The 66916-nt window shown below is 37.4% G+C and overlaps 9 long non-coding RNA genes across 16 annotated transcripts; 5 read left to right on the forward strand and 4 right to left on the reverse strand.

Annotated features, from left to right (window-relative positions):
* Positions 1-6937: 6937 nt before the first annotated feature.
* On the reverse strand, positions 6938-9550 carry LOC135735410 (uncharacterized). 3 transcript variants are annotated; one of them, XR_010527566.2, is made up of 5 exons: positions 9466-9550; positions 8104-8407; positions 7785-7923; positions 7422-7484; positions 6938-7094 (listed from the first exon to the last, which is right to left on the reverse strand). It is a non-coding gene; the product is annotated as an uncharacterized lncRNA (long non-coding RNA). The 3 variants fall into 3 exon arrangements; XR_012337010.1 differs by having other exon boundaries at positions 6942-7094; positions 7340-7484; XR_012337011.1 differs by having other exon boundaries at positions 6942-7094; positions 7340-7484; positions 7785-7955.
* On the forward strand, positions 7799-14440 carry LOC135735411 (uncharacterized). 3 transcript variants are annotated; one of them, XR_012337013.1, is made up of 9 exons: positions 7799-7936; positions 8047-8182; positions 10102-10200; positions 10301-10492; positions 11258-11312; positions 11542-11610; positions 13540-13769; positions 13920-13973; positions 14301-14440. It is a non-coding gene; the product is annotated as an uncharacterized lncRNA (long non-coding RNA). The 3 variants fall into 3 exon arrangements; XR_010527568.2 differs by lacking the exon at positions 7799-7936 and having other exon boundaries at positions 7962-8182; XR_012337012.1 differs by lacking the exon at positions 7799-7936 and having other exon boundaries at positions 7962-8182; positions 10367-10492.
* LOC135735409 (uncharacterized) lies at positions 10345-15764 on the reverse strand. Of its 4 annotated transcripts, XR_010527564.2 has the most exons (10): positions 15580-15764; positions 15025-15100; positions 14354-14465; positions 14068-14092; positions 13862-13982; positions 13522-13778; positions 11525-11598; positions 11222-11321; positions 10599-10661; positions 10345-10479 (listed from the first exon to the last, which is right to left on the reverse strand). It is a non-coding gene; the product is annotated as an uncharacterized lncRNA (long non-coding RNA). The 4 variants fall into 4 exon arrangements; XR_010527562.2 differs by having other exon boundaries at positions 14354-15100; XR_012337009.1 differs by lacking the exon at positions 15580-15764 and having other exon boundaries at positions 15025-15112.
* Positions 15765-19073: 3309 nt separating this feature from the next.
* LOC135735419 (uncharacterized) lies at positions 19074-19991 on the forward strand. Its single transcript, XR_010527581.2, has 4 exons — positions 19074-19279; positions 19552-19580; positions 19700-19721; positions 19919-19991. It is a non-coding gene; the product is annotated as an uncharacterized lncRNA (long non-coding RNA).
* A 2319-nt stretch (positions 19992-22310) lies between these two features.
* LOC135735400 (uncharacterized) lies at positions 22311-23320 on the forward strand. Its single transcript, XR_010527553.2, has 3 exons — positions 22311-22450; positions 22735-22789; positions 22897-23320. It is a non-coding gene; the product is annotated as an uncharacterized lncRNA (long non-coding RNA).
* Positions 23321-27268: 3948 nt separating this feature from the next.
* LOC135735408 (uncharacterized) lies at positions 27269-29930 on the reverse strand. The gene is made up of 3 exons (XR_010527561.2): positions 29793-29930; positions 27628-27688; positions 27269-27502 (listed from the first exon to the last, which is right to left on the reverse strand). It is a non-coding gene; the product is annotated as an uncharacterized lncRNA (long non-coding RNA).
* On the forward strand, positions 27947-31590 carry LOC135735407 (uncharacterized). The gene is made up of 4 exons (XR_010527560.2): positions 27947-28300; positions 29304-29404; positions 30723-30808; positions 31389-31590. It is a non-coding gene; the product is annotated as an uncharacterized lncRNA (long non-coding RNA).
* Positions 31591-37033: 5443 nt separating this feature from the next.
* LOC141282429 (uncharacterized) lies at positions 37034-37671 on the reverse strand. The gene is made up of 3 exons (XR_012337086.1): positions 37618-37671; positions 37250-37517; positions 37034-37168 (listed from the first exon to the last, which is right to left on the reverse strand). It is a non-coding gene; the product is annotated as an uncharacterized lncRNA (long non-coding RNA).
* A 9405-nt stretch (positions 37672-47076) lies between these two features.
* On the forward strand, positions 47077-47521 carry LOC135735404 (uncharacterized). The gene is made up of 3 exons (XR_010527558.1): positions 47077-47154; positions 47323-47386; positions 47453-47521. It is a non-coding gene; the product is annotated as an uncharacterized lncRNA (long non-coding RNA).
* The last annotated feature ends 19395 nt before the right edge of the window (positions 47522-66916 follow it).

Here is a 66916-nt window from a genome sequence, read left to right on the forward strand (position 1 = left end):
AATATTGAAAATGAGTAGACTATTCCTTTAATAATGGCATTGTCTGGGCATCAATGTTTTGAAGTTCCAAAAGTGCATCCATCCATCATTAAAGTGATCCATATATAACGCAGTGGGTCTTCTGATGCAAAATGATAGGCTTGTGAGAAAAACTTTATATTTTAAGCTTTAAGCGAGTTACGATGTATATGTAATGTAAACAGACTACAACAACTCCATCGCATTGTTTCTCATGTGTCTCTACTGTGTTTCATCACAATTCATTTTACGACTAGTCATGAGCTGCATAACATCCAATGCGATAACACGTGCCGCCATATTTAAATTGTCTTTTTAACTTTGTAAATGTCTTGTCTCTATCATAAAAAGCTATAAATATGAATAGATTTTCTCACAAACATATTGTTTCGCCTCGGAAGACATTTATTAATCCACTGGGTTACATATGGATTACTTTAATGATGGATGGATATACTTTTGAGCTTTGAAAAACATTGATCCCAGTCAATGACATTATAAAGCAAAAATATAAATACAATATATAAATGTAAAGAACCAGGAAATGATTTAATATAACTCTGATTGTGTTCTGTTAAAAAAGTTATAATCAGTCAATTTTCATTTTGGTGGGAGGAGTAATCCTTTAACTCTTCGAGTCATCAGACAGCCATCTTGTTGCTTTGACTGAATTCAGTTACAGATCAAAATCCCTGGTGGTAAATCAACACTGCTCAGTCTTATCTATTTAGGTACACTGATGATCCTGAAGGTGTGTTAACATTAATAAAATAATAAAGTAATGCATAAAGTGATAATTGAACATTACTGATGATGTGTGCTGTTAACAAGCAGAAGGGTAAAGATAAACTAAAACAAAGACGTCAAAGCAACAAGATGACTTGGTTCAGACAACTCAACCCTTTTAAAATGTCTTTTATTTAACAGTGCATTTTATCCTTTATCTTAGACAAAGCAGACCATGTTATTTTCATTTAATACATTCTGGAACAAATCTGGGTCCACTTATCATTTCTACTTACAAATTAACATTTCTGTTCTGCTCCGTTTACAGGGTTTGGGTGAGATCTAGACCGAGGACTAAGGCGTATACTAGGACAGAACTAAGTGTTGTGGCCCACAGGTGAGACAAACTTTGCTACTTGGTATCTGTTAGACACGATACATTGAAGAAGGGCCCATTCATATTATACTTAAACTTGGTCCAGGACCCTTTGATTTTTGGTTCATTCACACTGCCAATGATTTTCTGGAATCTGTGTTTATGCCGTAAAGACACATGATGTGTTTAAAGTCCTGCACTTGATAGGTTTTATCCACAGTGTCTGAAGGTTTGTTATTATTGGTTATTTCTCTCTGCAGAAGACTGCATTTTTGTTTATGATAAGACTATAATGGAGTGCGTGATGCGCTGTTCTAGTATGCACATGAATTAACCCAATTTCAAAGTGGATTTTTGAAACTCCCTGAACTCTGTTCTAGTCCAGTTTGCAGACATTTCTCATTGTGAATGTAAATGTTCATTTAAACCCCTGTTTTAAAGAGCTGAATGGTATATCTTGTTGCTATGACGCACATGTATTTTGTTTAATATAAGCTCATGTGAGCACCTGATGCGCTAGAACTGTTATGCTGCTAAATGATCTCTGCTTCAGCGTGGATAGTGACAAGCTCCCTGATCTCTGCTTCAGTCCAGTTTGCCGACCTTTGTAAAACCATTGTTTTAAAGAGCTGAACCATAACTTCAAAACTACGCCATTGTTTTTGCGTCTCATTCACAAAGAGGGCTTTCCAGGTATCTTACGGTAATGTTACTAGGTCCTCTTTCCTGGAACAATCCCAGAACATCTTTGCGTTCACACAAATGCCTGTCTGCCAATTTTACGGATATTTTCTGGGACCAAAGTGCTGTGTGAATAAGGTTATACTTTACTCGATTACATGAACACTGATGCAAGCACTTGTTCAACACAGTTTGGTGGTAAGCAAGTGGGTGACTGTTATCTTTAGATATCTCTAACAATAAAATGTATAATTTTCAAGACATTTGCATTAATTCCTCCTATAGCACTCATTTTAAGTATAGCTGAGGATGCAAAGAAGAATTAACACTGTTAATAATGCACAGCCAGACACTCAGGAATGCAACAACACAGTAGACCAGATGTTTTATATGCTTACATAAAGTACTGTATGCTTTGTGGGTCCACTTTTTGATTATCTATCCAATATACATGGGTTTCAGCTGGCGTCACTCTCTTGTCTTCCGCCATTTTGAGGACCTGAAGTGGTCGCAAAAGAACTAGAAGCTATGCCTTCAATACGTTGTGAGCATCAAAATCGCTATTTTTACAACACTAAGAAGGCTCGACAAAACATGATATTTTGCTCGAAGTATCGCCTGTGTCTCTACACGTGAACTCGAGCATTGAGAACATTGTTTGTGAACAAAGAGTTTACTAAAAAGAAGGTTTTAAACAACTGACTTTGGTTGATTTGGCTTCCGCTCGCCGCCATCCTCCCAGTCTAGATGTATCGATCTGCGAATGGAACGTAAGGAGGGAGGAGAGTAAAGATGGATAGCTCCTAAAGCATAGTTCCATATAAATGCACAGATAATTCGTTGTTTTGTCGCAAGTGAAAAACAATATTGACCTTCTAGTTGAAAAAGGAGCCTCATATGAGATTCATTCATTCGCATTCAGAAATCGATTATTTCCGTCTGGCAGGGATGATGAGCAGACACCATAACAGGCAAAATCAGTTGTACAAAACTTTCTTTTTATTAAACTCTGTGTACACAAACAATGTTCTCAATGTTCGCGTTCATGAGTAGAGATCCAGGTGATACTTCGAGCAAAGTTTCATGTTGTGACGCGCCGCCTTAGTGTTGTAAAATAGTTGTAGTTCGGTAGCAGCGAACAGCAGCTGGAAGAACGTATCGGGGATTGAGTAGGCATCACACCCAAACCAAGGTATATTTTTTTAAAGTCGCGTTTCTTTTCATGACAGTCGAGGTGCGACATGTTGTCTTTCGTAGCCATTTCCCGTATCCATAAGAATCATAGACAGTAAAAGATAAGAAATCCGTAAATCGTAGCAAGCCAGCCAATGCTTGTCAGTAGCCTACTGGTACTCGGTAGGTCCTCAAGATGGCGGCATAACGTAAAAAGTCACATGACTGAAACCCATGTATACACGATTGTTCATGTTTGCCATAGGCACCTAAATTTAAATATAAAAATGTGATCGTATGATTAATAATTTTTTGTTGGATGTTTCCATTTAGGTGATCCTAAAGCAACAAAGAGGAACCATGGAGAGGAAGAAGTGGTATCCAGATGTTTAAAAGGCGGTGTTCGGGACAGGAAACAAAGGCAACAAAGAGGAACCTCTAAGGTTTAAAGGCACTGCTTGCAGAGACGAGTGCAGAAAACAAGACAGAAGACCTGTCGAGAATGTTTTATGATTAAATGTTTTTGTTATGTACATGCACATTATTATTTACAATATATTTCTAAGATACATAAATATGTGACCTTGTATATGAAATCCAGGCTACTGTCTTAAAATCTAATGACATCTAAAGTTTGAATTTACTGATTTAACATTGAGTTCAGTCTTTGGCATGACCTTACTCAGTCAGTATTGAATATGTCAAGATTATATTTTCAGAGAATGTTTTCTGAATTGTGTAGGATGATTTTATGTAGAAAACAGTAAGTCACAAAGAAATACTTTGCTGGGTTTTCACAGGCCGTGTCCCATTTGTACAACATATGTAAATTATCTTGAGACTAAAACTTCTGAAATCCAAACTGTTATATTTTAGCATTTCAAATGCAGCCACCCTTTGCCTAGAATTTGAAATATATACCCTTGGGTTTTTTCAGTAATTTTTTGACATCTCACCCTGAGATATTTTTAAAGAAATTTCTATGTATTATGGGCTTGAATTACTTGTTTATTTTATCATTTTGTCCAAGTAATTTGAAAAAAGTTTTAAATTAAATTTTAGTTCTCAATTGAAATAAATGTATATGTTGAGACTATATTTTGTCCACAAACGTAATTGAATCATATACTTTAAGAGTATATTATTTTGAAGGGTATAAGAAATATTTTAGTTAAGTGTAAGTAAAACGTTTACACAGTAGTATAGCAGTGTATAATAGTTACAGAATATGTAATTTATGTGTGACACATGTAAATATTCTGTTACTGATTTATCCAAGTTGTTTATGTGTTATATTTGTCAAATGAATAAATTTGCAACGGTTATTGACAGTGGTGTACTTGTTTTAAGTTATTATTGCAAAGAAGCACATTATTCTGCATAAGTGTGAATGAATAAAGGTTTAATTCAATAAATAAATGCACGGTAAAGCCCGTGCAGAGCGGCTGTAATTGCATCGTTTAAACATCGGCCCGAGGGCATTTGCGACGAGATGCCGACATCTAGACGACATCTTCCCAATGAGCAAACGCTCCCTGAGCGACATCTTGCCGATGGAACTTTGAAAGTCGGCACAACGTCGGCCAGATGTATGTGTGCTGTCTGGGATAAATAATTTATATCCATATATTCCAATAAAAACCACCCCTTTCCACAAAAAAAGTCAATGTCAGTGAAGTTTTCATGTCACATTTTCATCTTTATATTTTCAAATTGTGGCTTGTTCAGGTGCTATTTCTACTGTATTATTACCTTCTTTAATGTGCATGGAAGCCAGTGTTAAAACAGTAAAAAAAAAAAAAAAACTGCATGTCAGGTAAACAGGGAAGTCAAGAACAATGAATGTATACATATAATCTCACCCAGATAGCACACGTACGTCGCGGAGACGTCTGCTAAATATCGCTTCATCTTCTGTAGATCGGCTGCGAACATTGAAAAGTAAGACGTCTGCAATATCTCTGCAAGACGTCTTGGCGATGTCTTGAAACATTCGAAATTTTTACGAGCTGCATGCATCTTCTGGAGATCTTGAATCCGAGCAAACGCAGACGAATCAGCTGACCTCAATGCTCATTTCATTGTTTACACTTATTTCTTGTTTAATTGTATTAAACACAAACAAAAGATAAAAAAAACCCAGCTGCATATAATTTGCCAGTTTTTTAAGAGTTTGGATTTATGTAGCATTCATAAAATATTATTTTTATATACCCTACCTCGTATCACGTGTAATATAGAAACATGAAATCATACCCGTATGTATACTGTATGCGTTTAGTCCAGTTTCACTTGCATATTTGGCAGTAAGGACGAGGGGACTCCTGCATTTAAATTGCGTTTATGCTTTAAGTGCAGAATAAAACACTTAAAGGTTCTCAAAGAAAGTACCTTGTACACGGAAATAATCTTACTGGCAACATTTTAACAAATATACTGTAACCAATAATGGACAGCAGTCTCTGCACCGTTCTCTAACAGATGTCTGTATAGATGAAGAAACCTTATACAATGTCGAAACACATTATACATGTATTAATTTGACCAGGTATTATCCAGCATCACAGCATGAATTGTTCTGACAAGTTTGTTTACCAAATTTAATTTATGAAACATATGTTCTGAATGTTCATTACATCCAGAGCCTACCAATATACTGCAAAGCTATGACATTTACTACCTGCTCTTTTAATCACTGCACAAGACCCAGAGCGGATCATGACACTTTACATTTTAGACTTTGCATGTTCTACATAAAGAAAGAATTCTTTAAAAATGAATGAATTTATAATAAACCTAAAAATTAAAGCATTAAAAACACTGTGATGTAGTAAGTGCTGAAAGTATCATGTGAAACTGTGAATATAATCACAATTTAAATAATGGAGACTGTTACACAAGACTTAGGTGCGACTTTAATTACAATACATTCAGTACACCAGGGGATTTTAAACTGTGGGTCAGGAGGACCCACTTGTCGGTCACACAGTAGGTTAAGGTGTGTTGCACACCTTAATGATGCAACAACAGTTTGGCCAAATTAATAATTAACAATGACAATGGTTTTGAAAGAATATACCATAAAATATTTGGTATTGCAAATAAACTTGTATTTACTTTACATCAGTGGTTCTTAATGTTATTCCTCGAGGCCCACTGCCCTGCACATTTTGTATGTCTCCCTTATTTAACACACCTGATTCAAATCATCAGCTCATTAGAAGAGATCTCAATGAACTGAACTGAGTCTGTCAGATAAAAGAGACATACAAAATGTGCAGAGCAGTGGGCCTCGAGGAATAACGTTAAGAACCACTGCTTTACATTATGAAATATTATGAAAATAAAATGACTCCTCTGAAAGATAACAAATGTGTTTTACCCCATTAAAAAAATGTATATGTAAAAATATTCAGCCCAGTCTCACGAAATTTCGTTATATAGTCACGTATTTTTTTGATTCTTTTATCGTGCTATTATCATGAAATTTCGTGTTTTTTCGTGATCGTATAACGAATTCCTGTTTTCGTGTGATTATCACGTATTGGTTACTCAACTGTTTTGTCCTATTTTCTTACCATTGTCGCTTCGGTTTAGGGTTAGATTTACATAAAATGACATCCCTAACCAAACCCAACTCTAACCCCAACGCCAGGCGACATATAAAAAAATAAATCAGAAAAAATAGTATAAACCAATATATAAAGTGACTTTCTAATGCAAGCACCAAATCTAACCCTAAACCGAAGCGACAATGGTTTAAAAAACACGAAATTTCGTGATAATAGCACGAAAAAAGAATCAAAAAAATACGTGACTATATCACGAAACTTTGTGAGACTGGGTAGAAATATTTTAGTGGGTCTAGAATAGATTACACTTGTCTAATAGGTTTTGAAATGAAAAGTTTGGAAACCCCAGCTTTACACAATACTAGTCTCAATTAAAGTTAACATTAAGTGTAATATAACTGAAATAAATAGCATTTGCAATTGACAGACATTAAATTAAACTGATGGCAGATGAGGTGTGGGGATGATGCTGGGCCAGAGTTGAATCTGTGCATCTTAGTAGATCAGGGTGGTTCATCCTTAAGTGCTGCATTAAAAAGAGAAAGGATCTAAAAAGAAAAAATTTTTTTTCTCAAATCAACATTGGACTATCAACCCCAAATTAATAATACTGCAATTACATGCAAACAAACCTGTCAACCTTCAATATGTAAGGAATAATTGACGACGGGCCATTGAATTATAAGAAAATAATGCACACCCAAGGTGCAATGCAGCGCAAATATTATGTGCTGTAAAAATAGTTTAAAGTTTGTTTGCGGTTCATGTAAGGCTGTGAAAGGCTAGCCACCACCTTGTCTGCAATGTCAAATGATGCATCTCGTTGAGGTTGGTGCTGATCGATCAGTCACAAGTTGAGAGGTCGGATACTTTACTTTGTTTGCTGTTCCAGTTGTCTCGAACACAGCATTAGTTCACAGACTCCAGTTCAGTTCTATCTGTAACAACAGAACACAATGAGAACATCATCACATCAGACACAGCATAAACACACAGGAGACAGTAAGTGACTGAAGTACGATTGTTTCAAATAACTGTAAACATCGGTCCCTACAACGGAAGGCCCGCCTCTCCCCATATTCAATTGGACAATGGAAAGACACAAATGACGTTGGGTGCTTTTCCGCTCTTAGCGCTCCTTCAAAAATGCATGTTGCAGTAGAGGGCAAAAATGCAAGGCGTTCAGTGCGCATAAACAGCGCACATAACGCTCAATGCTGCAGTTAAAAAAGATTTACCTCATAGTTAAGACAACTGGATCTGAAGCGTAATGATGGTCTTCAGAAGGCCTCTCATGGTGGCCTTGATTCAGAGGTTTGAGAAGACTACCAAGCACCAGAGCCAGCTAACAGGTGGACCAAACATCAAGCCAGAATTCTGCATGAGTCAGGTAAGCAGAATAAAAGACACTATAAATAAACAATAATAAAAGATGGTCATTAATGACTTAATGCTTTCATATTCATGTTAATGCTTTGAAAATTATCTTATTTCTTTCAGAATCTTTTGATAATATTGCCCAATGCAACAAATGGAAAAAGCATGCTTTATGACAACCTCAGCAGCAGAACCCATGACTTTCTCCTGGGTAGACGAGACAAAAAAGTTTGGTATCAACACCCATCTAACAATTAAGGTAAAAGATAAAGTTTTATGATCCCTGCATTCAGGTTAGAGTATGGGGTAAGTTGACCGTTCTATGGGTGTTCCTCAAATGCAAGGTTGCATGTGGAGGCTGCGTCCATCTTAGTCCTGGCCTTCTGAGATTTCGATGTTAGAAAAAAGCCAGAATGAGATGGTTTAGTTTGATGTCCAAGGCAACGTCATAATGGTTTCCGCCCCAGTGATCATGGCATGAAAACTTTAAAGAGAGAAGTTGAAAATTAGCAATGCATCACCAAAAAAATCCAATAATGTAGTACAGTGAATAAAAGTCATGTATCAACTGTCTTTACAACATGGACAGTTAAACATTTTGTAATTAAATTAAAACAACAAAATAGAAAACAAGCAGATTGAGATGTCCTTCGACGATGCTTGATGACGTGGCAGCCGAGACATGCAGCCTTCTAGGACGGAGCCTTATTTAAAAAAATAAAAAATAAGGACGGAGCCTTATTTATTTTTATTTTATATATGTATAATGTACCCCCTTGTATTTCTTATTATTTAAAAAAAATATTAAAAATAATTTTAAAAGGACGCAGCTGTGCGTTTGAGAAACGACCGGAAACGACTTATATGTCGCGAGGCCATCACGTGACCACAATATTTACCAGAAGACCGTTATTTGCTCGAGTACCCTAAACTTTTTTGTCGCAAATAACATTATTAATAACCTGTAAATAATAAATTTTGTACACATTACGTTCCTCTTCACTTTGTAATAGTATGTTTTTTGGTTTAATAACGTTAGTCGGCTTTAAGTTAGTTTTTCTGTCAGTTTGATCGTCAAAATCTTGGTAAGTATAGCTTGTCATTCCTGGGTTTTAATTGTTAGAAATACGAATTAAAGAACAAATATAACTAATATAACTGAAACAATTAATAAATACAATTATCAAACCACTCCAATAGAACAACGTTAACGGTTTTGAGTGGTTTCTAGGAAAAGGTCTGAATGACAGTAACGTTATCCGTATAAGGGCCATTTTAACGTAACGTTAAAGGGCGGGAAAGGTTTGAGACATTTAATAACTCTATTAAAATGGCTGGTTTATCCCCACCAGTGCGTAACATGTGAAGTTAACGTTACAACGTGGCTTCAGGACTTTGCAGCGGCCTGAATAGCAGTGCATTGATAAACGTTAATAAGCTTTTAATCGCGTATAGAACATTAATATACGACGATCATTCTGTAGATCGACTAACTTACATGCCTGCATAACAACATATATTCTGTTAAAATGGTTAACTTACATTGACACTGAAACTCTGCCGTCAGCACTGTTGCTTCACCCGCTGGAACATCCTACTAGTCTAGGGAGTTAAAAATCGAGTTGGAAAAGAACAACAAATCGTTCTGCGATCGTTCGACACGACACCCAGAAGCTGCAAAAACCGATTGAGGTTAGACTCTACTGAATTATCGCAACGTTGAGTGCAGGCAGCCCACACATCTTTCAGATGTGTTCTACTTCATGCTGATCTACACGCAAACCGATCGTGACATCAAGTACCGCGAGATCAAACCTTTTCCGGGGCTTTCCCAAACTCTCGCGGTACTTTGATGTCATACCACGTGCTGTCTGCGCATCTCGGTGTTAAGTCGAACACACCTGAATGTATTTGTTGGCTGCACTCCCTTGCGCTCAGTAATGTAGGTGTAACGAATTAAATGTATTAAATTGATATTATATAAATAAATATTGTAATAAAAATCTTTATAAAATGATTAGCTGTCATTAATAAATTAATCTTTGATTTGAAACATCACTATACGTGAATTAACCCTCAAGTTATGAAATGCCTAAACATTAAAATGGTGAAAATACAACAATGTATATTTGACCAATTCAGCATTTATTAACTTTTGTCTTTTTAAATTGACTTCAGAAAGTTATCTGCAGCCACACATCCACTGTATACCAAGTTATGATGAACAATTATGAAAATGCAAAAGGATTGATAGATCAGTAAACAAGCAACAAAAAGGTAATATCTTAATAAATTTCTGCTTTTGTTACTTATTCATGTATTTGAATTACATAGTTCAAAATCAAACGTTAATAATTAGGGTTTCAACTTGTTGCAGCTTTACAAAAAATGTAGAATTTGTAGGAGCGCATGGACATCTGAGTAACAAAGTCATATTATGCAGATGGGTGCTCATGGTGGCCTCCAAATAAATACATGGACAGGCTGCTAAAGAGGGTCAGGATGATGGAGATGCAAGAGCCAAAGACAGCACAGACCAAACACCAGGCCAGAATTCTGCATGAGTCAGGTAAGCAGAATCAGTTAAACTGTATAAAATAATTAATTAATAGACAGTACAATTAAAAACACATTATTTTTCATAGCTGTAAAAAAAAAAAAGAATGAAACAGTACCTGCATTTAAGTTTCCAGCCTTTTTCACAAAGTTGCCGACAACTGGAAGAATGTCCCAAATTGCTGCAAAAATAAATTCAGTAAGTCCTTATAAAAGAGACAGTTTAAAAAGTAAAACGGCTTCATTTAACTTCAAAATACCCCTAAATCCTTAAAGGAACACGCCCACATTTTGGGAATTTAGCTTATTCACCGTATCCCCCAGAGTTAGATAAGTCCATACATACCTTTCTCATCCCTGTGCGTGCTGTAACTCTGTCTGATGCAGCCCCCGCTAGCTTAGCTTAGCACAAAGACTGGAAGTGAATGGCTCCAGCTAGCATACTGCTTCCAATAAGTGACAAAGTAACGTGGATATTTTCCAATTTATGTGTTGTGATTTGTATAAATTCACTACCAGTCTTTTGTTCTAAGCTTAGCTAGCAGGGGCTGCGTCAGACAGAGTTACAGCACACACGGAGATGAGAATGGTATGTATGGACTTATCTAACTCTGTTTGTTTATTTGTAAATGTAAAAAATGCAGCTAACCATTCCCAGCTCCAGTGGGCAGGTTAAAGAGTATTTCTTAATATGAGACCGAAAACAGAAACACATTTTTAATGGCATTTAAAGACAACATACCACTTCATACAACTAAATTTTCTGTTTAATCCATAGATTGAGTAATTTTCACTCTAGAGACCCTTGGGTGACCACCAAGGACGAATGCAAAGTAAGTGACCTACAAAACAAAAACATTAATCTTTTATGACTGTTTCGAGATAAGTACTCTGCATATCTACAGCAATATGCAGATTCTTGAGTAAGAATTTCTCTCAGACAATATAGACCATATTTGTAGTTTAACAATTTCTATCATGTTAAAGTTCTCACATAAAAATTGCTAGTCTAAGAATGCTACAAGAAACCTGTTGTGCAACTTACCTGCTTCCCATTTACAGCTCCAGTGAGTGTCTCTAAGGTAGATCCTAATGCAGATGGATGGAATGTTGATCCGCCTAACATGCAAGGTAAAAGAGCATTTGATAGCATAGTGGATAAACAAAGCTTTTTTTATTTTCAGAGCATTTTCAAAAACAACATAACACTTGCTATTACATTGTTATATATTACATGACCATGTCTAACTCTGATCCATACAAAACAGATTTTCTGTACCGAGAACTTTGGATGACCACGTTTTCAAAAATCTGACCTCAATTTTAGTAACCATTTAGATATTTTAGATGTAGTCCGAGAGCTTGCTGACCCTCCATTAAAAAAGTATGTACGGTATACTGTTCATGTCCAGAAAGGTAATAAAAACATCATCAAAATAGTTCTTGTGACATCAGTGGGTCAGTTAGAATTTGTTGAAGCGGCAAAAATACATTTAGGTCCAAAAATTACGACTTTATTCGGCATTGTCTTCTCTTCCGGGTCTGTTGTGAACCGTGTGCATGACACTGCTTCTGTACGATGCTGTTGGCTTGTTATCTGGTGCACCCAAGCTTTTTTTTCCGTTTACAGTCTGAGAGAGACGCTGTAAACAAAACAATCTTCGCAAACATGTCTGAGGATAACACATCAGCAGCGTCGTACGTCAGCAGCGCCACTGTGCACACGCATTCGCAACAGGCCCGGAAGAGAAGACAATGCTGAATAAATAGTTATTTTTGGACCAAAATGTATTTATGATGCTTCAACTAATTCTAACTGACCCACTGATGTCACATGGACTACTTTGATGATGTTTTAATTAACTTTCTGGAAATGAGACAGTATACAGCACATACATTTTTTGGAGGGTCAGAAAGCTCTCGGACTAAATCTAAAACATCTTAAACTGTGTTCCGAAGATGAATGGAGGTCTTACAAGTTTGGAACAACATGAGGGTGTGTCATTAATTACATTATTTTCATTTTTGGGTGAACTATCCCTTTAAATGGAAAACACCACCGCTTTCCAAAATGTTACTATGTTTTTACCTTAGACGAATTAATACATCCCTATCTTTTTTCAATACGTGCACTTAATCTTTGTACAGTGCATTGTGAATGTGTTAGCATTTAGCCTAGCCCCATTCATTCCTTAGGATCCAAACAGGGATGAATTTAGAAGCCACCCAACCCTTTCATGTTTTCCTTATTTAAAGACTGTTACATGAGTAGTTACACGAGTAAGTATGGTGGCACAAAATAAAACGTGGCGATTTTTTTAAGCGGATAAAAATGAGAACTATATTGTATGGCAAAAGAGCACTAAGTTTGCAGCACTTCGACCTCGGCGTGCAGTAACATCATCACTCCTGATTACTCCACCTCTCGCTCAAACTCAAAAGGGGGGGAGTAGTCAGGAGTGATGAGGTTACTGCGCGCCGAGGAATGAATGGGGCTAGGCTAAATGCTAACACATTCACGATGTGCTGTACAAATATTAAGTGCATGCATTGATGAAAGATAAGGATGTATTAATTGATCTAAGTTGAGGTAAGAACATAGTAAAATATTGAAAAACTGTGGTGTTTTTCTTTAAAAGCAGCACCCCTATTTATTTTGGGTGCTAAAAATATTTGCCACAGACAGTTAAGGCCTTATGCTGCATTTATTAGAAGGCGTTCCCAATTCTGGTTGTCCTAGTAAAAACTATAAACAAATGAGTAACAATCCTCTCAGTAAATGACAAAAGACGGATGACATGAACTTCACTGCTTCACTCTCATTGGTAGTTGCTCCCAAAAGTCCTTCATCAAGTTGAACTTTACTCAAAGTTGTGGCATAGCTGGACATGCTCACTTCCTGTTGTCAATGGTCACAGTTGCTCATGTTGCTTAATGGGGCAAAGCTTTCATTGGAATGAACGAGATTGTGTTGCTAGTCGCTGGCGGTGTAAAAGCAGCATTAGTGTGTGTGTCTTAAAAAATATATCAAATGCAAATTACCTGATCTAACATTCCCAGCTACAGAGGGCATCCTTTATTCAGTCCCTAATGCAGATGGTTGGAGTGTTGATCTACCTAACATGAGGGGTAAAAGAGTGTTTGTTAGCATAATGAGAAAGAAAACAGAAACACATTATTAGTGGCATTTAAAAACATAACACTTGTTTATACTACATTTTATGTTCAATCCATAGAGCACTCGTTTTGAGTCCTGAGACCCTGGGGTGACCACCGTGAACAAATACAGAGTAAGTTACCTAAAAAAACAATAAAAATATTTATTTATAAAAAGTTCTCATGAAAAAGCATCATCATTAACTCGCATGAAGTGTTACCTTACCAACATGTTCAAGACAACATAACACTTGTTTATACTGCATTTTCTGTTTAATCCATAGAGCACTCAATTTGAGTCCTGAGACCCTGGGGTGACCACCGTGAACAAATACAGAGTAAGATACCTAAATAAAAACAATAATAATATTTATTTATAAAAAGTTCTTATAAAAAAGCATCATCATTAACTTGCATGAAGTGTTACCTTACCAACATGTTCAAGGAAGGTGCAGGTCTGATGATCCATCCAACATAAAAAAACAGTACATTTATACTTGGTTACTGTTTATCTGTTGTAAAACAGACAAATGCAGTTATAAGAATTTTACCTAAACTACACACCTATTTGATTCTTAAGTTTAAATAAATCAAAATAATGCATTTAATAGTAAAAGCATTTTAAAAGCTACACTCCTAATTCATTTATCTTTGCCTTTTTGCAGCTGCAATAGCAGTCTTGACGGTACTAGGATGAATGCAAATAAAGACTAACCACCTGACATCAGCTGTCCAGTCGGAAGCAGGTGCTTGTTACCCCAAATACGGATGAAGAGTGACGAAGAGGATGATGACTTTTTGCTCAAACATCTGCTGAAGATCTTGACAGGCTGGAGACAAAATTAACAGACTGAGGGTTTATACAAAGAATCTTACTCAGCCAATATTAAAGATAAGATATTTTTACAAAATGTTCTTTTCATTGTTTAGGATGATTTTATGTAGAAAACAGTACATCACAAAAAAGACTTTAGATGTGTTTTCACAGGCAGAGCCTTACACACACACTAACCACAATTATAAACGCAACCCTTACACAGATTTAGACAGATTTGGGAATAACATTTGAGAGAAATAGGCCTTTTGGGGACATAGAAAATATTTAAGTTCAGCTCATGAAATGAAAAATGGGGGCAAAAACAAATTTTAACAAGTGCAATACAAATATCAACCATAATACTGATCGTTTTAATCAAGTTAGCCACTATATCTTTCTAGAATCTTACACAAGACTCATTTACATGAACGATCAAAATAAATTAACGTCAGACAGGTGGGCGAAATATCAATATTAAAGCATGATTAACTGTTATCAACCCAATCTCGAGGTATTATTTAAATGATCCCACACCAAACAGTTTATTATTTAAATGCATTATTACTACATACCTTAAGCAAATGTTCCACGCCTTTCTTCTTCTTGGCATTGCGAGGTCAAGCGGATGTTGTTATGTAGAATCATGACCTTGACGCAAAGACGCAGATTCGTAATTTATTTAACAATGACAACACTTTCGGGTAATTTTATCTTCTAGATCCTAATTAACGCTATGAAGAAAGAACAGCCTTTCACGATTATTTCCTGGTAATTTTTTGTAATGTTTTATTTCAGAATGGAGATTATAATGCAGACGCGGAAAGGTTTTGATTATTTTAAATATGTTATGTTTATATGTTGTTGTTTTCGCATACTGTCGTGTAAAATGCATCTTTAAAGATAAATGAATGAAAGTTTTCATTGTTTAATTTGAATAAATGTGTTTTATAAAATCAACAACTGCCTGTTTTAAGATCAATTGAAAATTGTGTTTTAATTACTTAATATCGACGACACAGCATGCATGTGTAGATGTGTGTAGAAATAATTTGCTGTAGTTTAGGGCAATTCAATTTGTTAATGAGGGATCTTTTAATCTTACAAACATCTGGGAAAGAGCGGCTTACCGTCTTTTTAAGCTCTTCTAAAGATCTGGGAAAGAGCGGCTCGGCATCTTTTAAAGCTCTTCTAAACATCTGGAAAAGAGCGGCTCGGCATCTTTTAAAGCTCTTCTAAAGATCTGTGAAAGAGCGGCTTGCTGTTCTAACATCTTGTAAAGATCTGGGAAACGGCGGCTCGCCATCGTTCTAAATAACATACATCTTGGCGACGCCTTCCAGATGAGCAAACGCCCTATATAATACGTCTTCCAGACGAAAAAGAAGACATCGCGCAGACATCTCCGCGACGTACGTGTGCTATCTGGGCAGTTTTGTTTTCCCTTGCCTTTATCCAAGGCCCCTTTTTAACTACACCAACATAAGAAGTTTTAGTATTGATTAGCAATTCAAATCCATTACCGGTAAGGGACACATTTGTGTAACATTTGTATATATATTTTTGTTTTTCAGTGTTCAGCTGATGAAAAGACAATGGTTTGAAGCGACATAATGGTAAGTAAAAATACAGAATCATATAATGCTATCTGTTGTCCTTTACAGTCATCTTAAACCAATTGAAGAGCTTAGATGCAAAACACTCTGTGCAACCCACTTGTTTTGTTGTAAATGAGTATTTCTTTGTCTTTTGTGCTGAATCAATTAACCCTTTTTAATGGTTTTAATTTTTATGGTTTTCACAAAAGTTTAATGCCTTTAGAAAATGTACCTCTCTATAAATATATAAACATACAATATATCAAATGAAAGAACAGACCCTCTGCTTTCAAACATTTCATCCCACTTTCATTTGTTCTCTTTTCATCAGCTCTCAAATATGGGTAGGTTTCTTCACAAATAAAAAGTTTTAAGCAAAAAGCTGAGATAATTGCATTTTTGTAAAGTACTTTTATTAAAGCAACACCAAAGAGTTTTTTTTACCTTAAAATAACGTTTCCAAAAAAGTTTCAGTGGTTCATCCACTCAAAACAGGGTGAATGGCACTTTCGCTTTGCAGCCCTCTATCGGCCAAAACCGCACTAAAGAAGTTTCCAACCGTCGGGTAGTGGTCCTGTAGTTCGAGTGAAAACTACAAAAACTTGCTTTACGGCAGACCTACAATCCAATCAGAGCCAGCTATGCTGCTGTATTTACGACAGTGCTAATGAACAATTATGCTTCTAACCTGTAGGGGGAGCAAAGAGCAATAAGTCTTTAGTGTTGCTTTAAAGATCAGATTCAGAATCATGATTATGTCATACACAACAGTTTTTACTGTTTGTGGCCTCAGTGGATGCTTCAGTGTTTTACAATTTGGTAAGAGCGCTACCTAGTGGATAATAGCAGAAATATGGATTGCTGTAAAAACTCATCATTGGCAGGGAAGCGTTTTCTCTTTATTGACGAGATAACTCATCAGTGGTAGGGAAAGAGTTAAGAGTCTGATAGTAGACTGGTATTTCTGAATAGCTTGAGGACAGGATTAAGTGGATTTGTAGCAAAAGTACTTAATAATAATAAATGAATGCTTTTGGCATGCATTATACGTTCATTATCTAATGTTTGACGCAAAGAGTTTCTTTTGCATCTGAGCTCCTCAATTCCTTTTCCATCTGCTTTGTCTGACACCATACTGTTTTCTGACTCATGAAATGATTTGTGTGTGTATGTAAACAAGAAATGACAAGGAACCACATTTTCCCTATGCTGTTTGTGCAACCAAGATCCTGGCTGTCTTGCCGAAGCTCCAAGGTTTGTCCACTGTGAGTAACATTTGGCTTGCATTGTTTGCCAGTAATTGAGAAGGAGGGCCCTATTTTAATGATCTAAGCGCATTGTCTAAAGCACACATCGCAACGTCTAAATTGGCATGTCCGAATCCACTTTTTGCTAGTTTAATGACGGGAAAAATGGTTTGTGCGCAGAGCGCATGGTCGAAAAGGGCTGGTCCTTTTTTTTATGAGTAATGGGAGTATTTTGGGCGTAACGTGCAATAAACCAATGAGAGTCTCAGTTCTCATCCCCTTTAAAAGCCTGTTGTGCTGGCACTATGTCTGATCCCTATTTAGATGACGGACTTTGTCAACTGAAAAACTAAGCGGAGGAAGAAGATCCCCAGTTTAAGATTAATGTTAAGTAATTGTGTTGTTTTTCACTTGTATTGAAATTGTTATTTTTTTATTAAAACCTTTAAAACCCGTTTTCTTTTAGTCATGGAAGTAAAAAGCAGGCTTTTAATTGCTTTAAATGTATGGCTATCCAATATCATCAAAAAATAATTTACAAGTATGTACGAAAAGTTTGTACTCTAAAAATACTTTATTTCTAACAAACAGGAGATAAAGAATTTACAAACGGCTCGCACCTTTCAGCACTTAGACAGCGTCAGTTTTTTTAAGCATTACTTAAAAATGTTTCTCACCATATCCACAGGTATCATATACAATAAATCAGCAATGTAGCATTAAAAAAAACATTTAAAAACAGATGCATTTGTTTAAAGCAAAGCATTTATTTACTTATCAGGCTGCAGGTGAAGCAGCTCTTTGTGCCTTTTAACGTCTCATAATCGGTATGTCCAAGAGACTCAATAATAATCTTTTACATTCAATCCTTTAATCTTTCATATTTAAAAGCATTTTTGTGCTGCTGCACATTTATGTATGTGATAAGCAAATTTTGTTGTTGTTCTATTTATAGGCGCATATTACTAATGCGCTCTTTAAATAACTAAAAACACATTGCACCATTGACTTTAGACTTTAGAGCAGGTTTTTGTTGGTCAATGGCATAGTCTATTTTAGTTGCCTCAAAATAGCAATGCGCCAACAATGCGCCTGAACACACCCCGTTTTTAGATCATAACGCCCATGGGCGCAAACATGGGCGCAAATGCATTTGCTATTTAAACAACGTGGCGCTAAACGTGTAAATTATAATTGCGCCTGGTCGAAACTAGCAAAATACACTTGCGTCGCGCTTTGCGCTGCATTGCGCGGGGTGTAAGATAGAGGCCGGAGTCTTTTATTTATTAAAAAAAAAAATAAGTGCTTGTTTGCTACTGGCTTCATCTGCAATAACATCTCTCCATGTTTTGCTTTAGTTTGGATTGCTGGAACTGCTGACTCCCGCCCAAGTACGTGAACTCGCGCTGAGATCCGGAGGGCTGAACCACATGAATCAGATAAACACTGTATTCGAACAACTGGACATCAGAGAGGCTTTCTGGAATGTGGAAGCGTTTCTTACCGCTCTGGTCAAAGCTTCCAAGGCAAGTCGATCGGTTAAGACGCCTGGCTGGAAGGATGTGGCTTGCTTGAAATGCCTTTCACACTCTTGTTGTCTCTGCAGGTTCCTAATATACCTCTGCTGTGAGAGAGGTGATAATGTACCGGACCTTTGTAATCATTCGAGAAGTGTTCCAGGACTTTGAGACCGTTGACTGGGTCAGGTGGCTCACCATGATGTTCACCCTATTCCTCTCCAGTTTTACCACCGAAATGCAAGCTGTGGTTATGGTTCACACAAACTGCACAGAGAACAGGGGCAGAGAGAGATGCAGCGAGATTCATGTACTGTGTCCCTGGTGATGGCGGTTTGTGTTTCCCTTTACCTGGCAGCTCTGGAATCCCTCTCACCTGAACAGAAAGCAGAGCTGCTGTTGGACCCATCCACCGGCGCTCTTGAAAATGAGACCATGGTGAAGTAGGTGTTGCTACGTAACATTCAAGTAATCACTAAACAGGTTCTTTTTTTTTCACTTGCCTTTTTTGTGTGTTTTTCTAAAATGGGCTATGCAAGCTATGATGAGGGTCACCCTCGGTGGCACACGTTGTGGATCTCGGGCAGACGGTTTGGCATGAGCAAAGGTTCTTCGTAAAATTAATAGGGAGGAAACATTGAGTGCTGTCAGTTTTTCAAGCAGCGAGCAAAAGCCTTTGTAGAACATACATGTTTACCCATTGCCTGACATAATTCTCTTTTGTCTCTCCTTTACCTCAGGTTGCACACCTCCTCATCCCGTCGGAGTCGTAAGTTCCTCATCCCTTTAAATGCATTTTGAGTTAAATTACAGCCAACAGGAAGTTGCTTGTAATTGATATCTTTTTTCTAACTCCTTTGCCCTGTTTTTCTTTCTCTACATCCCTAGTGCAAGGAAACACCAAATGATGGTAGGTCAAAACGGATAAAGCTAAAATAGTGGATCAGTAGAATTTCATAAACTTACAACAGCATTATGGATAGCTTTGGGTGTTGTGGGCGTCATTGTTTTCTCGTTCTTTTCTTTTGCTGAAGAGTCGTTGTGAACACGTGAGAATTGTTTTTTTATTGTTTGTTGAATGAAAACAGGTGCTTTTGCAATTTACAGTGTTCCGCTTGAGATTGGAAGTGTTTCGGGAGGGCCTTGCGACTTCAGCATCCCCTGGTATGTCTGTTCTTCGGTAAGCATTGTGGATAAGTAATTGTAATATTATGGTAAATTTGCTTTTGCCTGTGGCTGCTTTCCTGAAGTTGTGTCAATATGATTGTTTGATTTTTTTGCAGGACATCTTGACAGACTCCTGTCTTAAGGGGAGAGGTAAGATTAAAATGTTTTTTTTCTGGAAAACTTGTGTGTAAGATAAAATGTATACTTAAAGGCGGAGTCCATGATGTTTGAAAGCCAATGTTGATATTTGAAATCACCCAAACAAACACGCCCCTACCCCAATAGAATCTGGACCTTCTGTTGATAGACCCGCCCCACACATACGCAACCCGGCATTTGATTTGATTTGATTGGCTATACGTGTGTTTTGGTAGTCGGCCCGTTTCCTTCTCCAAACCGTTTTTCAAACATCGTGGACTCCGCCTTTAATTTTGTACATTCATATTGTGTCATGTTGGGGTCCTGTTGCATTGTTGGTGTTCAGGTAGTGGCAATGCCTCTCTGAACTTTAGATTTAAACCATTCACGAAGATATTCAGAAGAAGTGTTCTTTTATCATACATTTCTGGAATGTGCAATTTTTGTGGGTAATATAACAGCTGGATGCAACTGACCAGTAGGAATTAGGAATTTTAGAGAGCCATTGTGTTAAAATATGGTGTATATATTCTTGTCATTTGTAGGTCCACTGGCTAATGTGACAGCCTTCTAGGACTAACAGCTATATGCGCATGACACCGATGGGGATTTCCTTTTCAGAAATTAAGTTCATATTCAGCCTGTCTTCTTTAAAGGAATAGTCTACCCTTTTGCCATATTAAACTATGTTCCCAGATAGCACACGTACGTCTCAGATACGTATCTGCGAGGTAATCACTCAGATTTCCATTCCGTCTGGAAAACGTATTATAAAGGTCGTTTGCCCATATGAATTACGTATCTGAGACGTACGAGCCCAGCCGTTTTGAAGACGCTTTTAAGATCTTTTCAAGACGCTTGATATTTAGAATGATGGTTAGCAGATGTTTCTAAGATATTTCCAAGATGTTTCTTAGATCTTTAAAAGATCTTTATAAGAGCTTTAATCAAGCTCTTTCTAAGATGTTTCTGAGAGCTTTAAAAGACGATTAAAAGATCATTAAAAATGCTCTAAACTACATATTCTACACAGTTATACACACATATTATTACAATATATCATTGACAACAATTAAAACAGTATTTTCAATAAAACAGGCAGTTGATTGCGTAAAATTTATTAAAATTAGACAAAGGAAAACATTCATAAGATGCATATTTACACAAGTGTATGCAAAAAAGCAACGTTTTTCTATAACATACAAAGAAACACAATATCTTTAAATTAATCAAATGCTTCCTCGGGCAAAGAACATCTTTTCCCGATTTTCTGCGTCTCCTTCAGTGGTAGACGGACGAATTCTTCATCTGCAGCAGCTGCATTCTAAAAGAAACCATTACAAAAATAAGGAAAAATTAATTTTACAAACTATGTCATATGTTTTCTTTGTTTCCTCAATATAACTCTGATTAGAATGTCAAACAAAGAGAAAATCATCCGTATTAATCGTCAATATCGTGTATATTATTAATATGAGCGTCTTTGCGTTAAATTCGTGCTACACCACACCATGCACTTATATCGACGTCGCAATGCAAAAGAAGAAGGGCAAGAAAGAAACCTGTCCTGGTCTGGCGATTTAAGGGAACATTTGTTTAAGGTATGTAGTAATAATACATTTTAATAATGCTGGGTGTGGGATCAGTTAACTAGAAATTTCGTTGATAATAAGCAATGTATGTACAGTAACTAGCTAGTTCACGTTAGATATTTTATTCACGTGTCTGTTATTTTAGGTTTTTGATAGTTAATTTCACTGATAGTTTGAGCCCGTGTAAATTTCTTAAAAAGCTGTAATTATTATTTTATTTAACATTATTATGTTTGCTGTCAAAACTGATATTTATTTATATATATTTATTGACGTTGATATGTAAACTTAACCTACTCAGTTGTACTTGACTAATGCAATAATGACAGGTCCACCTGTTTAAGTATATTGTAAAACATTTGAACATAACAACATTTGGACATAACATACACACATTGTTTCAGCCTGCATCAATTTAGTTGTATAGCTGCATTGCTGGTTAACACCTCTGGGCAGATTCTCCATGTTCTTCTTTTATGTGTAGCTGCTCACCTTAAACAGATACAGTACATTGAAGTAATGTTAAAACAAATTAAGCCCTATAATATTGTTTATGTTTACAATAATTGGTAAAAAGTTTGACGGATAAAATGGTTCCATTCTCTATATAAGCCCCTCTGTTAACTTTTGTTCAAGCCTGTCTAGATCTTTTATCAGTCTAGAAAGATGTTGGAGAAAAGACATCATCCTCTTCTATAATCTCCATCTGTAATTGGACTAACAACTGGACCAGTGAATGCAGGTGACTCCAAGATTGTCTCGTTTACAGCCGCAATATCAAAAAAAATAATTGAATTGAGGCTTTTTATATACATTTAGTATTTTTTATTAAAATTCATAATGAGCATATGTATACATTGATTTAAAACAGTACTCAAGACTGTAGATTTACTGTGAGGTTTTGAATGTTGGACAGATTATCAGACCTGCATCTGCCTCAGACATGTTGATGTTTAGCTAATGACGATTTTAAATACATTTTTTTTTTTTTTTTTTTGGCAACTTACTCTCCATTCGACCTTGCAGGTCACACCATGGTCTCAAGAGGGAAAATGAGTGCTCTATGGATTGAACAGAAAAGGTAGTATTAAACAGTGTTATGTTGTATTTAAATGCCATGAACAATGCGTTTATGTTTTCTTCCTAATTATGTCAACAAATGCTCTCTTACCTTGCATGGTACTTTAGATTAATCAAAACTCCAACCATCTGTATGAGGGTCTGGATGGATAAAGGATGCCCACTGGAGCTGGAAATGATGGATCAGGTCATTTTCATTTGTCACATTTACAAAGAAGCACACTCTAAGGATTGCGTTACCCTTTCTGTGACAAATACACTAGACAAAAGTATTGGGAGGCCTCATTCTAATAAACATGTTTATTTATTCCAGTATGTCCAATCAAAACAAATATAAATGCTATACCATATAATACCACTACAAAGAATTTTGATTTTGATTTTTGTTGCAACAGTTTTGTAAGTGCCTTTTTCTGTTCCGAAATGACTACAGCTTCTTGTACAAGTCATTGATAGGTTTAGGTGATGAGTTTTTGGCTAAAAACCTTTGAGTCATATCAAAGGTGTTAGCTGAGTTAAGGTCTGGGGTTTATTCAGACCAGTCAAAGTTCTTCCACACCAGACTGAATCACTAATTTTCTGTTTGAACCTTACTTTGTTTGTAGGGTCATTCTTAAGTTGGTTTTGAAAAGGGCCCTGCCAAAACTCTTGCTATAAATTTAGCATCAAACGGTATTTCTAGAATATCATATGCTGTAGCATTAAGATTTGTGATCATGGAAATAAGTAAAGTATTTAAACCTGTTTATTAGAAGGAGGTGTCGCAATAGTTATGTCTATATAGTTTATGTTTAACAAGCCAAAATAACTAGGGCTGCTTCTTTTTAAGAACTTTTGGGTATTTTTAAATCAGCCAGAGGAATAACAGTCCTTAAATGTGTAATGTACTGCCATAATTTTGTAATGATCAAACGTGATGTCAGATTCTTGTTAACCTACTGTGTTCTTTCTTGATGGTTAGCCAAGCGTCCCAGGACAGAAAATCGTTTCGTATGGATCCGAATCAGACATTAACATCTAATATGTAATATCTAGTGATATGTTTTCTTAGATAATGCTGTGAACAAATGCTCTTTTACCTTGAATATTAGGTTGATCCACACTTGAACCATCTGTATGATGATCTGCACCCACTGGATCTGTAAATGGTGGTGCAGGTAAGTTTCACAAGTAAACAAACTCAAATCCTATTCAGACCATTCATGATTCCAGCAATAACCAAGGTTTTTCGTAACAATAAGACTGCATTTACAATGCAAATCTTAATGCACAGATCACATTTTTTTTTACTATATTCATTTTTTGTTCTGCTCTTTTTATATTTACATAAGACACTATTCATATCTGATATCGGTGTTACAATAATTTGCAAAACTACAGTTAATATGAGTGTCATGATTTGCACTTGAGTTTTGTATCGACTTAAGCCAGGGTCACTGCCAATTTAGGCATGTTTTAATTATGACACTTAAACAATTGTATATGTACTTCGATAAAGGTTTTTGCAATCATGGAAACATAAGTGAATCGCAGACAGCATTCTTCAGAGCTCAAAATTAACTTTTTTATTTGGTAGCACTGGTGCTCCCAACTTTAAAGAGTTAGGAGCACCAGCAAAAATTTAGGCGCGCTCATCCAAAAATTATGAAGCACCAGAACTACAATGTATAAGTTAATAGATTAATTTTATTAAAAATTAAACACCACAACTGGGCTTTACACATCCTATGGCTAGGATTTGAAATGTGGTCTTTTTTGCTGCATAGATTCCTAAAATAATACCCAAATGCTGTTTAAATAATATAGCAGCAATAATAATTTAACAACACAGGTAACATAATTATGATTACAATAGAAAATCTAGCAAACACGTAAACCACTGATTAATTGTGACATTACAAAAGTGACCCTAATATAGAAGGCTAATATATATTGGTATTTATTACTGCATTACCAGGATGATATTACTACTATATAGGCAATGTTTTTAAAAACATACCATAATTATTGTCGTGTTTCACCTCAACATGGAATACAAGGATGTTTGTCGGATGTCCCCACTGATCTATATAAATGACTGGATTGCGCATAGAACGCTTGACGTAACTGCGTGAGGTGAAGCCAGCGCAGAGTTCGAGCCGCCATCTTGGTATACCCAACAGGCAGAGAGCGTCATTGACTTCCATTCAAAATCATGATCAAAATGTACCCCCTTTACAGCGTATCAGTTACACAAGGTTAATTTTTAGGATATGTGTACGTTAATTATTTGTTAATTCTGGTGTTATGTGCAATGTTTATGTTTTAATCGGGCAGGATAATGGATTTATAAAAAACCGTTAAGGTGAGTGTGTCTGCTGCATTTGTTAATGACACGGGTATAAATAAAGTTTTTTGTGACATTCAGCTACACTGTGACGGTCAGCGTTATATCTCTAAATAAGTTTAGGTAACTTGTAAGTTAAGATAACATAATTACAAAACTAGCAAATTATTGCATGCACATACTGTACAAAGCATGATTATTTATTTAGATTTTAGAATGAGCACGTTTATTGTCATTAATACTAAAATATGCTGCGGTCTGTCTGCTGATCTGATACTGTAATAAAGATGAATGTATAATAACTGTTTAAAACGCAAAATGTACAACTTTCAGTAAATAACTATTTACATGCTTTGGACGTTTGTGTTGTAATGTACAGGGTAACTTCAGATATAAAAACGAAGACGAGTAAAGTGATGTTTTATCATTAAAATCTGATAACGTCCATTGATTAAATAGAACGTTTGGGTATACCAACATGGCGGCGCGGTGGCTTCACAAGTGTGACGTCATGCGCAATCCAGTCATTTATATAGATCAGTGGATGTCCCTCAAGCAGGATGCGCACATACATCATCAAACACTATTTGATAGACAGGTCGGTGTCTCCATCAATAATGAATACATTTGTCACGACACTTCTTGTGTTTTGGCACTTTCGCCATGTTTAAGCAAGGTCTCGCGCTTAAAATGTGTGGATTCCTTCACCAACGCCGTTTTACCTGCAACCTCCGTTTCACAGGATTTACAGTAAACACAGTAACATCGAGCCATTTTCATAGCGGAGCCACTCGTAATCTTTAAGCCACTCTCTCCGAAAGGTTTAATGTTAAGCCTTATTTTCCGGTGGTTAAGTTGCATTTAAATCCGGACCGTCGTTATGAATTAATACAGTAGTAACATTGGCTGTAGTCGCCTCGTTCTCTTCATGCTCGCGGTTCGTTTTTTTTCTTCACATTTCCGCGCTTTGCGTACCAACGTAGCACAGCAACAAGAAACATTGTGCTGTTGCTGGCTGTGGGAAATTAGTGTCTTTGTAAGGGTCGCAAATAATTTGAAAATATTTATGTTTCAAAATATTGCCCCCCTACCATGAACTAAACTGGACTGTTGCAGAGAACAAGTGTAGTAGGGTACGGAGCGCTCACACTAGTCACACCAAACTTTGGAGGTAAAACATACTTTGGTATGATACAGTATGCATAGTGTGAGTATCCCATAATTTTACTGTAAACCATGCCGCTCCTTAGAGCTTATTTCTTTGTATATTTAAAACATTCTTCATTCTCTTGTGATTATTTTTGCAGGTTTCCGAATTGATGTCAGATGCAAAGCAGAAGCTTATTTTCTTCCAGTTTGGCTTCATTGTGGAAAAATGCTGGAAACTAAAATGCAGGTGACATTCTTTTGTTTATTGAAGCTATGACAAATAATTTGTCTGTTTAGTTAATGTTTTATAGAGTGTAACTGTTCCTAAACATTGTTCCTCGAGGTCCTCTGCTATTCACATTTTGTATGTCTTCCTTATTTAACACACCTTATTCAAATCATCAGCTCATTAGTAGAGATCTTCATGAACTGAACTGAGGCTGTGACCAAATGTTCACACTTGTTGTCTTTGCACTAGACTACTTACATTATGTTTTTTTTTTGTATTTGGCCTAAGTATTCTAGTGGGCGTGAAGATCCCAAGCGTGCATGTAGAATTATTCATCCGATGGGACACACTTAGCATGTGTAAAAATTTCAATCCAGGTACCTGTAGTGCCAGCAATTTGCACCAAAACGTATTTGTGTTTTATTTACTACTTTTAATTTATATTTAACATTTTTAAGTTTTTCTGTAAATAAAATGAACACTCTGAAATGAACATTTGCTTATATCAAACTTTTAGATGCAGAATTCTTTGCTCCTGTAAAAAAGCTCTTTGTTTTGAGTATGTAGCTTTATTAAAGTGTATTATTTATTCAGTAGTCCCTAAATAAACGACACAATGTTGCAGATGTTTCACAAAATGCATAACAATAATGCAGTGAACACCATAGAAATGTTAACATACAATTAAAAGTCTCATGCTTTACATCCAGAACATGATGCACGATAGGATGCACAAAGTAATATTTGGATGCAGCCTCAGTCTGTCAAATCAAAGAGACATACAGAATGCACAGAGCAGTGGGACTCCATGAACAGAGTTGAGAACCACTGCTGTAACTCATTATGCTTACCTGACTCATGCAGAATTCTGGCCTGGTGTTTGGTCCTTCTTTCTCTGGCTTGTGTCTCCATCATCATTACACTCTTGTCAGTGTAATAGTATCGTCGTCTGCGTACCAGGACTTTGTTACTCAGCTGTCCCTTCTCCTTCAAGCTACATTTTTGTCAAGCTGCAACAAGTTGGAATACATAATTATTAACGTTTAATGATTTTGATGTATGAAATATGTAGCAAAAGCAAAAAATGTATAGACATTCTATTAAGAAATTACCTTTTTGTTGTTTGTTTACTGACCTTTCAACCATATTGCATTTATAATTGATCATCATACCTTTGGTCTACTGTTAACAGGCTACTGTAGAAAACAAAGTCAAACAAAAAAGAGAGAAAAAATTATAAATGCTGAATGTGTCTCATCTTAAATACATTGTTGTTGTTTTTGTTTCATTGAATTTGGATGTTTTGATGATTTAAGGAAAATTTACGTAGCATATATATTGATGTTTTAAATCAGAGTTTGTTAATGACACTTAATCATTAACAAACATTTAAAAAGCTTTATTACAATACTTATTGATAATATTAATGTAATAATATTGTTTTGTAACACCCTAAATCACTGAGCGCACAAACGCTACCCCTGTTACAAGCATGAGTGGTTGACTTCATGCAGACATGCGCAGACATTGAAGTACCGCGAGAGTGATTCAAAAGCCCACGAAACAGTGTAATCACGCGGTACTGTGATGTCATACTGGTTAACGCTAAGCCACGTGAAGCCGGACACAAGGGCTACACTAATCTTTGGGCTGGAGTAGCCTGTGGTTTTTAAGGCTTCGTGTCTCATCGCGTTAAACGATCGCAGAACGATTTATTTCTCTTTTTCACCTCGATCTTTGGCCTCGTGTGATTTACCAAAACCAACATGTGAAGTTACAACGCTGACGAAGGAGTTTCATCAGTAGAGGTAAGTAACCAACATTATGTTATGCATGTATGTAGTGGATCTAAAGATTGTTTGTCGTATATGATCATTCTTTTTTTGGTTTGTTTGTTTGTAACGTTTATCAATGCAAGCCAAAATCGATCTGCAAATCCTGAAGGCAAGGCACGTTGAACATGTAACCGTTTTCTCAGTGGTGGTGGGGTAAACATTTGCTAAGTTAGCCTAGACCAGCCCCTGTTTAACTTAAAGTTACTTGAGTTATAAAATGTATCAATCTTCCCGCCCGACTTGCTTGGAGTAAGTTAACGTTATGTAAACGACCGGTATTCACAAGAAGCCTTAAAGCTTTATAGCGAAGTGGTTTGATAATTAAGTTAATATATTTTATCAGTTGTATTAGCTATAAAGTTATTTATATCTGTGAATTAATTCGTATTTTTATCAGTTTCTAACAACACGTACATGACAAAAGGCTAGCGTAACGTTAATAACGTACGTTAAGTTACTTACCAACACGAACAAACTGAGTCTGACAGACAAATTAACTTAAAGCCAACAATTAAAAAAAAAAACATTATAAATTAACATAAACGTTATGTTTACGAATTATATTATTTACATGTTAATAATGATGTTAAATGCGAAGAAAATGTTGAAGTGTGCCTGAGGGAAAACGGTCATATGATGAAAATGGCGCTCACGTGACGTACGAATGGCCTCGCGACCACTGTCTATGCTCGCGACCAGCTCGCGTTTGCGCGACAGAAGGGTTAACTTCCTGCTCCAACCTGCAACCATTTGAATGCAGGGATAATAACAAATAACCAAAGTTTAATATTGCTGGATTTTTTATAATGGTTAATAAATGATGCGTGTAAATTTACACATATTTATTAAGTCACTGACATTGTTTTTTATTGCGTTTATTTCTTTTATATTGATTGAAAATGAAAACCTTATTTAATTTACCTAAAAAAATTTTGTGTTTAACACTGATTTATGTTGTTTTTCTGTTTAATATTAGTGTGTCCTGGTAAACGTGTGCTCGGAAACATGCAGATTACAGTATTTACAGAGCCGACCTTGAGTCACCCACTGATGGATAATCTGTTTACCTAAAAACAGGTAATGTGAATTCATTATATTTGCAATGTTTATACAAGTATATAATTTCACAAATATTAAATATTATTAACAATTATTATTAATAATGTACATATTAAATTATATTATACATGTTCAGTTGTTCTGTTAAGTTATTTGAAGGATATGCATGGTAGATCAATTAGATTATCTTTCTCACTAGCTATAAGCAGCATGCTATATAAATGTTCCACTTAAAGGTGTAGCGGAGGATTTTCTCGAATTTAAAAAAAAAACGCCGTCTCCGCTTTAAAAAAAAATGCAATTGCGCAACACTCCAGATTGACAACTAGGAGGACCAATAGTCTTGATGATCCACCCGGAAAACCTAAATTCTCCGCAATTCCTTTAATGTTTAATGCTCTTTTACCTTGATTGTTAGGGTGGTGTTCATACAAAGCAACTTATTGCTCATCTGCTTGAGAGAAAGTTACTGCTGGGGCTCTCCTGCTAAGGTTGTCTTAATTCTAAAAAGAAATTAAGTCATTTAGGCTTAGGTCATAGCAAGTTTTGAATGAATGACTTCACAATCTGTTTTAATAATGTTTATTTACAATGTACAGAGGCTAGATGTTTAGTCCACCGGTTGTCTTCTCCAACCTCTGAGTGAAGCCACCACGAGTGGTCGTGTTAACCAATTTTTTTTAATTTTAGTGCACAGTGAGTGTGTCTACATAGTCTAAACGCTTAATAAACTGATAACGTGTAAGGTCATTTAAATGCATAAAATGGTTTTCTTTTATAGGGTAAAGCCCATAAATGGCAAAAACTGATTGGCACAGGTAGTTTTTTTGCTCTTAAACCAGATTTTAACGTCTTTTTTGCCGTTTCGTATGTGCGTATGTCTCCACCTGTGATAGATAAACTTCACAAATAAAAGTAAATTAAAACGCTTGAAACATGTTAATGTAATAAGCTGATTTTTATAATATCATAATAAGATAATTGTCCTCTTATTATGTGCATGTAAACATACGCAATGTCTTTGTTTATCCTTTGTCTCAAGTCACACTGAGTGTGAGAAGTCATTTGTCCAGTGCTGTCTGGAAATCTAATGATAACTGCAATTCCTTCAGTCTAACATGATGGTTGAATTACACACAGATAAACTCAGACTTTATAGACCACAAGATTTGAGTTCGGGCAGATTAAGATAGTTGATTGAGTTTAGTTATTGTTTGGCTGTTGGCTCATATTATTATTGATTTTGACAATTTTCTTACAGCCCTTGTCTGTCAAAATAATGCAACCTCTGGTTGTAAAGCACATTTTAAACTGATCTTCTTCATTCTGTCACTAGCCCACCACAATCCATGTTTACCAGCTGTGAAAGTGCAGGCCAAAAATCTTCCTTCACCTGTGGGCCTCTACCCACATGTAGATAAGGTAATTCATTATTTGATTACTGTCGCTGTTTCTGTCACTGGGGCAAAATAACTGCCCTAGAGAACATGAAGAATAGCCAAAACTGTGGTATTGCGCTAGCCCTAAAAATGTGAGAATCTTGATGTTTCTAACACATGGTATAACTGCTTAGTAGGCATGGGCCAGTATAAGATTCTGGCGGTATGATTACCTTTAGCAAAAATACCACGGTTTCACAGTGTTGCGGTATTCCCATTGCTACACTAATTTTTTTTATTTTTAAATGGCAGGTAAAAATAAAGCCTTTAAATTATATTATATATAATATTTTCGAAATGTATATTACATGTAAACATCAAATCAATCACAGACCATTTTAGTGGTTTTGTAACCTTGACTGTTTAAAACCACGGTGTACCTTAAAACTGGTAACCAGCCCATGCCTACCGCGTAGTGTCTATTATTAAGGTGGTTGACAGGTCTGTTTGCATGTTATTGCATTGGTAATAATTTATTGTTTATAGTCCAATATTGATTGTGAGAATTATTTAAATTTCCTTAAAAATGTTCTAACATCTTTTCCTTTCTTTTCTTAATGCAGCACTTCAGGAGAAACCTGCCTGTGATCTGCTAAGATGCACAGATTCAACTCTGGCCCATTGTCATCCCAACACCTCATCTGCCATCAGTTTCGTTTAGTGTCGGTCTATTGCAAAAGTTCTTACTTTAAATGAGACTTTGTGTTAAGCAGGGGTTTCCAAACTTTTCATTCCACTACATATTAAGCCCAGGATACACAGCAGGATTTTTACAATCCAATAAGACCTTATCACACTGTGTGACAAGGATTGTTTAAACTACAGCAGTAGACTGTCGATGAAGACACCTATTGCATCTGAAGCTGCGACATCTGTCATCAACATGCGCTAGTGGTAAACAAATACAGGTATGCAGGTCGTAGAAGCATACACATTGTTGATGTGCAATGATCATGCTGAACTTCTTACACTGTCATAAAACTATCGTAGGTGTCTTTGGTCCCAGGACTGGGAAAACAGACGTCTTTAAACCTCTCACACTGTATGAGATAGGACCACCAATTAAGAGCCACGATCACAGAAATCTCCACGATTGTTTCACGATTGGTAATCTTTCATCTGGGACAGCCAAAAATCGTGCCGTGTATTATGGGCTTTAGACAGGTGTAATCTTATAGTATATCAAAACCATTGCTAATAATTAATTGGACAAACCATCACTACAATGCAACACTCACTATCTTACGGTGCGACCCACAAGTGGGTCTTCACCCACAGTTTAAAAACCCTGAGAATGAGAAAGAGTATGTTGTATTGTAATTAAAGTCACATCTAAGTGTTATGGAACAGTTTGTCATTATATTCACAGTATTACATGGTTCTTTCAGCAGTTACTATGTTACAGTGCTCTTAAAGTGTCCTGATCAGCTTTGGGTCTTGTGAAGTAATGTAATGAGAACGTGATCAATAGCTTTGCAGTATTTTGTTACACTGTGGCTGTAATCATATTAACACATAGGTTAAACATTTTATTAAAATTTGGTAAACAAACTAGTCAATATAATTCATGCTGTGATGCTGGATTAAACCTGGTCAAATGATTGTGTATTGTGTTTTCAATTTTTTATGAGGTTTCTTCATCTATTTAAACATTCTCAATATCACCTTTGGTTTGCTCAGAGTTTGTTCAGATGATTTTTAAAACTAAATGTTGTGAAAATGCAAGGTGTGTTACACAATTTCAATGGATGGCGTGGGGTCAAAAACTATCAAAAGTTTCAAGCTTAGATATATAACTGTTGACAAACACTTAATGTGAGTCACACCCAGTAATTATAATAAGCAGGAATTGCAGTAACCATTAAAGCAGGGTCACCTTAAGATAATCAGCTTGTTGGCAATTGTTTTATTTAATTAAATGTATAACTTTTTTCATTTCAGACTGATAAAACAGTCAGAGGGGCAGTGGCTGTTGGCAATGATGTTCTTGTGTGTTTTGTATTTGTTAATATTTTGTAGTCAGAAAGAGTATGAGATCACCTTTTCTTGTGCATGGTGCTTTATCTACGGTAAGTGCCTTTTTAACGTTTTGGATTAAACGCAAAATGTCTACATTGTTTTTTATTATACGTGATATGGGCTTTTATTAATTATATTTAATTATATTTTTTGTTTCAAAATTAATGCCAACCCTAAAAAACATGTTGACTATATTTTTTAAACAATTAAACAAGACATTTATTTAAAAAATGAAATGAGTTGGAGGTCTTTGCTGATTCGTCTGCGTTTGATCGGATTCAAGACCAAACGGAGATGCATTGCAGGCACGTAGGATTTAGAATTTTTTTAAGATCTTAAATACGTCTTGTAGAGATATGGAAGACGTATTATTCAAAGACGATCGTCCGCAGATGTAAAGATCTTTACAAGACGTATCTGAGACGTACGTGTGCTATCTGGGTTATTACCTCAACCTAGACAAATTAATACATACCTATCTTTTTTCAATGTATGCACTGTACAGCGCATTGTGAATGTGTTAGCATTTAGCCTAGCCCCATTCATTCCTATGGTACCAAAAAAAGGTTTTATTTTGTGGCACCATACTTACTGGTATAACTCCTCATGTAACAGTCTTTAAATAGGGAAACACAGAAGTGTTTGGTGGCCTTCTGTTTGGTACCATAGGAATCAATGGGTCTAGACTAAATGCTAACACATTCACGACGCACTGTACAGTACACGCATTGAAAAAAGATAGATATGTATTAATTTGTCTAGGTTGAGGTAATAACATAGTTTAATATGGCAAAAGGGTAGACTATTCCTTTAACCCACGTGTATAAATAAAACAGCTTGCTTATGGTCACTGATATTACAGAAATCTCCATCTAATGTGAGTGGACCTCATGTTATTCATTTTATTAAAGTGCTTTTCATTTCTTGTGTATAAAATCTTGTATGTTTAAGATGTTCAGTTAAAGAAACCTTTTTGTGTATTTAGGGGTAAGTAAGCAATGTTTTTATAATTACGGTGGGGGAAATTAAGGTTTGAACGCATCAACATTCTTTTCAGTACATATATTTCCATAGGTTATTCACCTGAAATTTTCACCAGACATCAATATTAATTCATGACATCAGCATATATAAAGAAACAACATTTAAAGTCTATAAATTAAATTATGTGCAATACAGCTGAATGACACAGAAAAGTCTTGAACACATTAAGAAAAAGCTAGTCACCAAGGAACCAGCTGCAATCCATAAGTATTTAGAAAGTAGCCTAGTTATATTTCCTATCTGTGGCAATTTTTTTATTATCTGCTGGGTTAGTAAATTGATGAGCTATAAAAAGGCTTTTCATTACCAAAATATCACACATACCTGTTGCCAAACATATTGATGGAATCGGATGCAGATGTATTTCAAAACTTCTGAATCTTTCTTTAACCCTGGACCAGGGGTCAAATTTGGCCAATGTTAATTAATGCTAAGAGTAGGGTTATTGGGTTCTCCAGGGTTAAGCACCATTGGAGCCATTATCCACTGTGGATCATAAATTAATACTGATGTCTGGTGAAACTTTCATGTGAATAACATCATTGGAAATATATGTAATGCATAAAATGTTGATGCGTTCAATACTTATTTCCCCCACTATAAGATCATTATGGTATGTGTTTATATTGGAACATATTATTCTGTTTACACGGGTCAATAGGCTGTTTCATGTGAGACACACACACAAGTTGCCACAGTTATGTGCCTGGCCCAAAGTTAACTTCCAGTCTGTGTTTGTTTACCATATGGCTAGTGGCTAAACTGACATCTGGAACAATACCTTGTCAAAAGTATAATTGTTTCCCTTTCCCAAAAATGAGGGGAGACGACAAGCATTGATTACCGCTGTGCGTTAAGAGATTTGGCAGCCAGTCAAGAATTCAAGGTAGTTGTATACATTAATTTTACACAGTAACGTTAGCTCAGTATAATAGTTAATACCCTAGCTATGATTTGAACTAAAGTGATCTACTTGTTATTTATTTAGCATGTTTTCAGAAATAATCTACTCTAAACCGAACTCTGTTGTTACTGATTCTTTGCAGAACTGGAACTTAAGTTTGGGCCACAACATTTTAGGGGATGGGGATGTGATGTTATGTATTTTAAAGTTGATGTACAAAGTCATGTTCCTAAATTTCATTTCATAGTACAGTTAGTTTCTTTACAGTAATGTACATTTTTACAATGAAAAACATTTGTGTTCTTCACATATATAAGCAATTAAAATTGTACAGTATTACTACTAAGCTACTGTCTGAATCCTTTTATGTCATGTGATTTTGTTTTTGTTGTTGTTTCTCTTTTAAATTGTTATTGTAATAAAGTCCTGTTTAATATATTAGAGAGTTGTTATGTGGTGGTACTTTAGTAAAACCATGATTAAACTGTAGTTCAATTGTAGTTGAACCATGGTTTCAAGTTACTACAGTTTTACTTTAGTATTACTACAGTATTGCTATAACAGAAGCATGGTTTTTGAAAACCATGGTTTTTTGGTGCAAACCATGGTTGTAGAAAACCATGGTTGTAGAAAACCATGGTTGTAGAAAACCATGGTTTTCAAAACCATGGTTTGCACCAAAAAACCATGGTTACTACAGCCATGGTTACTACAGTTTTACTGCAGTAAAACCATGGTTAATTTTCGTAAGGGATCAAGGATCACCTTTTCAAACAGGAAGTCCATCAATCTGTAGACATAGCCTTTAAAATAAAAATGCATGTGTGATATAATTTATAATTTAATTATTGTTTTTTTATTCACTTTGTGTGTGTGTGTGTGTGTGTGTGTGTGTGTGTGTGTGTGTGTGTGTGTAAATAAATAAATATATTTAAACTTACAATATGTTGCCTGTGTCTTTAATGGACGTGTGAAGTATTCCCCCTTTTTGGCTTTGGGAAACAAAAGCCTATACACTGGCTTTCCCATTTTTGTTTTAGCCTGAGGACGGTTGGAGTTCTCATTGAAATGCATACATGCCAAGTACAGTCTAGAGTAAAAAATAAAAATTACATTAACAAAAGGTAAGAGACATCTTTAGAGATTTAAAACACATAAATACTGTAATACGCACCTGCATAACATTCCAATGTAAGGGTAAACAACGTTTTTGGGAGCAAAGCGTAAAATTACGCTGTGAAAAGCTTCCAAAGACGAAGTTTGAAAGTGAGGGCTGAGTTTCTCAACATCTTTCAGCATTCTCTTGTTTGTGAGAAGCTTCTCGACGGTGTACAGTGCCTTAGTTGCTGTAATCAAATAAACAATTACCAATTTATAAAAAAGGTTTTGAACTTATCACAAATCACTTTAGTAATATAAAACTAAAAATGTAAATTAATGTGTATACCTGGTTGAAACCACTTGGTGGGGTCCTTTGATACATGTGTTGCATGTTCACACCGTGGGAAGGCTGGGGTGTCATGGACGTGAACATCTTGAATGTGGTTTACCATAGACAACCACTTCGCTACTCTCTCCTCAGCTGTTTTGGAAGAAGCTGCTGTCCAATAGACATGATTTTTTATGCTCCGCTGCCACTTTTTCACCACTTGACAGTCTTTGTCTTTGGCGATTGCTTCCAACTTCTTTGACAAACCTGAAAATAAAACAATCAATACCTTTTTCCAGATGCCAGACGTCATAGAACTGCGTCACTTTACGGTCCCTCAAGAATTTCTGGATCTGTGTATGACGATCGGTAACAATACAGTCAATCTTCACACCATGTGCCTCCAGAAATTCCAGACTTCTTTTCAGTCCCTCCTTTTCCATGTGGTAGCTACCACCAACCTCATTGCTCTGTAATAAGAAAGTGACATAAAATACAAAGATAAATAAAACAATCAAACTAATGAGTAAATTTGAATTCATTAGATTAAGGTTTTGGTACTTACTTGGACCAGCTGCATGTCCAATATGATATTGTTCTTTAGGTCCATAACAGTGTAGCTGCCGTACTTTGCTGAATGGCCTAAAAATATATTTTTGTTTGAGTACATATAGGTGTAATTATGATGTTAATAATCATACATTTTATCAAAAATTACTGACATCAGCACATACAGCTTAAATGCACCCTGCAAATACAAGTCTTTTACCTGGTGAGTCTGCTCTCATGTCACCACCCACAATTACTTTGTCCCCCTGGCTTAGCTCCTGCAACACTTCTTCTTGTTCCTTCTTCCATGTGTAGATTATTGCTGGTTCAAGATACATACTGGCATGCTTCCGGAAGGTTCTGTGGGTAATGCTCCTGACACGCATTGTTTGGAATATCTAAAAGTAATAAACAATAACTAGTTTTAAAGAAAGCTATAAATTATATGTTTGATTTTGTATATGTTCCTTTACAAATACCTTTTGTAATTGGAAGAACGATCCACCGTTGAAATATATCGCAGCAGATAACTGGAGGTTGCCCAAAGGTGTGCTCCCAACAACAGGTTGGCTTTTCCATTGACGGAAGTATTGACAGTGTGGACATAGTTGATCTATTGCAACAAAAGTCCCTTTTCTTCGTGGCCAAACATTACAGCGCCTCGAGCACACTGGGCAGGTATCAAAGAGTTGCAGGAGGCAGTTTTCAAATACAATGTATTTTGCATCCTCCTGCGTTGATGTACATCTAAAATTATAAACAATAAACATAAATTGCATTAAAGTTCAGTATACATTTTCATAAAAATACCAAAACATGAGAGAGTACATAGGATAAAATGACTCACTGAAGTTGTGATGACTCCGTGACAGTGGTGACCGACTCTGCAGGCTCGTATGTTGTCTCATGCTGATCAGTGACCTCAAATGAATCAGTTTCCTCCCCTTCCAGTTCAAAGCGCGCTCTTTTTGTTGGCCTTAAATCCTTCAATGATGTTGAGGTGAAATGTGGCAAAACAAAAGGTTGGAAAGTTTCAGCAGATGTAGTGGTTGAAACACCAACACTTTTGACTGCAGCCTCGGTTTGTGTTCCTATAAAACAAATAATTGTTTGTTATAAAAACTATTTTTTGAAAATATTAGGAATTACAACAATAACTTAAATGGGTAAAAAATTGGCCTCTGTGATAATCAAGATAAAAGGTACAGCCAATTAAACAGTTACAAACGCAAAACAACTATTTCAGTTATAATGTCACATTTTACATTATTGTTTCTATAGTGTTACAGACAACATTCCACCAACAGCAACATTTCGTATGCTCACTTGAATAGACATAGAACACATGCTCACAGACAGGCACCTAAGCAAGCAAGCAAACAAACAAACACACACAAACACACACTTCCCGATCCACATAAAAATTACGTGAAAACAAACACAGACTAGCCCACAGACACAATACATACAACGATACCGACAACATTTAACCAACAGCAATACATAGTAGGCCCATTTGAGTAAAGACGCATAGAGACACGCGCGCTTACAAACAATCGTGCGCGTGCACACCACCCCCCACCCCCACATACACACACTTACTTCACGACGATAGCCATATAAATTACGTTTAAAAAAAACATACAACACACCTTGCTTCTGAATTTAGGACCCAATGTTCCAAACGACAGCTGTGTTGAGTGAGATGTGCATTTCGGTGTGTCTGTTTGACAAGCTACATCCTGCTTTGTTGGGACATTCTGTGAATTGGGTAAAACACGAAGGTTACAAACAATCAGGACATATCAAGCGATCTTAAACAAAGTAACAGCTACACAAATTACTGAAATATATATGTACTTACAGATTGATGCGCTGTTTCTGTAGGATCCAATATAGTTGGAACAGCATTGTTTATCAATCTCAGTCTCGTTGCAAATCCAGAGTCGACCTGTGTCTTGTTTACAAAGGATTCCGGCGAGAAATGCAGTGAACAAACACTAAAACTCTTCCTCACGCGAGCTGGAACTTCGTTATAAACGAACTTTAACCACTCATTTCGAATGTTAGGCTCCGAAGGAAGGCTATGCCCTGCTGAAAAAAACAGCATCAAACCAGCATGGGAATTATGCTGGTCTATGCTGGTTTAGCTGGTGGTCACAGCATACCAGCACCAAAACACAACATATGCTGGTATGACCAGCATGGGATGCTGGTGCTAATGCTGGTTTAGCTGGTGCTAATGCTGGTTTAGCTGGTGCTAATGCTGGTTTGTTGCTGGTTTAGCTGGTGCTAATGCTGGTGCTGATGCTGGTTTGATGCTGGTTTAGCTGGTGTTCACTAGCAAACCAGCACCAAAACACAACATATGCTGGTCTTGCTGGTATGCTGTTTTTTTCAGCAGGGTGCAGCGACTGTGTTCTCCCACAGCCAGGTACGGCACAAACTTTGGCGATTTTTAAAGGCATGTTTTCAGATTAGACGCTGTGTAAGGTCTGGTGGAGATTCGTCTCGTGTGTTACTTCCGTACAAGCGAAGCTGTGGGCGGGGCTACAAAAGTAGACGTGTCCTTTTGGTTATGGGGAGGTGCTTCAATTCTACTTTGACGTCATTGATTTCCGAATTCCTCACTGGAGTGTTTAGCTGGCTTGGTGCCAAAAACGGTTATATTTCAGTAGCACGGACGTTTTCAGTTCTGAAACTTGCAGGATGTTTATTTAAATATGATGACCTCTTATATAACAAATTATCAAGTTAAAATTGAGTTTTTGATTCACCGCTCCTTTAAACATAACCTAATCTGATATTTTACAGAAGAAAATAATTTATCATCATTTTATTGTCACCGCAACAAACAACTTAAATTACTGTGATAATTTTTTTAGGCCATATCGCCCATCCCTAGTGTAAATGTACCGTCAGAGGGTGGCGATTTAAACCAGTGATATGATAGAAAGGTGGGGGGAGGGGCAGAAACAAGAGAGAGTAACTGGATGCACCATAGATGTAATCGCCTGCGCATTATATTAATATAATTTTATTTAAAATTTGCAGTCGCGCCAGTGCGACCTTTAAAGGTAGGGTAACAGATTTGATCATGAAACATTTTTTGTTATGCTGGTTAAAAGTCTCCTCATATCCTGATAGCAATCACTATGTTAAGTTGTTTAAATGTATTTGTAGAAATTTATGTCATCTGTTGAAAGGACCAAAAAATTTTCAACAAATCATAGATTTCGGTCCGAACGGATGTTTCCATTTTTGTCCCTCATACGTAAGCGTAATTTGAATGCCTACCGCGCAGCAAGTCCACGTAGACACCATACGTCATCGGCGCGTTCATGTGCGCTCATCTACTGTCTGTAAACAGTGAGAACACCATACTTTTCTGCTGAATTGACAACCTACACAGGAGGCACACAATGAAAGACATCTTTTATAACAACAACAGCAAAAACTGCCTGGATCAGCAAGAGCAAAAACCCAAATTAACATCGGTAACTTTACTGCTTTACCACGAGATGAAACAGCTGCAGGAGGCAAAGAGTCTGAAAGGGTCGTTGCACTGTTTATTTTGGTAAGGTAGGTACGCGATATGTTTGTACTGAGATGGATTCAGATATTCAACTTTGATGAAACATTGTGTTGCTTATGAAATTTGTGTTCGTTTACGGATTAGCGTAACGATATAGTTTCTACGTCTACACAACCGAACGTGTGCTTAGCCTTAAACTAATTCTGATGTAAACCAGTTGTTTGGTTATTTTGGAAGTGTTATTTGACTTTGTACTGCAAAGTTTTCTCACTGCTGAATGAGTCATGAGATGTGACCGTCTGATCTGTGCGTGTTCATGTGTTTGGAAAGAGGCGTGACTTTGGATGGCGATTTGACTAGAGGGTGGGATTGGGATTTCATTGCTAGGTGGCTACCGTTAGCATTTTTTAAAATGTGTTACCCTACCTTTAAAGGACAAGTTCGGAATTTTACACTTAACTCTTTCACCGCCAGCGTTTTTAAGAAAAGTTGCCAGCCAGCGCCAGCGTTTTTCATGATTTTCACCAAAGTTTAATGCCTTCCAAAAAATGTTCTTCTTTAAATAAATAAACATACAATATACCAAATGAAAGAACAGACCCTCTGCTTTCAAACAAAAAAAAACGTTTCATCCTACCTTTAGTGGTTCTTTTGCAATCAGCTTTTGAATATGGGTAGGTTTTTGCAAAAACACAATATTTTGAGCAATAAGCAAAAATAATTCCATATTTGTGACGGACTTTTCATAGAGATCCCATTCAGAGCGATCTTTAAAACAGACACGGACATGCAGCAGCTTGCCATAGGGCAATGCTTCTGGTTTTAAAAAGTTGCGGAAGGGCGCCACCTGGTGGATAATAGCGGTATTGCGGAAAGACGGAAAATCTCGTCATTGGCGGGGAAGCGTTTTCTCTTAATTGACGAGATATCTCGTCAATGGCGGGGAAAGAGTTAAAGCCCTGTTTTCAGATTGTTTATGATGAAATAGAAGTGTTTTGAGTGAAATGTGGAAATATGCTGCTGGCCCGAGTATTTTCTGTGGTATCACCCCCACCCCTACAGATGTGGCCTTTAAAAATGCGCGTTTTCTCCCGCGGCATTCGCCAAATCGTCTCGCGGAATCTCGCAGAATTCTGCAAGTGTTTTCGGGGGTGCCATTTTCCCTGTTCCCTTAAAGAGCACCTATTATGAGATACACGTTTTTAAACATCCTTTTGTGTGTAAGTGTGTATTAGTACATGCTAACGTTATTCAAAAAGTACATACCTCAAAGAAAACGATGATGCTAGTTATCGTCTCTAACGTTCGAGGACTACAAAAAACACTCGGATTGTAGGCAACAGTTTACTTTCTGGGATTAGTGACGTAGATAAGAACAACATTATCATAGTTCAGCCCTCTCTGCTTTGCTTGGGTACGCCCTCAAAGACGGGGGTGGGGAGCGCCGAGTCAGAAGAGAGCTAAAAGGGCGGAGGTCGGGAGTCCCTGCTTTGACTCTGTTTGCAAACTCTTGTTTCATTGTTTAAGCGATTAAATCTCTCGAGTAGACGCTGTCTCTTAAGATGCGAGGGCAAAATAGCACTTTATGGACTTAAGGGCGATTTATAGTCGTGCGTAGGTCCTACGGCGTAGCTACGGCGTAGGCTATCCGTAGCCTGTGCGTAGCTCTGCGTAGCTTGACGCGCACCTCACAAAATTTCTATCAGCGCGTCGGCTCTACGCGGACCGTAAGCGCTGTGATTGGTCCACCAGAACCCCTCCCGTCAGATAAAAAAAAACTGCGTCATAGGTATTTCCGTTTGAGATGGTGAAAACAAAGATGAGTCAAGTTCAGGAGTGATTTAACTCAAACTGAAACATAAGTTGCTGTTTATTTACTTCCATCATTGCTGGTCTTCTCAAATTATACACAACAAGTTGCTATTTCGTCTTCGTTTGTGGGTTAACTTGCTTAGCTTCTTCTTCTGTGATGACTTCTGCTGCTACTGTGGATACACGCGTGATTACTGCCAACCAGCGGTTTCGCGGGTGTTTGCACGTCGACGCGGACGGCGACGCACAAGTATAAATGAAAACCGACGCGGAACCTACGCCGTCGCTGCTACGCCGTAGGACCTACGCACGACTATAAATCGCCCTTTACACAGAGGACATCATGTTTAATACGGTTCCGGAAAAATCCAGTCAGAAGTTGTTCACGGAGTTTTCACAATAACTGCTTCTCATGAACCGAAGCTGGATTTGCGCGACGTCTCCTCCTGAAAGTTGGATTAGTGTGCACTTCTGGATCACAGGCTGTAAGTATTCACATTTATTATTAGCCTTTTACTGTACCTTACGTAACCGGTAACCGAAGATTAACATAATGTGCGTGTAGAGCTAAGCTTGCAAGCTAATTGTTTTGTGTTGTAATACTGTATTTCATAAACAACGGTCCATATTTACACACGTGTATGTTGAATTATGCAGACTATCGTTTTTTTTATCGATGTTGGTTTAGACATGTTTACAAACTTGCTAAGTTGCTAAGCTAAATACAAATACCAGCTAAACTGTTACCGGTAAAATTTGTTCTCATGATCAAACTCAAGAAACTCTAAGTACAGATGATTTGTTTAAAGTTATATGTATTTTACTGTTGTATTTACTTGAAGCTTTCTTAGATTTTGAAACGAAGTAAACACGTAATGTGTGTTGCTAATGTTGGGCCATGTAATATGTAATACATTAACGTTTTAATGAATAGTCTAACGATTTATAGTCGTTGTACTCTATTGTTATAATATTTCTTTTTGACTGAATACATGTTTGTTTTATTTGTCTATATCCTAGATTCGCAGCTGGACACACTCTTCCACACTGTATGCAAACATGCAACATCATTACACACAGTACAAGGAGTCAGACTGGCATATGAGGAGCAAAGGTGTGTAACACATATGATGTATTTAGCTAGTGAAACCACTACCAGTCTTAAATGTATAACTGATGATGACAAAGTTTTTTTTCTCTGCATAATAATAGGAACCCAGGCAGTAGCATCGTTTCACAATGTTTCCATCCCCATCCTCAGTGGATGCCTTTGCCGTCCGTAGCCTGAGATTTCAGATTTGCAGCAAAAAAAAATTTATTTTCTCATTTATTGGAATGCTGTGCAGGTATTTAAGTATTTTAGTAACTGTGTTAAATAAAGTAGTATTTACTTTTACAATAAATTAATTGCTTGTTTATATTTTACAGGTATTTGTACCTTGCAGCCATCCATTGCAATGTCACCAAGCCGTAACAAAAGCAGGAGAGGGAAAGGGCTATGTTCCCAAAACACACAAGTGACATACTATAAGCAGTATTTTTTTATTTTAAATACATTCATAATCAAAAACGTAATGTATGAAGCAGGGAAATAAATGATCAAGACAAAAGATTTATTGACTGCAATATTTCTACAGTTATGTGGATGATGTGATCAGGCTTGTGTTTGATGAGGTATTTGAAGATAAGCTGAAGGAAACCCCGATTCCAATGGACCTGGCATCACAGTTTGAGAGACCTTCAAAGGAGGACGTGATTGCATGCCATCTTCAGTGCAGGGGTCGTCGAAAGCCAAAATTGTGACTGATCTGATCAGGAAGCTCCAAGCATATCTGGAGATCAACACACGACAGGATGATAACCTTATAGTATCGTCTTAAATAGCACCAGCTGACAAAGCTTTGATATGCCATTTATCTGAATAGATAGCTGTAAGAAATGAATTGAACAATTTTTGAAAGAAGAACACAATATGGTTACTAAAGTATGTTTATTTGTATATTGTTTAACATTTAAATATATATTTGTAATAAATAAAAAAAACTTTTGACTGACTATTATATTTTCTTTAAAGTTACATCTTTTGTTCTTTTGGGAACTTTGTTACTATAATGATACTTAAGTGTTATTGGTTTAAAAATGTAATAAAACTTACTCTAGTCCTGCGCCTCAAAGGCTTATAGTCGGTACAATAAATGTTCTGTGTGTAGGGATTTTGACAATTTGTGCAAAACCTGGATGATGAATCACGCAGGTAAGAGGCCCTGGAACCTGTTGCATTCTCCTTAAAACCTAATAAGTAAAAACGTAGCACTTATAAGTAAGCAGTCTTTCATAATAAAGTTTACCATAGTGAAATAATGTAGAACATTCATTTCAATTAATACTTTCTTTGTGCTACATTTGGTGTTTCCATATAGTTTGCACAGTGATATAGTATGTAAGCAGTCTTTTATAATAAAGTTTACTATCCCAGCAGGCATATGACCGACCTTCAACGTTGAAATTTGGTTGAAATAACGTCAGTTGTTTGTTCAACGTTGATTCAACGTTGAAACAACGTTGAAACAACAGTGAAGTAAATGGTTGCAGAGAGACAATAAAATAACGTTTTATAATATGTGAATCATTCAGAAAAAAAATGTAAAAACTCATTTTATAAAATTGATGAAATTATAAAAAAATTTAACAAATAATTGAATATACAGGTAGCGATGTAATCTCGCGAGATTACACGAGACTGGACTGTTTTAACGGCTGTCTGCGAGATCTTGCGTATCACACGAGAAAATGCTTCAGAGAAAGAAGAGGTAAGGAAATATAAGTCAATGTAAACGTATAACGTTATTTTATTCACATATACAAAGTGGTATGACAAAAAAGCACGATGCCAAATCGGGTTTTTTTCTGTTAGTTGCGAATGTATTCATTATAGTAGTTAATTTACTAGTCCAATGGATGTTCCCGCCGAAATTGGACTTCGTTATTATAAATATTAATAAATTAATATGAGGTGTGTTTTTATCAACTTAACCACTTGGTTGTTTTTGCTTCAGAAAAGCAACTAGTTATAAATGTAAGAGCTTTTTTGGACAACTTCGGTGAAAAAGTGTTGATTTCGTAGTTCAATCAGCGTAACTTATATCCGAGAGGTCTTACAGGCGCCACAGACACCTATCAGCCTTTTGTAAGAAGGAGCAGCTCGAGTGCGGTGCGGTCCGGTCAGTGTTAAGCTGATTAGTTTCTCAAATTCATATTACTGATAAAGTGTTAAAACTTAGATGAGATGTTGGTGTTTTATGGCTCATGAATTCGCAATAACGAATACGTATAGCAGTTCGTGTTAATGACATTAATCCAAACATATTGATGACGTGATAACATGGGCGTCGAATCCAATATTATGGTGCGTTCCAGGCAGGTTTTTAAACCCATGAGTTACGACTTCAAAACCACGACTCACGACCCTATGCGTTCCAGGCAGCCTGTAACTCGTGTTTTTACAACCTTCTACTGGTGAAAGTGCACTGGAACGGCAGTCAAACCCGTGACTTCCCACCCGTGAACTCGTACTAGATCGATCTACTCCCAGTTCAAAGTCGTGAGTCGTGGTTTTGAAGTCGTGAGTTACGGGTTACAGGTTGCCTGGAACGCAGCATTAATCATGCTGAGGTTTTCTCAACGGGGTTATGTGTATAAATGCAGTTATAAAATTAAAAGGGACAAGATAGTCGACGTGACCCTCATGTTTCCATGGCAATCAGTCAATTACGCTTATGACGCTCACCTGCGGTCATTCGCGCAGTATCCATGATTTTAAGCGGCATGAAAGTTAACTCCTTTGTACGAAAATATCATGTCGTGTAAGTTTGCATGTTCTATTCAAATTGAAATACATTGTAACGGTGTAATTTTGCTTACTTGTTGAATAGTTAGCAAGTTTTAATGGAAATAGAGAATAATGGTTATCTAGACAAATGTGCTCTTGTTTTTAGTATATTTTTATAACTCTTTTGTAATGTCTTCGTTATCAGAGCCCTTCAAATTAGAATATCGATGATGATCTTGTCAATGCTGAGATTTTCTTGCATCAACAGCCACTACATCTGGATCAGGTAATGTTGTGTTAACCCTGCTATTCTACAGTATTTACTTAAATGCAGTATGCAAGTGTATGTATTCATGTTCTGATAAATGTCATTATAGAATTCTCTTCCAATATTGCACTAATTTTTCTTTTTTATATTTTGTCAAGATTGAACAAGAAACAGACAGCAAGGGTTGTCAGGTCAGAAACAGAATGACACACAAACACAAGAAACTTGACAGGTGAGAATTGAGAGTGGCTTTTTAAAACACCTGCTACTTGTTTCTCAAGAATGGTTTATCATTGTCATTAGGAAAATATAAGAAACTAATTTAGGATACAATGGTTACTTTTCAGCACAGCAATTAATTTCTTTTGTATGCCACTATTCCTTCTACAGTATGTAGGCCTACATATTTCAAACCCTTTGTTTTAAGTAGACAGAGACAAAAGTTAATCCAGTGTTCAGAGTGGATGTTGATGCAAGTTTTATAGAGGCTTCATATTGACAGAAAAAATGGGTCTTTGTGGTTGTGTACATGACAGCATATATTTGTTCATATCTTTATGTATTATGGCTTTAATCATAATTTTTTTAATTGTCAATGAGCTACCACCTACCCTGGTAATGCACCACCAAGATACCATGTTGTAATAGAAATCCGTAATTTACCATTTCTTTTTTGTGAAGCGTCTCCCCTAAAACCTTACAATGCATTTAATATTTGTTTTGTAACCAAATCAAATTCTACTAATCCTAATAATTAAGATGCAGTGTTTTGTATTTCACAATTTATGTTTTCTTTTTAAAAGGGGCAATGACTTGTTTTTATTTTATTATGTGTTTTAAATTGTAGGCAGATCAACATGGAATTTGAAGACGTGTGATAAAATACAGAGAGGTGAAGTAGTGTGTCTTTCCAGATCCCCAAATCATTCCTTCTTAAAAGGTAATGAATAGTGTTATGACAAAAAATGTAAACATTCTTAATTTCTTTAAAAGTTGTACTTGGGCCACAGTTTTCTGTATTTCTAACAAAAAGATTACATTTATATTTCTATACTAAGGAAATATGTTTTTCTTTTTCCAAACTTTATCAAATGCAATGATCGCTAAGATGAGCCTGAAGAGGAGATTTGGGAAGATGCTGTTTCGTAAGTCGCTTTGCCAGATCACCTGTGGTAAGTTTGTAAAACATATATTAAAAATAGGATTAGAACATCTCCTAATCAAAAGTTTTTGATCAGGTCAGGATGTCTGCTAACAAGATGCCTTGCTGGTCTGGGCGAGTTTAAAGTCTTACACAGACAATCCAGAAGTTCCCTTTCAGTCGGTCACTACGACGTCACGTCGTGACCGACGAATTGGGAACTCGCTTAGAGAGACCAATCTGCTTCGAATAATACTAAAACGCCAATGAACTTGGCATTGAGATATTTGCATAATGCTGGCGCCGCCCCGCCAGGTGCGTATATAAGCAGCAGGTGCAAATAGGGAAATTAGCTTTTTATCGCTTCGAAAGCCGGCAGTATCTGCTACTGAGAAGCTACTTTACTCTGTTGGGATTTGATTGCTGAAGTTGGTTGAACTAGCAGTATCACAGCGGACGCTTCGCTTATTCCACGGCTCTACATCTGTTTATTGTTTTGAGTTTAGTGTGTGCGTTGCCTTCCTGTGCGCTCATCAACTAAGCATCTGAGTAAATTTCCCTAAAAGAGTGATACGAGAGAGCTTTGTGCCTTGTTAAAGGCAGCCACTCTCTCGTATATGCGGAGATCAGCGTCCTTTTCAGGATAGCTTTTCGCCCGTGCGATCTTGGATGCGAGAAGTATAAGGGTTCCAGTGGCGGTCACGAGCGCTGTCTTCGTGCTCAGGCATCGAGCACTCCGGGGTTGCGTTCGTGGAGAGTTTCTGTTCTCTCTGTGAGAGCATAACCCTCTTGGATTGCGGAGACGACTGTCGTTTCTACGGGAACGCTGTCCGCGCCTTTGCAGTGCTGACGCCGCCATGGTGCGGCTGTCAAGCGCTCGCAGGGCGCCCTTCGCGTCACTACGCTGAGTAGGACGGAGGATGCGTCCTCCACCTACCGGCCTTCTCATCCTCAGCCGGTTGAGGCTCCGGTGGAGACTGCAGAGTCGTGTTCTACGATGTCTGCCGAATCCATTGGACCTCCTTCTGGTCCCGTCACTTCTGCAGCATCAGAGGGGTGTCCATTTTTCCTCCGAGGCAGAGTCGTTCCGGAGATGGCGGCCGTGCCCGCTCGAGCGGCGGAGACGGTAGAGTTGGAAAGGTTAACCCCTCTCCACCCGAACCGTCCCGCCCACATGATTGGTACTTCGGAGCTGCTCGGTCCTCTCCTCCTGTGCTTTCTTCCCCGACGGCACGAAGAGCTGACGTGATTTGCGGCCGTCCGGCCGTTCAGCTTTCACCCCTCACCTCCCTCACCAACGGAGCCGCTAAGGGCGGGGACCCCTTCAGTGGAGCGGGATGCGTTCCTGGAGGGACCACCCAACCCTTCCCTCCCGTGTTTGTAGACAGTCGTCCGGTTACGGACGCTGCCCATCAGGCATGCCGGAGAGGCGGCTTCAGCCCTGCACGTAATAACGTTGCTGCAGGCTCACCAAGGATTTACCAGGGAGGCCGCGACCTTCAGTCGTGCGATGTCCACCTCAGTGGTTCAAGATTGCCACCTTTGGCTGTGTCTGGCTGACATGACGGACGCAGACGAGAACAACTTGAATGCTCCTGTCTCACAGACCGGCCTCTTCGGCGAGCCAGGGGAGTCGTACAGCTCCGCTGCGCAGACTGAGGCGATCTCCTAGGAAGAGAGCTGCCCTTGGTCCACCACGCCGGCTCCTCAGTCTGCCTCTCGCCGTCGGCGTCCTGCGGCGACCACCTCCGTTCCCCTCCTCGGACCCCATCTCGGCAGCGCAGGGGAACCGGTAGTCAGCAGCTCGCCCCGCCCGCTTAGCCGCTTCCCGTGAAGATCGGGAGTTTAAGTGGCCAGTAATGGGCGACCCGGATTGGCAGAGGATCACTCTTCAGGAGATGGAGCTCCTTCCCCCGATAGAGGGTCGGGTGGAAAATCCTTGGTTTGCATATGTTCCACCGGCTGTTCGGCCGGTACCCACTTAACCACACATAAGAGTGCATTCCTCTTCCCTCTCTAGGTCTCCGGAGGATCGAGGGAGCCGTGAGCGGGTACACACCAGCTCCCCTACCTCTCCTCTTTCGCCAGCGGGTGACCTGAGGAGTCCGAGCTCTCCGCTGAGGAGACCGGACCACCAGCACCCTCATCGGAGTCTGCGCACTCCGTAGAGGAGACCAGACGACCGTCACCCTCAGCGGGCTCAGGTCAGTGTCACACACACATACTGTAGATGTTTATGCTGTCACAGCAGACGCACCGGCAGTCCCACCTGTCTCGCTTCGCTGCCCCACCGCGGGTACTTGTCGTTAGTGTCGTTAATTCTCCTCGTACGGTGCCTGGGTGCTTGGCTTCAGTTCCCAGCCCGTTTCGTTGGGTTTTACGCACGATCCGCCTCGGTTACAAAATCCGGCACACCCCAAAATTCTCGGGCTTTCGTTTCACTGTGGTGAAAGCGTCCGATGCACATGTACTGCGTGCAAAAGTCGATGTCCTGTTGGCGAAGGATGTTCGAGCCGGTCCCTCTTACCGAGATGATGATGATAGGGTTTTTCCAGCCTTTATCTCATAGTACCCAAAATACGCGGCGGGTTACGATCGATTTGATTTACGCACCGGCTCTACAAAGGTGTTCTTTTTGGATGATAACGCCGAGGCTCGTATTTCAATATTCAGATCGGGTTGCAGCCTTAGACCTGTAAGACGTGTCTTTATGTGTCCATCTCCCCTCGCTTTAGACCGTTTTTTCGCTCTGCGTCGTGGGGTGGGCATATTAATACTAAGTACACCATTCGAGCTGTCTCTCTCTCTCCGTGTCTCCATGTGCTAGTCACGGCATTAAAATGTCAGAGAGAGAGCGTTGTTCGCATTCTGCTTTTTTCTACGTCGACTTATAATAGCCCGTTCTTGGCAGACGTGCGCGAACACAGAGAGTTAATGCTTCGGCATCTCGCTCGTTTAAGTCTTCAGGTCGACTGGGAAAGAGCAACTTTGCCCCGTGCAGAGGATCCTTTTTCTCAGTATGGAAATAAGACTCAATCGACTAATTGGCGTGTTTAACAAGAGCGCGCAACCAGTCAGTTCTGACTTGCCTCGGTTTAATTCGAGGGAAGTACGCGGTCCCTCTGAAACAATTTCAGAAGCTCCTGGACATATGACAGCATGCTGCGGCTGTGACACCGCCCGAGCTGCTTCATATGAGACCGCTTCAGCGTTGGCTTACGATCGAGTCTCGAGGAGAGCGTGGCACACCGACATACACCGTGTAAACATTGCACCTGCGTGTCATTTAAATTTTTCCCCGTGGTAGACCCGGCATTTCCGATAGAAGATATGCCCCTGAGGGGTCTCCTAGCATTCTGTATATTGCAATGCCCTCAGCACGGGATGATCAGCCACGTATGACGGGCTTGCAGTCTCAGGGGTGTGCATTGCACCCCAACTGCCGCGAGCGGTGCGCTGTATATCTGGGACTTGTACGCTCCGCTATGGAGATGCGAGGGAAGGATGTATTAGCCGACACCAATAACATTGCGACTGTTGCGTTATTTACCGTTAAGGCGGTTTTGCGCTCTCGTCACCTGTCGCATCTTGCTCGTCATCTCCTCCTTTGGAGTCAGAAGCATCTGAGGTCCCTTCGTGCCATTTACATCCCGGGTTCGCTCAGTACAGCGGCAGACGCGCTTCCCGAGCTGCGCCCCCGGCGAATGGCGACTCCACCTCCAGACGGTCCAGCTAATTTGGAAGAAGTTCGGTTGTGCGTAGATAGATCTGTTTGCGTCGCCGGACGATACCCACTGTCGCCTATTTTATTCATTAACCGAGGGCAGCCTCGGCGTGGATGCGTTGGCACACAGCTGGCCGCGGGGGGTGCGTAAATACGCATTCCTTCCAGTGAGCTTTATTGCGCAGACACTGTGCAAAGTCAGGCAGGACGAGGAGAGCCTTTATTAATCGTCCGTACTGGACGACCAAGAATTGGTTTTCATAGTTAATGCTCCTCGCGACAGCCCTCCCTGGCGGATTCCCCTGAGGAAGGACTTTCTTTCTCAAGGAGGGGACCTATGCGATCTCCATGTATGGTCGTTGAGCGCGCGCAAGGTTTAGGTGATTTATCGCAAGCGGTATCTAACACCATCGACGCGGTTCGAGCACCGTCCACAAGACGGGCTTACGCGCTTAATGAAACCTTTTTCGTCACCCGGTGCTCTTCGCAACGCGAGGACCCCAGAGAATGCCCATTAACATTGTGCTTTTATATCTTTAACATAGGTTAGGTGGTAGGCTGTCCCTCCGCCATTAAAGTTGATATCGCCGCTATTTCTGCTCATCACTCACTTATCAACGGCAGACCAGTTGGCCAGCATGATTTAATTATTACATTTTAAGAGGCGCTCGCAGGCTAAACCCCTCGCGCCCTCCCTCTTTCCTCCTGAGACCTGTCCATGGTGCTGAAGCCTTCAGGTCTCCCTTTTGAGCCTTTGCAGTCTACGAGTCTGATGTTTTTATCAATGAAAACTCTGACCCTGATAGCATTGGCCTCCATGAAGAGAGTAGGGGATTTACATGCATTCTCTGTTGACGATTCGTGCTTTTAGTTTGGTCCTGCTGTCTCACTGAGACCCAGACCAGGCTACGTGCCCAAAGTTCCCACCACTCCCTTCAGAGATAAGGTGGTGAGCTTGCAAGCGCTGCCCCCGGAGGACGCAGACCCAACCATGGCTTTGTTGTGCCCCGTACACGCACTGCGACTCTACGTGGTTCGCACGCAAAGCCTCAGGACCTCAGACCAGCTCTTTGTTTGTTATGGTGGCCAGCAGAAAGGGAAAGCTGTCACAAGCAGAGGATGTCTCTTTGGATAGTTGTTACTATCGCCCTGGCTTATAATCTTCAGGGTATTCCTTGCCCCTTTAATTTGAGAGCGCACTCCACACGGAGCGTTGCCTCATCTTGGGCTTTAGCTCGTGGTTCTTTGCTAACAGACATCTGCAGAGCTGTTGGTTGGGCGACACCTAATACGTTCATTAGATTTTACAGTGTTCGTATCGAGCCTGTATCCTCTCGTGTTCTTTCCTCACCAGGGGGAGCACGGAGAGCAGTCTCGCAGGTCGGCTTGCAGCCTCCAACTGATGCTTCATAACTGTGTCAGTATGGAAGGCCTTCAGAACAAAAATGCGTAATGGTTTGAATTGTTCTTCCTCCGCTGCCTTGGCAGCCTTTGTTGTGGAGCATTGGCTGTCAGCCTTTCACTAGCTGTATCCTCGCGAACCTACGTGTCTGGCTCGGGCTCCACATTGCGTCCCAACGGGTTCCTTTGTGAGTATTTTCCGTGGGGTTAATCCTACCAGCCCACGTTTCCCTCAGCAGAGCACTGCTTTGCTTACACAGCCAAGGCTGTCTTTATTCCTCAACTACGGTTGACTTTCGCCCACCTTTAGCCCTTAAGAGGGGCGGTGGCTTCCGCAGCGTTCCTAACTCGCTCAGGTAGGGCGCTTCCCAGTCGCTGGCACTTCTGTGGGGTTAAAGGAACAACTAGTGCCCGGCCTTCTGCCTTAAAACCTACCTCCTCCTCCTTAAGTGGAACCGGAGGGCTTTTACGCAGACACTGGAAGAGCAGGGTACCCCCAGGATTGTCAAACCTAAATTCAAGGCTTTTTAAGACCTTTTTAATACCACTTCAAATGAAATTTAATACCTACATCGCACCCATTCGGGTAGAATAAATAATTTTAAATAACGTATACCTCAAATAATTACTATTTACAAGTGTTTGAACATTCATGACAACATGCCTCAAAGGCTGAGTCCAAGGCTTAAACGTCCTAACCCTTATCTTTACCCAACAATCAAAACCAACAATCAAATAGATTTAAATTTACATTTATAAATTTATTGTAAATTTGAAAATCCCCAAATCAGGGATGGACAATGGAGGGCCAGGGGCCACATGCAGCCCTCCTCTTTATCTTGTGCAGCCCGCCACGTTTTAATATGACCATTATGTCGGAGAAGGTAATTTATGTTAAGACAATAGCCTTGTTTGATGCATGAAATAAGCTGCAAACCAAACAATAACACAAATTTTAATGTATTCATTTTTTGCTGTTTAATATAGTTAAGATAATAACAACATCTAATATCAGTAATGCTCTGAACCAGAACAATACTGACAAACAAAATAAACCATATTATGAAAAACAAAAACCCCTCAAACACAACAACAAATTAAAATGTAATGCTGTTTTGACCCTAAAAAGACAAGAGATCTGTTCACTGCACCAAACAAAAAACTGGAAACAAGCTCACATATAGATATATTTCCGTTAATATTTTCTGTTAATCTTTATACAGGACCATATTAAAGTTTTCTAATGCTAACTTAGTGTGACAATGTAAATATGTAGCCTATAGTATATATTGCAAGATGATATTATCTAATTAAACAAAATATATAATAGCTTTCAAATCTGCGTTATTGTTTGCAGCTTATTATTGCATGGATCACACAAGACTATTGTTTAACATATAAATGACCTTCTCCGACATAATGATCATATTAAAACGTGTCTTCTCTACCTAGATTTACTAGAGACGGATTGTGGAACAGAAGATTGTTTAAATCTGATTAAATCAAACAACCGATCACAGGTGCTTGGACACCCGTCATTGTCCCGCCCCCACAGTCCCAAAGTCAACTTGATCGAGCAAGTGCGTGTTGTGCAGCTGCGAGCGCATGAGAAAGTCGAGCGAGCGCTCATCCCAGCCTTTACTTTATCATCCCGGCCTTTTTACTGAACTTTTTACTTTGCTCACTTGACTGTGCGCTTTGAACAGAGGTGCGCTCTCGGGAGGATGTTTTTCTGCGCGCGAATAGTGTTCTGCGCGCTCGCTAAGATGCTTTTCCGAACATGGATAGTGTTCTGCGCTCGTATCTATCGCTCGCGCGTGGTTTTCCTGCACGCGAGTCTTGTGTCTGAATTAACAGCATATAAATCTATTGATCATTTGAAAAATTAAGACCTCCGTGAAAAATTCAAGACTTTGAGGTGACATTCAATACCTTTTAAGGCCTTAATATGGGAAAATGAAATTCAATACTTTTTCAAGACTTTTAAGACTCCGCGGGTACCCTGAAGAGGTCAGCCCCTAGTGGCGTTTTGGTAGGGATTCCCAATTCGTCGGTCACGACGTGACGTCGTAGTGACCGACTGAAAGGGAACGTCTCGGTTACGGATGTAACCCTCGTTCCCTGAAGGAGGGAACAGAGACGTCACGTCCCGTCGCCACAGGTGCTGCCACCTGCTGTTACGGCCGGTCACACTTTCCGGCTTTCTCAGCGAAAAAGAAGCTAATTTCCCTATTTGCACCTGCTGCTTATATACGCACCTGGCGGGGCGGCACCAGCATTATGCAAATATCTCAATGCCAAGTTCATTGGCGTTTTAGTAGTATTCGAAGCAGATTGGTCTCTCTAAGCGAGTTCCCAATTCGTCGGTCACGACGTGACGTCTCCGTTCCCTCCTTCAGGGAACGAGGGTTACATCCGTAACCGAGACGTTCTGAAGTCCATCTTCGATTTCATTGGTAAGGGACTACACAAAAGGCTGTTTGACCTAAACGTAAAGCAACCTGTCAGTGTTTGCTTTGTTAAGCATCTCATTTAGGGGTGTTGAAAATATAAAGTTAATATCACTTAAGCATTCAGTATTGGATTCATTTGTAACCACATCGATCAGAAGCACCATTCACTACCATAGTATTCTTTTATCCTACTATGTAAGTCAATGGTGCTTCTGGTCAGTTTGGTTGCAGACATTCCCTAAAAAATCTTTGTGTTCATCAGGACGATTTAAGGTGTAGAAACATCTCAGCAACCTCAGTTTTTGCAAAGGATCTGAATATGTATAATGTAAACATGATATGTTTTCTTTTTTCGTACATTTGCAAAAGTTTCTAAAATTCTGTTTTTACTTTGTAAAAATATCTAAACAATTACAGTATCATGCAACAACATAAAATTGAAAGTAAAAAGGTGTATGATTTCTGAATGCACTGTAGATGATATTAATTGAACCTCATTGTCATCTTCGTAAACACAACAGCTTTGTTCTTTAATCAGATGGCTATGCAATGTTTCAAGTCAGACTATCAAAGAAAACACATCTTGCCCTGATGTGCAATAACAAGATTTTTTTGAACATGGGCTAAAATGCAGCATTTTTTGAAAATTAAATATCTTGTGTTTTTTTCCCTCCTTAGATGCTGTCATCGTATTAAGTACAGCATAAGTCAGAATGGATGGGTGGTGGTGGCCATAAGAAGACTGTCAACTAAACCAACAACAAAAATCATATTTGCAGTTTTTCTTGAAAAAAGTTTTTCTATTCAGATTAATAAAATGACTTTTAAACATGATTTTGTTTCATATTTAATGATTTTATTATATGTTTAGAAAATTCCACTTCTGCACTACTAACTGGAAACCTAACTGTTTGAAAGAATGTGTTTTATCCATAAAAAAATATTTTTAACAGCTGCTTTCATGTTTATTTGGAAAGGGTAGGCACCTGCCATCTTATTTGTCCACATTTAAACTTTACCTTCCTTAAGTGTTTAGTTTTATGAATGGGGTTGTACTGTAAGTTATGCGTAGCAAGTTGCATTCATATGATAATTGCACTAAAAATGACAAGTTTACAGTAAATAATTTAGTGAGTATTGCAGTGTAAAGTAAAAATCTATATTTAGTGTTAAAAACAACAAGGAAATAGAAGGTTGAAATTGCGTCATGATATCAACCATAATTCACCTATGTTGAAAGTGTGACGTTGAAACAACGTCGCGATTTCAACGTTGAAATTTTTTGCAAAACCGAAAGGTAATCCAACGACCTGACGTTGATTCAACGTTGAATCAACGTTGAAATGCCGACTGGGATAGTTAAATAATGTAAAAATTACCAAGTGAAATTGTTTTATAATCATTTCAACAAATACTTTCTATGTGCTACATTTGGTGTTTCCATATAGTTTGCACAGTAATATAGTATGTAAGCAGTCTTTTATCATAAAGTTTACTATAGTAAAATAATGTTAACAAGTGAAATAGTTTTATAATCATTTAAAAAAAATACTTTCTATGTGCTACATTTGGTGTTTCCATATAGTTTGCAAAGTAATGTAGTACGTTATAATTACCTTTTGGATGTCTTTGCAACACATTTTCGTCTTCGTTTAGCATTCTGGCAGAGCTAAGGACACCTAAAAAAGTTAAATCCAATCGCGTTCATTGACTGAGATCATTTATATCGTAACGGCCGTCTGAACTCTCTGGATCGAGCTTGAAGTGGTAAGGCAGTACAGACACCATCGTTTATAGAGAAATATAGCGCTTGTTTACGTTGCCTGTGACTCTCAGTCAGAACCAGAAAACCCACGCGTAGTCAGGGGCGTAACCTTTCAAACACACGCCGAACCCAGTTGACCACTAACAGTTGAGTAGTCATCTAACCAATCCGAATACACTAGACATTTTGGGAGGCGGAGACAGGAACTAAATCCGAGCGACAGGCAGAAATCGGTGAGGCATGTAAGCAATTTATAAGACTCACAATGCATTAGTTCAAGTTTTAATAACATGTATGTACTATGGGATATTACAATAATGTGCTAACGTGCTAATTTATTAGCATAATTGGTGCTCTTTAATGTGTTTCGCTTCACAGAAAATCCACCAGGTGGCGCATAAAAAAACTAAATTTTTATATGCGTTGTCATTGCGGTTGTTTCCAGAAGTTAATAAGGGCATTGCTAAATATTTAACATTTCTATTAAAACAGCAAAGTGACGTCAACCCCTTCTTGCCAGCATAACAGCGCATACATCTATTAGGATGACTCATAGGTGTCATTTACCCTGGGGACGCTGGGGACATGTCCCCACCACTTTTTGAAATGGATGATTTTGTCCCCACCACTTTTTGAAAGCATTTGGTTTAAATGTTCTGAAAAATCAAACAATACCTGTGCGACTTACATTGCAAAAATAACTTTCTTACTTAGTATTCTTTTCTTGTTTTCAGTAGAAATCTCTAAAAATTCTTAAATCAAGATGCTTTTTCTTGATGAGCAAAATGACCTAAGAAAATAAGCCTAGTTTTAGACAATATACAATTTAAGTGATTTTGTAATTAAAACAAGCAAAAATATCTGCCAATGGGGTGAGCAAAAAAAATCTAAAAATAGATTTCTTTTTTCTTAAACACTTAATTTAAGCAAAAATTTCTCACCCCTTTGGCAGATATTTTTTCTTGTTTTTGAGCACAAATTCACTTAAATTGTATAGTTTTTGTCTCAAAACTAGACTTATTTTCTTATATCATTTTGCTATTCAAGAAAATACATCTTGATTTAAGAATTTTTTGATATTTCTACTGAAAACAAGACAAAACTACTAAGTAAGAAAGTCAGATTTTCAAGAAAAAAATTCTTAGTATTTTTGTCCTATTTACATAAAAAATATCTAAAAATTATTAAATTAATATGATTTTTCTTGATCTAGTTTTTAGATCAAAAATATCAAATTTAAGTGACTTCGTTCATAAAACAAGCAAAAAAATCTGCCAATGGGGTAAGCAATTTTATTTTGAATTTGATGTTCAAGAAAATTTTTTAAGATTTTTTGCTTACCCCATTAGCAGATTTTTTTGCTTGTTTTATGCACAAAATCACTTAAATTTAAGATTTTTGCTCTAAAAACTAGACTTATTTTCTTAGGTCATTTTGCTCATCAAGAAAAAGCATCTTAATTTAAGAATTTTTTGATATTTTTACTGAAAACAAGACAAAAATACTAAAAATACTTTTCTTGAAAATCATTTTTTGCAGTGTACGACTGGTTTTGTGGTCCAGGATCACATATGTTGCATTGTATGCTTATGGTGTGTTTTCTTTTACATATATAATGAATTTCATTAATCATTGACTTAACGTGCTGCTGTTTTCTACAGTATGGTGCTTTGGCACTGTTCGGTTGATCTGGTGTTGTAGGGACTGTTACATGTGCAGTCGACTTTGTTGGGTTTATGCTGAGTATTTTTGTGTTGTTGACCAGCCTACACTATGCCCATTTTTGATGCACCATTAATCAATATCATTCCCGTCCTTCTGTATTGTTTTTTCATCTGTTATTTTGTCCCCACCACTTTTCAACACAAACTGACGCCCCTGGGATGACTGTACGTGCAATGGGCATTTATACTAAGTGCAACAGAGAATTTAGTGTGAGCCTAATACACTTAACTCTATTTACAATGAATATCTTAATTATTTGTGTTGTTGAATTTTGAAACCGTTTCATTGTTTGTTCATAATATTAATAATTATGTCAGTTTTTCTAAAAGTATTAATATTTTAAAGAGATTAATGTGGTATAAAAATAAATGTTTTAAAGTTAAAAATGTTGTAAAAATATATTTGTATTATTGTTTTTAATATATTAAGAACAATAATATGACACATGTATATTGCGCTAAAATGCTTTACATATGGAAAGAGGAATTCTTCTCAACCACCACCAATAAAGTTTAAAAATTATTCTTTAGAAAAACGGCGTTTAAACCCACGCAGAGTGAACAAGAAAACATAGGCCTATGCTTACATACTGTACAGTGGGCATATGATATCTTTATTTAGTTTTACATATTTATATTTATTATGCCTTTAATAATACCTTTCTTGCGCATATAGGCAGTCAGTGTTATGATTTTTTTAATCCTTTCTTCATAACTGTAAAAATATTCAGTGGTTTCGTAAATATCACTAAAATAATGGATTAAAGTAACTTTATAAAATCTCTTAATGTCACTTATGTATTTTTTAGTTGGTCAAACCAAAATAAATGGCTAGAAATAGAACAGACATTTTAATTTAAAATGTACATATATTATAGGCGTATATTATAGGTCCTTCAAGATATCTTATCTCAGACGTTCGCAGTCGACACTTTTTAAAACGTATTTATATAAAATCTAATTTATAAATTAAAAAACTAAGTTTTAAGTTTAGACAATAATAAAAGTGTGCAGTATACAAAAAATACAAACAAATTATTTCAAACCTTTCGCTTTGTTTGAATTGAAAAGCATTTTATGCGCCACTGTCAACACATTTTGTGATTGATTTACTGATTTACTACAGAAAATTGTTGTCCGAAGCAAAGCTATTGTACTAAGCATCTTTATAAGTATGTTTTAAAGTTAAAAATGTTGTAAAAAATATATTAGTATTCTTTTATATTAAGAATAACAATATAATACATTTATATTGCGCTAAAATGCAATATACATTATTCTGCAATATAAATTATTCTCAACCACCACCAATAAAGTTTAAACCAGGGGCGTAGCCAGTAATGGGCCAGGGCGGCACTGGCCCGCCCACATAACTCCCTGGCCCGCCCAGGCAAGTTTAACCAAAATACATTTTTTGTTTATTTTTTTTATTCAAATGTATTTAATAAAATATATTAACATAAACCGGCTTTATTATTGACTGGTGTGTGTTTAATTTGCTTTCTAAATAAAATGGAATTGTTGAAGCAAGTTGTAGGAAGCTTCCGAAACGTAATTGGTTGCTTGGTTGCTAGGAGTTCTGATAGATAGACTCTGTGGGGGGCGGCGGCCGGCGGGCTCTGGCAGTCTGCCAGCTAACTTTGCTAACTGCTTTTTTAGCTAATATTAACATTGCCACAATAATGGCTAAAGTTTCTTTAATGTGCAACCTTGACTACCAACTCCATATAATGATTAAGTAGGAAAGTATAAGAGCTGACACGTGACATTACAAAAATGTAAGCGCTGTAAAAGGCTTTGCAGGTTTTAAAAATAATAGTGTTAGCCAGGTAGTGCACAATGTTTAAACTAACCATTCTGAACACCTTATGATAACACTGGCACCTGATAAATGTTACAATGAAGTCGCAGTCTTCTCTGAGCCACGAGTCCCATTAAAGTGTGTGCAGAATATTTTGATCACTTTTTTCTGAACACCTTTTACCGATTCCAAAACACAATAATTTTAATACCCAACATTAATTTTGTATATCTTTTCCTTTCATCCTATTTTATGCCCTTGCTGCCCAAATCAGGATTTCTTGTATAATGGTCAAACCTCAATTTTGCAATTTCCATGCATGGCATCTTTCTTATGGACATTAAATAATGAATTTCCAGTTTATGTAATAAACATTTTTTAGCTCATTTTTACAGTTTTTCTCAATTGCTTTGGCCCAATTCTCAAATGAAAATTTTATTTTCCAAAACAATAAGATCAGATCTCTAAACAATTAGCTTATTGTTCACATCAGATTGGAATTTCTTATTGATTTGAGCAAATTGCAAATGCTTTGGCACATGTGTGCAAACAATAAGTACAATCGTCTGCAGTTTGCCCAACAACTAATTGCATATGGCTTGTTGATCAAAACTGATGAGTCAATTCTCACTTAAACTGTCAAACTCTTCACAACTTCTCAATCATTTGTCATCGTGTACGCCATCACATTCAAAACGATCCATTCACTTATCAAAAACTACTAAACATGCATGTACATTCCATAAATATCTGACATTGATATTGTTTGTAATGTCTGCTTCATTGGAGATTTTTTCCCTGGTGCATGGCAATGGAAAACATAAGATGTGATGTGGATGAAAATCTTCGGCCTGACCAACAAGAGCGACAGGATGTCCAACAAGAGCGACAGGATGTCCAACAAGAATAATTAGTTTATCATTGAGGTTATTTTGTAGTTATTTTCTATTATATTTTTTTTGTAACATAGGAAATATGAAATGTACAGCAATTGGACAAGCAGTGTTGCTCACACGATGGCAAAAATACTTTATATTTTGGTGCCCTTGGCCAAATTACTGACAAGATAACTAGGTTTTGAAGCATGAATTAAATGTTTTGGGTGTGTAACTTAATTTTGCAGACATGCAATTAAGTTCTGAAGTTCCAGCAAACAGTTGTGATATTTGCACTCACAGTTTAGAGAATAATAAGACTGTTGCGAAAAATGTGCCAAAGCAATTGAGAAAAACTGTAAATGTAAAAGAAAATGTGCCAAATAATTCTGCACACTTGAATATAAGGTGTTTTTTCTCCAGCCAGACATCATTAACAATAATGTATTACTTATAAATGCTTTATTTACAAAATGAATGGTAGTTATTAAGATTAATTTGGTTTGGAATAAGTAAATATGTTTGATAAAAACTGTGATCAAAAGTTTAATGTAGCTACCTAATAATTTTGCCCACACTGTATTTTATTGCAGTGTAATCACTGTCAATTTGCAAACAGCCAGTGGTCTAGCACTTGTGTTTTTGACTGCGTTTTATCAAGAGGATATCTAACAACAGTGTTTAGATGCAGTTCTGCTTACCACACGTCCACTCGGTTCTCAGTCGTCTCTTATTTTGACAGACGCACACTAACTCCGGATGCTTCATAAAATGCCCTAAATGTTGTGATTGGGCTAGCCAAATGTCAAATAAAAAAGAAACAATGGGCTGCTGATTAGGTGTCTCCTGGGCCGGTCTGTCCGGAAAAAAAAAAACTTCTTACGCTAACTTTTTTTTTAAATGCAGTACATTGCCACCGCGCCTTTTTGCGCCATTAATGAATTACATTAAAACAAAGAAAGAAAGCAACGGGCTGCGTTGCGCGATGTACGAGTGTTATGGGCTGGTCAGACAAAAATAGTGTCAGATGTATGATACGTCTGTATGATACTCGCTCTCTGTTTCTTGCGTCAGATCATCGCTCTGTCCATCTGACACAAGAAACAGAGAGGTGGAGCTTGTTAAGAGATGATTGGACCAGCCCAGTGTCAGTATGGAAAATGAACCAATGGGCCGGTCGTTGGCCAATAAAAAAATATCATATTATATTCCCCGGCCCCCAAGGACATCGGCCCACCGGGCATTTGCCCGGTATGCCAGATTACCAGTCCAGCACTGCTGCTCTCGGTGGGACGAATTAGGTAGCATGCATTGTGAAGGGTGCTTTGAAAAGCGGCAGCGCAGCCAAAGGATTAAATTAAGCCTCTGATTTAAACAGATGTGCAAATGAGCGTTCTGGTACGCTAAAAGTACGTTCTGGGCGCAGGGAGAGGTGGTGGTACGCTCAAGACAGTACTTTAAAGCACTGGCAGTAGCAAAGGTACACGGCCCTTTGAAAAGCAAAAGAAAGCTGATAAAAATGAGAAACCTACACTAAAATAAATTGGAGTAGGATTTAGGCTACTTAACAAAATCTAAACATTTTTCACTCAGAAAATGCTATATTTTTGCATTTTGATGACAAACTGTTCTACACTGAAAAGAAACTAATGTAATCTTCCTAATTTAATCACGTAAAACACAAGTCTAAACACAAGCACTACTTTTCTGAATGATGATAATCACAAACATCCCAGAGTTTGTAAACCAATTGTTTGTAAAACATTTAATGCTAACTTTACTTACAAATTCAGAAAATATTTTTTAAAGTGTATAAATAAAACGACATGAAGGAAGTTAATTCCAAAATCTAATTCATTGTACATGGTTTAGCTGCTAGTTTTAGCAGCTACCAGTGACACAGAGTCAAGAAATTAAAAACCACCCACCCCCAGGTCTGCCAATCACTGTAAAATGTTTTTGTTAATTTACGGCCAAATTTCAACATGATTAACCTGTTATTTTTAATAACTGCGCCTTACTGTTAGTTTTACGAGATACATGTAAAATAACACTTCATTTTTGTTATTTAACACCTTATTTTTAAATAACACCTCATTTTTGTTATGTAACACCTCAATGTTTTCTGTTCATACGCAAATGTCTTTGTTATCGTGGGTATAATAGTCTTTTATTACCCTACACTCCGGATTTTACGCGAGACAGCATTTATTATTTATTCATTTATTGAGTAACTGCGCTCCGAATGTGTGTGTCTCTCCTGTTCTTTTTGAAAACGGTGTAAATATCCGTATGACATGCAGCACGGCAGGTGTCACTTTATTTGGCGGCACTATTTGAAATAACATGTTCATACAGTATTTTTTGCATCCTGTGCAGTAACGTAGAAGGCCGCATTTTAACCGGCGACGAACACGGAGAACCATGTTGGAAGATCGCGGTCATTGACCAAAATCACAAAAATCAGGTGAGTTTAAAGAGTTTCTTAAAAGTCATGCATACCCTTACGAAAAAAAAGTTTATTGAAGTGTGCTATAAGTATTCTTCTTTCAAACTTAAAATAAGAAAGTATACTTTCAGTTTACTTTTTATGTACTTCTCTAAAATGTACTTTAGGTACTTCTCAGAAATATACTTAAATTGTACTAAAGTATACTTGACCTATACTGATCGAAATGTCTAAGTATATTTGGCCTATACTTGTTTACTGACATATACTTAAAAGTATAAAGTAAAAATGCAACAACGAAAGCTACATCAAGAAAGCTGCAAAAAGCCATATGATTAGCCCTGGTGAAAAATAAATATACTTTATTGTATTTCAAGTATATTTAACTTTGCAATAGTACATTACAAATATACTTAGAAAGAAATGTACCATCTTTTAATATATTGCAAGTATGCTTACAACATATTTGCTTACAATTAAACTTTTAACATATTTCAAAATAATTATAATTTAGTAAATTTTCTAAAAGTATACTTTAAAAAATATACTTGGAGTTAAAGTTCTGTGCAATTTTTAAAGTATACTAATTTGAACTTATTTTAAAGTTTATTTTAGGTATACTTTATCTGTTAAAGTTATCATTATAGTAATGCACTGCAGCATATTTATATAATACATTATTTATCATCCTTTAGAAACAGTATATTTTAAGTACATTTTGAAAGTATATGTAGTGTACAAATGTATATATTTATATTTATAAGTTATTAATTTTGTGCTGCAGGTATACTGCAGGTATACTTGCAAGTATTTTTCCTAGTTAACTAGTGTACTCATACTGAAAGTGTACATGCAAGTGTTCTGTTAGTGTACTCTCAGTAAACTAGTAAGTTACTAATTGTGTGCTGCAGGTTTACTTGCAAGTTTTCTTTTACTATACTTTTAGTTAACTAGTAGTTTACTACTCAACTTTACTTTAAGTGAACTTAACATCATACTATAAATATAAATATATTGCACTTAAAGTACAATAAAATTTTCCTGTGTATTAATTTTTTTACTTGTACCTTTTAATTGTACTTTCAATTTGAAGCTAAATCTTTCGTATGCTATCAGTGAGCTAATCAAACAAAAATAATAAATAATTATATATATATATATATATATATATATATATATATATATATATATATATATATATATATATATATATACAATGGGACACTACAGTGGGACACTGTAGGAATTGTGAGTAAAAAAGGAATGGAATAATTTACAAATCTCATAAACTTATATTTTATTCACAATAGAATACAGACTATCTCTGCCCATCTTGACTTCTGAAAGACACTGCCACACTTTTTATACCTAATCATGTTGCCAATTAAGTTGCAAATTGGTCCATTAGTTGTTCCTTATATGTACATTTAACTTTTATACTCTTATTGCTACCTGTCCCAACTTTTTGGGAATGTGTAGCTCTCATAAAATCCAAATTGAGCCAATATTTGGCATGACATTTCAAAATGTCTCACTTTCAACATTTGATATGTTATCTATATTCTATTGTAAATAAAATATAAGTTTATGAGATTTGTAAATTATTCCATTCCTTTTTTACTCACAAATTCTACAGTGTCCCAACTGTTTCTGATTTGAGGTTGTATATATATATATATATATATATATATATATATATATATATATATATATATATATATAGGTTGTACACTAACAGAACATTTGCATGCACACTTGAAATATAAGTCTAGAAAACTACTAGTATACCAGACCTGCCAACCTGTACGCATTTTGCGTAGCAGGTACTCATTTTGACCTCAATGTACGGTGGTACGATTTGTCACTCTAAACTACGCAAAAACCTGATGACGCCCTTTGCCGCGCGAAGTACTCAAAAGAAGCAACAGAAAAAAGAAAAATATGTCCAATCATAGCACTGGGCTCATCCACCACATAGAAAGTGGGGATGATTGACAAGTCGTATGGCCAATCAGTAACAAGAGTCTGCTATCGATGGAATCACAAACTCCAGCGTGATCTCCTTCCTCCACCCGCAGTTTCTGACCATCTTTTTCAACGGAGAGTCAAGACGTCTGATCCGCCAAGGTAAACTGGTCAGGGTGGATGTGCAAATAATGAAAAAATGCATTAGCTTAATCCTATGAAGTCGACGGTCGCGCGGGCTCCGTTTCATAACGTGCACTTCACCGCAAGATGCGCTAACATTACTTCTGATTTGTAAATGGGCATCATTTATAATTGAGCGCTTACGAAAAAGTACAATGATTTTACCATGGGGCAGAGCATCCAGTTTTAGTCAAATAAAAACGGAAAGTTCACTCTCAGTGAAGGGAATCCACCTGACATCCGAGTGAAGCGGATTAAATGCGTTCTGAAATAACGCGCTCTTGATAATTGTCAATAAAATAAAACGTCATATAAAAACCACATCAAATAAAGTTTTATAAATGGAGAATATCTCGTGTCTCGAGCGCCCACGTGATAGGTGCCCATGCCGTACTGTACTGTACTGTAAACAAAGCTACAAATTACAAATTACAGACAGACATACAGTTAACAGCACTACTGTCACAGTTATGGTTGAATTTAAAGCAGTGTTAACTCTAAAATACTGTCTTAAAGGAATAGTTAACTTAAAACATGTAATTCAGTCATAGTTTACATAACAGAACAGACCATCCAAACATTTATGAGTTTCTTTATTGTGTGATACACAAGCTATTTTAAAGAGTGTTGATAACCACAGTGTCTGGTCCCCACTCCATTGTATTTTTTGCTAGTCAGGGAAAAACAAAAAAAATGTTTCTCAAAAAATTTTTTGTGTGTTTCACTCAAGAAAGAAATCATGAAGGTTAGACACAATATGAGGTTGAGTAAATGATAACAGAATGTCATTTGTGGGTTAACCATCTCCCACTATTTAACAGTAATATCACTTTTAACAGTGTTTGTGCAGACATGCTAAACTTTGGAGAATACAGTATTTAACATTAATAATGTTATTAATCACCATGTATGGCAAATTTACTTAAACATAATTTTATTCACATTTATAATTATTTTTAAAGCAGATTATGGCAAGATGGGGACAATAGTGAGTGAAATGTGCAGCATGTTACCTTGAAAGTTACCAAGAGGTGTGCGTGCGTGCATGTGCGCGTGCATGTGTTAAATTATATGTTAAAAACCCGTGTTCTGTCCTTTCGGCCGATGCTACTGTACTCAAAAAATAATTCCAAGGTTGGCAGGTCTGGTATACTCATGAGTTTACTTGCAGTACAAATGAAGAACTAATTGTGCACTAGTTGTACACTTAAAGTTGACTAC

The sequence above is a fragment of the Paramisgurnus dabryanus genome, chromosome 7 (genome assembly GCF_030506205.2).
Source record: "Paramisgurnus dabryanus chromosome 7, PD_genome_1.1, whole genome shotgun sequence".
Lineage (NCBI taxonomy): Eukaryota > Metazoa > Chordata > Actinopteri > Cypriniformes > Cobitidae > Paramisgurnus > Paramisgurnus dabryanus.